Source organism: Aulonocara stuartgranti, assembly GCF_965226115.1.
Source record: "Aulonocara stuartgranti genome assembly, chromosome: 1".
In the NCBI taxonomy this organism is placed as follows: Eukaryota; Metazoa; Chordata; class Actinopteri; order Cichliformes; family Cichlidae; genus Aulonocara; species Aulonocara stuartgranti.
Window position 1 is genome coordinate 9,372,413 of NC_138939.1, and position 72,089 is coordinate 9,444,501.

Genomic DNA, 72,089 nt, shown 5'->3' on the forward strand with positions numbered 1-72,089 from the left:
TCAGCAAGGAATTTGAATTTGCACTGTTAAATTTTTATATAGCTTTAATGCACATAAAACCAGCTGCTTGTTTAAGTAAATCGATGGGGTTTTTGCGCTAGTAAAGTTGTGGAGTTGTATTTTGTCTTGCATCAATTATATCGTCAGTTATATCATTATCGCAAATTTTCAAATATATATCTGATAAATATCTTTGGCCATATCGTCCTGCTCTACTAAGGAGTCAAGCCTAAGTGTAATTGGAGTCTCTGCACACTGCACTTCAACAGCAGCTTCTTTCATGCCACAGTCTGACTAATGGCAAAAATAAAATACCGACCAACTAAAATACACAAAAAATCTACCTTATCCAGAAATGGAATAAAGAGTTTAATAAGATGTGTAACATTTAGTTTTTCCGTACTATTGTATAGTAAATATGTACAATATGGAAATTACTGTCACTTATACTTGAAATATTGTCCCTTACCTAATCTTACTGCACACTTTGTTTTTAAATTTGTATTTACTTCTGACTCTAAAATCTGCACAAGATTTCCTTAGCATCCAGACCCAGTGCATGTGTAAATTGTGTATAAAGATTTAATCGTCATCGTTTTCTAAATCTTCATGAAATCCTTTTTTTCTTATTTATTTTTACACTCTCCTTCCTTGCCCTCATGATGATTTCCATCAAGGTAACAAAAAAGTGGTTACAAAAAGGTAGTAGGAGGTACTTTTTGGACTACGATTATGGCAGCCATTTCCAGGTCACGTCACATATTTAGGACCCCTTTCTTTTTTTTTTCTTTTTTTTTTGCCTGTCCCATTTGGTTCTTTAGCCATCAGAATTGTTGTCTGAAGACCAACAAGGATACCCAATGGATTTACTTTGCCAAATGGATCATCGGTGGCATTGCCGTATTGGTCCATTTGATCGACCTTTGTTTTTATTATTTATTATATTTTATTTTCAGATGTTACAGATGGGACAGACATGAGTGAGGGATAGGAAAGGGAGAAAGAAAGAGGAAGGAAAAGAAAAACAGAAGGGGAGAGGGACAGTGAGAAAGGGGGGAAGAAAAAAAAATCTCCTGGATCACCTGTTGAGAGAAGAAGAATAGAAAACAAGCAACAAAAAAAAACCCAAAGCAACATACTAAACACAACACCATCGCATTAATCTAGCTAGGACCCCTTTCTAAGTGAATTTTTTCAACTATAGCCTGGGTCATTTCCACAGAAAACATTTTGATTTGTTAAAACAGAAAAGGCACAGGTGTGAGCAATAAATACAGTTATGAATGCTCTATTTAGTTGTCACTGGAAGGCTACACCAATCAACTACCATGCACATTAGTGTGACCATGAACCTGTAATTAACTGCACCTGTGATTTTCCTGCACCGAATTGCCTCCGTGGCTTCTGTAAGCTAATGATTATACAAAGAAAGGCTCTGTGTTACTGCACACGGAGAAGGGTACATGGCATGGGAACCTCTACAGTAACATAAAAACTGAAAACACCAATTCCAGCAAAATCGCCATTATTATACATATTATACGAGCAATTCAGCATAACGTAACGCCAGGCAGACGAAGGGAAACCTTTAAAGTCTTTTCAATTTTTTAGCTCTTAATTAAATTAAAACTTTAAATACTACAAACTGTAATAACAAGCTGCCAGTAGCTATCATTTAAACAGGTGGGGCTGTTAGCGGTTGTACCTCAGTACGGAAAACTTTAGGCTACTAGCATCATCATCGTCATCATCTTGACAATATCTTCACGGTCCTCTTCACGTTGCTCCGCTCCATTACAGGTACGTCCGTGTGAATCCGTTAATTGTGTACAGTTTTTTTTTTTTTTTTAAAGCTTCTGGTGGCTGTATTGTTGTGTACACAGCGAACACAGTGGTACAGTTTCTCTGGACTAGGCGTGTCTTCCTTTCACCTGTCAACCTTTGACCTCTGCCTCGTGACTACTATGGGTATTTGCAGTGACACTTCCTTGAATGAAACAAATAATCTAAATTTACCTACTGTCTGGTTCTTCGCACTGACTATGAATTTTCTTCATGCAAGATGTGAAGACAAATTACACATGTTATTAGAGAAATAGTAAAAAGATGGATGACCGATAACTGTGGCTTTACACATTTATCAAACATTGCTTCACATTATAGGCACTGGATGTGTTGCATAGTTTGCATACAGGTAAACAATCTCAAAAGAGTGTGCTTTTTAAAAGGCAAGGCAAGTTTATTTGTATAGCACAATTCAACAACAAGGTGATTCAAAGTGCTTTACAGAGACATTAGAAACAAAAACAAATAAAAAGCATGATTTAAAATTGATTAAAACAAGCGAACTAACTAACTAATCAACAAACAAACAAAACAGTATATAAAATCAAAACAGATAAAATCAGAACAGTAGATAAAATCAGTAGTTAAAATGTTAGTTTTGAAATTTAAGCTTAAAAGTGTGGATTTGGTGCTTTATTCAAATGCAGCTGAGAACAGGTGAGTCTTCAACCTGGATTTAAATAAACTGAGTGTTTCAGCTGATCTGAGGCTTTCTGGGAGTTTGTTCCAGATATAAGGAGCATAAAAGCTGAATGCAGCTTCTCCGTGTCTGGTTCTGATTCTGGGAACTGATAAAAGACCGGATCCAGATGACCTGAGGGATCTGGAAGGTTCATACTGGGTCAGGAGGTCACTGATGTATTTTGGTCCTAAACCATTCAGAGCTTTATAGACCAGCATCAGAACTTTAAAGTCTATCCTCTGACGGACAGGCAGCCAGTGTAAAGACCTCAGAGCTGGACTGATGTGGTCCACTTTTTTGGTCTTAGTGAGGACTCGAGCAGCAGAGTTCTGAATGAGCTGTAGTTGTCTGACTGATTTTTTAGGTAGACCTGTAAAGATGCTGTTACAGTAATCAAGCCTACTAAAGATGAATGCATGGACTAGTTTTTCCAGGTCCTGTTGAGACATCAGATCTTTTATCCTTGATATAGTCTTGAGGTGCTAGTAAGCTGACTTTGTTATTGTCTTAATGTGTTTTTCTAAGTTTAGGTCTGCATCCATCACTACACCCAAATTTCTTGCCTGGTTTGTGGTTTTTAGGTAAAACAAACTTTCATCGGGAGTCCAGAATGTGTTTGGAATAAAATTTAAATCTAATGTCCATATTATATAAATCAGCTACTTATTTCATGAGGTCACCAGTCGACAGTAAATATTCCAGTTATTTATTGTGATTTTCTCCTTATGCTATCATATTGCGAGACTGGGTTTTTTGGTGGAGCTCAAAGTAGCTGTGTATCTGTAAAAATGACATACGAGTGTCCTTATGTACATATTTAACTGGTGTTGGTGAGCTTTGCCAAATGCTTGTCAGTCATCTCAAGAACAGTTCTTTGAAAAGTTCACCTAACTAAAGGAGAAAAATGCACGCACAGCCAGCTCTAATAAGCCTGCTTTAATAAAGGCAACACTTTGCTGCAGGTAAGTTGATTAATGACTCAAGCGAGGCTAAATTTTTCACACCACTTCCAAAGTCAGCACTTCCACACTATTCCTAATGGTTTACCAAAGCTGCTTGAGGCGCAATGCAGGTACAGTACAGGGAGTATCGTCTGTTCCCAAGCAGATTATTTACACTTTGCCTTTATCAGCCATCTAGAATCAGGCTATTAGTCATCACAGAGCAGATGAAAAGCCAGAGAAACTGAGCATTTACTGTAAAATGTTGATGGATGTAGCAGCATCTTAGTGGTCATACATCAACAGCCGGGCATCACTGACTCACTGATCACTCAATTCTCCAGAGCTGATAGATGTTTTTTATTTAGTACGCACATCATGAAATGTTTGGTTAGACTAGAGACGCTGGCAAACTCAACATATGAAATCTACTGATTTGACACATTCCATCCTAAAACATAACAGCAATAAAAGGTGTATCTTGAGGCAAACAATCTGCAAACTCAATCAGATAGCAGTGTCAGACTTGCCTCGGTGCTGAGCCATGAAAAACATGCACCCATGGACATAGAGTGTGTCTCAATTAAAGAGCTGAAAACTCTGTGAGCAGACATGAGAATTTGGACTGTAAACACACTAATATTATTCATTACACGGCTTTAATGATGCATATGATTCATCAAGGAATCCTTACCAAGTGCTCAAGAAGAAACACACAAAAAAGCATTGATACACATTAATGAAAACAAGAAAAGGGGGAATGCTGGTGCCACTGAGAAGCACTGGTGACTGGCCTGGCACATGTGCTCTTCTTCAGGCGCTGTATACAGTGTGTGCGTGCATATCTGTTCCTGCGTGTGGATATAAGGGTATTTGAAAGGGACGTCCCTGTACTTTAGAGAGTGGCTCCCACGACAGCCTGGGGTGCCACATCCATCTACGTCTTTTTGCCAAATTTGATTTTAAATATTTATCACACCATACATCTTGGCTGAAACAAATTGCTGGCAAAGTGCTATTGTCTGGGAAACATGTAGTAAGAAGGATGGAGGTTTTAAAGGAAACATCAATGTTTCATTTGGTAAAATATATGACTGGGAAGTGTATGTGCAACTACAGCAGTTTTCAAACAGGAGGATGATACAGAAGTACAACTTTCTGAAGTTTATTTTTCCTGTGGCGTGTTACGAGTTCAAAAATTGGGGATGGAGACAAGAGAAAAAACCACAATAACAACACTGGTCCGGCCGGGTTAAGTCAAACGATGATTTTAATGAACACACGCGTGGGAGATGGGCACCGTATGCAGACAGCCTCAGATCTCAAAATCTGCTCCTGCTGAGATGGGGCAGAAAACTCCAGCATGCTCTGTTCTCTTCTAATCAGACAAATAAGGCGATGACTCTCTGCAAACAGTATTTCTTATAACATCATAAAACAATATCCACAATAAATCAGCAGTCTAATGTAATGCAAATCAGTTTAACTAATGCAGTAGTTATCAGCTTCTTCTAATTCAGGAGAATAATGCAAACTAAAACTACATAATAATTCACAATCTTTAATTAGGGGTATAACATGGCATAAAATAATATTATAACGTAACAGGCGTAAAGGCAGATGCGGGGTATTTTGAGATGAAATCCTCTTTATATCTTTCTACAGCTGTATAATGTGTGTGGATCTTTCCATTCATAACATGTATTAAAATTGCAAATGTAAATTTGTCATTTATTAATCTTACTTCTGTGTGGTCTTTTTTAATTGTTTCTTTTTTGATGGTGTTATATATTGAGCACAAATCCTAGATGAACAAAAATCCAAAGAATCATTATGCATAAATGATAAGGATAAAGTGATACATTTTCACAAAGAATAAATAAACAGGAAAATATTAATTGCATCTGGGCTGTGGATTCTGTTTTAGGTGAGGTGACACTATATAGGTTGTCATTCTTCAAGCAAGAGTCTACACGGTATGCCTCCAGATTCCCTGCTGTGTGTGTGATGTGCCTCCTGCATCACATTTCTCACATTTGACACATTTTTTAACCAAGGAAACTTAGAAACTTTTTTTGAAAGAACACACTTGTATACTTTGTATTTTTTCTATTTGACCTGAAAGTTAGACTGACTCTGTGTAGCCACCATATTCTACCATTAAACAAGGAGATGCCTTGCTTGAAGGCATTTAGCCAGTGATTGTTGATGAGGAAGAATGCAATATATGTTCACGTTCACTGAGAAACCAATATATTGGTCATAGGGCAACTAACTGTTGCAGTAAGATTGGACACAATTCAGAGTAATGGCAGCTTTCTCTGCAAACAAAAGATGATTTACAGCTTACCTGGGGGACAGGAAAGCCACTCCAGCACAGCATCCCTCTGGTAGATGATGTCAAAACAGCAGAACAGCCAAGCAACTCAAATATTTCTCTACTTGTGTTACATTGCTGTGCTTAAGGGAAGGTGCTGTCACATATTTGATTTACTACATTGGTTTCACTCTGAACAACACATATTTCTGGAAAGAGTTTATTTGATACAAAACTATAATACCAGAGAAAGTTTTGTCCGTAGCGGCAAGCACAGTAAAAGTATTCTCCAGAGGGAAAATACTGCACCCGGGAATAAATGACAAACAAATAAATGATGGTTGGATATGTTTTAGGCGAAAATAATCCACATACTCTGTTCTCTTCATACAGTTTAAAGTGAATTACCCACCTGAATGCTTCCACTAAATCCATTCAGCCAACACTTTTTTTTCAAAGCACCAAACAAACAAAGAAAAACATTATACAGCATCATGTGTTATATTGCTTCAGCAACATCTGGCTTTGTTTATCCCCTTAATTGACTGATGACTATATTTGTGTAAAACATACTGAATATAAATTTCAAATTGTCCCATTACTGTTACTTACAAATTAAAATGAATTTCCACATGTTTGCTCACTAAATATTCAGTAAGTGATCTCAGTTTGTACGATAAATCATATCTTACGGCTCTCTTGTGTTTGTGCCATACATTCAACTGACCACACGGTGGTGCTCTTGTCTTGTTGACAGTAAAGATATGAAAATAGGGAAGAAAAGAGATGGTGCTGGCAGTCTGCAAGATCTGTAGAACTAAGTATCATCATAATATATTCATGTTTTTTAAGCTGCTATTTGCACATGTCTATCTTGAGTTGCATTTTAGTGTATGCTATAATGATAATATATGATATTTAAAGTAATGTATTACAATATACATAAACTAATATTAATACGTTCCAAACTAACATGACACCTGAAGTGGCTTCATCAACTTTTTCACTTTACTTCAAGGGATTTGTGTTATTAGTGCTCTTTTTGTGTTAAAATATTCCCAGTTCATTGTGACATTAACTAACCACAAAGCATTGACACTAACTAACCGTAAGGCGTAACGCCTGTTTGTCTTCCCTGGCAACAGTAACAGCTTCTAGGTGTTCCACTAGATGGCACTTGTGTAGCACCACAACTGGGGTAACTGGTCATTGTGCTGTTGCCATTGTTTAAGTAAACACTATTTCCTTTACCAAAGGACTGGCTAAATGCAGCAATGATTAATTACCAATTCAGTGTTAGTACACATTATTATCCAGTATTCAGAAAGAGGCACGTAAACAGCACATTTCACAAAAACAAAATGATTCAGGAGCTTTAAGGCCATTTGGAAATGCATCCCACAAAGCTTCTCAGCACATAAATATGTATTACATCTGCAACTCAATTAGGCATGGTGAAATCTGGCCTTTGGGGTAGAAACCTGTGAACCTGCATAGATTTACCCTAACCACTCCTCTGTAGACCTTCAGCTGTACAGCTTTTGCTCATACTGATAATCATCCCAGCTGACCTGTATATGGAGGCTGTAATCTAATATACACGTTTGATCTGTGTGCACTACAAGAATTAGGGTTCCTTGCATACACCAGGCACATACCATACAAGTGGAATAAGGTCTGTCGAATAACTTCATCACAGTCAGCCGTGTGGAGCTGGCATATGCAAATATCCCAGAAATCCAAATGGAGAACTGCAGCTTCATTAAATTTGGCAATAAAATATTTGCAATACCTCATTGGCTTCTAATGGCCATAATGAGGAGTATGACTGAATCCAATCGGCTTGTGTTAGATTTAATTTGTTTGGCATTTCACAGATGGGAATGCATTTAGAACTGTGAGTAGACATGAGAAGTCATTATAAAACCCAGGACATAAGCGGAGGCTGCCTTGTGGTTAGTTTGTGGCACCACAGGGCCACAAAGGCCTCTACTCTTTCAAATAGGGATGAGTCCCTGAATACTGTTATGGAATATACAGCAGCCAAAGTCTCAACCACATACTGGAAATACCAGTGGTTGATTTTACCAGATTGCATTTCATCATATTAGGTTACCGGAACTTAATTAATGCAATTCCATTCCTTACAACTATCTGCAGCTGGCATTTGTCCAAGTCTAGATAAGATTGGCTTGCAGCCTAAGCATGCCAACTAAAAAGATACCACAGGAATAAACAAAGATGCTTCTTGTTAACTGAGAAATTAGTTAAAAGCAGACAGAGAATGCTGCTGTTGAGATTAATTTGCATTGTGTAATTGAAACAGCTCACTGCAAATAACAGGAAATAAAGTATAGATACAAAAGAATCTATCTATCTATCTATCTATCTATCTATCTATCTATCTATCTGTCTATCCGTCCATCCGTCCATCCGTCCGCCCGCCCGCCCGCCAGTAAAATGAGTAATGAAGAGTACTATGTTGGAACAATGCACAGAGCAAATAATTATATCCTGTCAGGACTCAATTTGGTCACATCCATCTCTTTTTAGAGCAATAGCACAACCTATTCTACAAATATACCAGCTAATCAATTAAAAATTCCAAATAAATGTAAAGATGCACAACCCCCTTACTGTGCATTGCTGAAATAAATTGGCTGTGACCCAAACATGACCCTGCCTGTTGTTCATGAGACCATTAAATTTCCTGCAAAGGGTTCAGTGGGGCACTGTGTTTGTGTATATGTATGTGTATCAACATGAGGCAGTGTGTATATACTGTATGTGTGGGTGTGCTTGCATGTGTGAGAGAAGATAGTGGTTCACACATGTTATTCATCACAAGTTACTAGGTCATTCATTCATTTCCTTATAATGCACTTATTTGAATATCATTACCATACCATCATTTTTATGGGAACCAGTGTTTTCAGATTATGGTAGTTTGTATAGTGCACACATGAAACCTTGTAGTAGTCAGTTTTTCAGTCTGCTTGTTCCTTCCTGTTACTATGGAAGAGTGACAAATTAAATTTCAGATGACTTAATAAGGCTATCAGAAAAGCTTTATTGCATCTTGACAGTGGTTCTTTTCTTCTCAAGGAATGGAACACCATTCTTTCAAATCATTTGGGCATTTTACATTTATTTCATAGTCACAGTGAGACAGATATGAATTCAGAGAGACGATGGAGGGATGACATGCAACAACCCAGACTGTGAATGGGACCTGATCTCTTAGTGGAACAATAAAATTATTCTCTCATTTGGTGTTTTGATTATTGTGGTGGAAAGCTCAGTCTAATATATGCAGAGTCTCCCATAGGTTTTCAACTAGGGTAGTATTGGCTAACTGTTAATGGTTCACTTTTCATTTTAATAATCACCAAACCATTCAGTGACTTCTTGTTCCCTATGGTTGAAGTTGTCATCCTTGAAGAAATCACTCCCATCAGCATACAAATGCTTGGTGATAGGATAAAAGCAAACACTCAGAACAACTTTGTAATGATTTGCAATGACCCTTCTCTTTATGGGGAGAAAGAGGAGTCATATTTGGTATCAAGCTACATTAACCCTGATTACATCATTGGAAGCTAACCTCTTTCATTAGTGCAGCAAAATGACCTGACCTATAAATTAGCTTATGCTGCAGAATTGTCCAATCAATATTTCACGTAGATTTGTTTTTTAGTATGAAAGAGAGAAAATTATAGAATATTTCATTTTACAGTATTGTTTACTCTAGGGTCAAAGTTTCAGTCTGTTTGCTTTTGCATGCTGCTGGGTTGAGGCCCTTCTCTCCACACCTTTTTATTGTGTCAGTAAAACTGTAAATTCTAAGTTCATCTATGACGTTAGAGATGCTGAATTTAGTTATGTATACTAAATGTGTAAATTAGCATAAAGTAATGTAAACCCAAGATAATGTTTTACACAAATATATGTGTAATTACCAAAATCTTGGTCAGTTTAGTGTTAATGTTCTACATGCTGCCATTGACACTGGCATCAAATTGCTATACTTGTTCTCAATCTCGTTGTTTCTCAGATCAGAATTGAAATTCATAAAACAGCTTGTTCAGACTCTACATAATCAAGTCAGTTGTGCACATCATAACAGCAATTTGTCATTCTTGTGAACAAATTGCAAATGCTTTGGCACACTCATGCAAATGAATATAAAATGCTGTTCCCTGCATTATCAATTGCTTATGTCATGTAGTTCAAAATATATTATATTGGTTCTTTGTTGAAGTCCCCATAACAGCTAAGCACTACTGCAACGCACAAGTCATTATGTTCAATAAGGCTGTAATAATATGTCAAGCATATTTTCTTGACACTTCTATTAGGCCTTTTCTGTAAACGTGTTGTGACATGATCATGTCATTGCTTTACAGTAAAGAAAAAGACAATCTTTTAAAGCACTGTATGAAACAAAGCAAAAAATAAATAAATAGAAAATTGGAAATCAAAACATTGCAAACTTCCTTCAGGCAGAACATGCAGAGCTGTGTGGTGATTTACATTGCAGTCTTTATACGTTTGCTGATTTTGCCCTCTGTTAGTCTAGAGAAGATATCTTTCCTTGCTAGGCATTGTGCAGAGAATCATTTTGCATCAACCCTCTACAGGCATCTACTATGATGTATTTTTTACTTTGTGCAATGCAGTGCTGTCAGAAATCTTTTTTCTTCTGTATTCCCACATCATTTTCTTTCAACAAATTACAGCCCAAACAATAAAGGTGAAACTGGGAATCCAGTCTTAAATTCTTGCAATCAGTCTACTACATAAGCAATGTTTAACTGTGCTGTTGGAACCATAGATGCCAGCATCATCCAAAAAACTATGGTATGAAAATTCTCACACTCTCTAACTATTGACAACAAAACAAAGAATTTTTACTATTTTGTTCATTAACTAATCACATTTAAGCAAGCATTGGTTGCATGTAGGTGATCAACCAATTTACCTTTTCAAATATATATATATATATATATATATATATATATATATTAGGGGTGCAACAATACTTGTGTCGACATTGAACCGTTCGATACAGTGCTTTCGGTTCGGTACGCATATGTATCGAACAATACAACATTTTAAATTTATTTTATCAACTTTTCTTCTGACAATGCTGTCTGTGTTGAGCGCTCAGTGGATCTGCGTTCCACTACTCCGCCTAGGCTGCACTGTCAAGCGCAGATTCACTGTGTGCAGTGTGGGGGTAAGCTAGCGAGACAGAAGCTAAGCTCGTTGCAACATGGCAATTGCCTCGATGCTACCCGAAATTGAGCCTCCCCCACCCTCATTCAGATCTGGCGTTTGGAACTATTTTGGTTTTCATGTGAAGCATGACCCTGAAGGTAAGCATGCAGTTAGCTTGTTAACGTGTTGAGGCAATCCAGCCCCACGCACGGGGCGATACACGGTAGCTCGTTAACGAAGATTTCAGATTAATGCTGACAGCACTAGTGGGAACACAACGAATATGACTGCACATTTACGCCGACATCATCCTAGTGCATAGACAAGTGGAAGCAGACAAAAACAACAAGCACGCATGCTGCATGCTACAAACTTTAGCCGAGTCATTAGACAGCCGTTAGCACATGAGTCTCCTTATGGGGACCTGAAATGTTTAATATACTGCTGAGAGTATAGCCCAGAAGAAGCGTATAGTATACCTTTTATTTTGGAAAGAGCCATTTCTCTGTAATAAACTCACTGTCACCTGCTTACTGCTACTACTGCACATTCATTCCCAATGTATATACTATATATATATATAATGTTCTTCCTCTACCCCAGATAGATTTCTTTTTAAACTATTTTCTTGTTTCAGCAACATTAAATTTAAAAACTGTACTTTTGAGTTAAAATATTTATTTATAATTTTAATAAATGACAAATTAAAAAGGCATGAAGATTTTTTTATATCGAAAAAATATCGAACTGTGACACCAAAGTATAGAACCGAACCGAACCGTGAATTTTGTGTATCGTTGCACCCCTAGTATGTATATGTATATATATATATATATATATATATATATATATATATATATATATATATATATATATATATATCCCTCCTGCCATCCTTTAAAAAACTCACACCCATCACCCTAGGGACCATTCTCAGCCACGCCATAAAAAGACCATATATCCATATTTTATTCCACTTTAAATTAGCCAACCTTGTAAAACTACTTCTCCCTGAAATATTCATGTAAAGTTTTAATTATATTTTCGTTGTTTTAACCCTTCAAATCCCAGTGTTATTACATGAGCGCCCTGTGTTATAAGCCCCAAAAACCAAAAAACGAAACTAAATATTTCCACAAAAAACCAGTTGAAGTAATATGTGATTGTCATTATAAGTAGGCCTTTAGATGGACCAAAGATTGGCACCAACATACATTTTGACCTGCCATTATTTTTTTTGCATTTTTTTTGCAATTTAAAAATTAAAACTTCAAGGCCCTGAGTCTTCATTGACATCCAAGAAAAGAAGAAAAAATAAAATCATATGATGATAATTTGGGGTTGAAAAATAGCGTTTATAATGGAAGTCAATGGGCAGAAAATGGTCCCCAGGGTGATGGGTGTGGGGATTTCTGCTGCTCAGCCATTTTAGGCTGATTTAAGGAATTCACACTGGAATATTAACATTGACAGGTAAAAACTATCCTGTGGCAAGTTTGGTTATATTCCACTGAACACAGTGGAAATGGCAGCCATTTAACACATAGCAGTGGCACAAAAAGGTCCCAAGAAGGCAGGAAGGTTAAATAAATAAATAAATATATATATATATATATATATATATATATATATATATATCAGGGGTGGGCGATAGAAATGATATACGATAGAAACGATATAAATTTGGCCAACGATAGAGATTTTGACTATATCGCTACTATACATTTGATGAAAAGACAAATCAGAAATGCCAGTTACCTCTTTTTAAATGGTCAACATGTTTACACGGAATGAATTTCATTTATAGTAAACATTACATCAAATGTAGGTTTCTTTGCATGGCATTGGAGGTAAAGTTAACTTTTGACACACTTCTCTAAGCAATTTTGAAGTTGCCACCAAAACAGCACATACATATAGCAAACTGCCATAGTTAAACTGGAAATGGCTGTAATTCATCCAGAACCTCATCCAGGACCCAAATACGAATGCAAAACAAAAAGCAATGTGTATTATTTGGCTGTAAGAAATAGTCCTGGGGCCTGTTCTTCGTACCTCGCTAAGTAAGTTAGCTGGATTAGATTGTTGACGATTTCGCGTGATCTTTGATCGTTCGGTTCCCCGAAGCTCATCCGGGACTTGCTGTCATAGCAACAGAGCCGTAAGCGTAAACCTGCTCGGGAGCAGGTTTACTTTATGTAAACAGGATTAGATCGCGGCCACGCAGGTATGTCCGCTTCATTTATACGAAAGCAACAGCGATATTTTTCCACTGTTTCACCATAAATAAATATTATCAATGTAACTAAAGATAATGCAGCACTTGATCCTTTTATTGATGTCACACAGATACATACAGGTCATTTCCTAAAAAAGGGAAATGTACTATTAACATTCTATTACATGTATGTGATTATTACAGATGTAATTCATATTTCAGAGTAGTAATTGTAAATTACTTCGTGTAATCAAGATGAGAGACCACGGCTATAAAAGCGAAGGTGGATTTGGGAAGCCTGTCGCAGCCATGTCCTGTCCGTATACGCGACCAACCCATTGCGGAAGGTGCAAGATTGATAAGGAGAGTCCTCAGAATTCAGCGTATATTGCGGGACAGACAGGATCCTTTAGCTCAGCGCGACAGTGTGCTCATAGAGAGATATCGATATTCCCGTGAGGGTATTATTTACTTAACCAACTTGTTGACGAGGGGGTGCAGGACCACCACCTGTCTTTTTTTCCTCTGCCCTTTTCTTGGTTGCTGTTATGAACAAACTAACAGAGTATTACAGGCCAGTATTACCTTGCCAAGAGATGCAAAGCAATCTAAGAGATAAATATTACCATTCTGTAGAATACTCCTGTATTCCACTTTTACTTGTTCCCATGTTCTTGTGGGTCCTGTTGTGGCTCTAATGTGAAAGGGGATATAATATAACATATTATAATATAATATAATGCCATATGATATTGGACAATATAGTGTCATATGATAGATCTACCCTACCGCCTACTGGTGTTGGCCAGAGGGGCCGATGGCGCGATATGGCAGCCTGGCTACAACCGTAGCTGCCTCCACCAGTGTGTGAATGTGGGAGTGAATGAATAGTGGTATCGTAAAGCGCTTTGGGTGCCTTGGAAAGCGCTATATAAACCCAATCCATTATTATTATTATTATTAAATTACCTACGAGTTTGATTTGTCAGCAACTTTCTGCCAGCCCTCTCTCCTTGCTTTTGCAGCCTTTGCAGTGTTCTCTTGCGTTTTAATTAAACTCTGAAACTCCTGAAATCCCTCACTCATGAGTTCTTGCTCTGCTGCCGGAAAATACCGAGCACGCCCCTTGGACATTTTCGCCGACCAATCAGCGGGTTGCCGATCAATGTTTCTACTATCGATGCGTAGCCCCTTTTACGACACCCAGTGATGTCACATTCCTGCGTCCAGCTGTACTGATCGTCAACAGCAGGTGTGTTCGGGGAACCGGATTAGCGAGCTCACGGTTAGCGCGATGGTTTGGTCTTGGATGTGTCATTTGATCTTGGATGTAGTAAGCGACGTACGAAGAACAGGCCCCTGAACAAGAAATTCAAAACAAGAACAAGGAGCAGGAACCACATCAGGGGACCACAAAAACAAAAAACAAACCAGCTGAACAGGACAAATGGGAAGGCAGGTACATGGGCTTCTCTCTGCACTGATTTGTGCGTCCTCGCCTCCTCTGTCCCCTGTCCTACCAAAGATGCTGAGACTGCCAAAGATAACACAGACTGGGAAGCATAACGCAGCATTTTTGTGCTAACTTTGTGATTTCCAAATACCTATTAGCTGAAAACATTGGGTTCCTTAAAAACTGAAGAAACAGATTAAGTGGAGGATATAAGAAGAACTTGCCTGAAATAAAAACTAACTGTTCATAAGCACATGAACAGTATCTGAAAGTCACTTCTTTATGAAATAAGAACAATGCCACTAAAGACCTGACACAGGACCTGAGAGATACATCTGACCCTTCAGCTGATCCATCAATGGTTCACCAAAGCCCCATCAGAAATGGCCTCAGTGAAAGTCATTCTTAGAAAAGAGAAACAGGTAACGAGATTCCACAAGAAGTGGACTGAAACTTGGTAACTGTATATTTGTGGTTCAAATGATCATAAGTATGTATGAGGAGGTCAGGGGAGGGGTAGAACAGTAAGTGTCTATAGCTTTCTCATGGCTTGGGGCTGGTACTGAGGTTCTTGTCAAAACTGATAGAATTGTGAATGAAGAAAAGTACAGTCAGATTTAAATCCATCATACAACAGCATCTGGAAAGCCTCTGATTGGTAACAGCCTCATTTTTCAGCAAAGCAATGATCCCCAAAACACTGCTAGAACAATAAAAGCATACCTGGATAGAAAAACACACCATGGAACACTATCGGTCATGGATTGGCCTCCAGAGGCCAGACCTCAACATTACTGAAGAAGTGTGGAATCGTCTTAACAGAACGTAACAAAAAGCAGCTGAAATCCAAAAAAAGAAGAGTTTTGGAAAATCCTTGAAGAAGCCTGGAAAACTATTTCTAAAACTTCCATAGAGAAACTGGACGAAAGCTTGCCTACGAGTTCAGGTTGTGTTAAGGAATAAAGGTGTTCATGCAAAATATTGACTTTAATTAAAAATTTAACATCTCTGTTGTTGCCGTACATACTGTAGTTTGCACTTGTATCAAAAACTTGCACATATTGCACTTGGTTCCTGAAAATAAAATTTTTGAAAAAGACTTTTTGAACAGCCGAAGACATTTCAAAAATACTATATACTATGGAGGGAAGACTCCTCAAACAATTAGTCCTTTATAATCAAAGCTCATTCAGTTATTTAAATGATCAAACATTCTGCCTTTAAACTATTGCTGTGTGTGGTTAAAAAAATGTATATTTTGTATATCTGAATTAAAAACATGTCATGAGCACTGTTATAACTAAGATCATCAAATATAGTAAAGTAGTAATTCAGTACCTGAAATCCTTCAGATTTTCTGTGCTTGCACCTTAGGTGGGAAAAGAGGAATCAAAAATGGGACATAAAAATATGGTGTATATACTTAACAAGGGTGGGAACGAGACACAGGTTAATGCAATCAAACACCTAACATGGGCTAGAGTTACAAACATGAATGAGGAAAAAGAACAAAAAATAAAACTAGACTAACACAAATGAGAAAACAAAACTTCAAAGTAAAAACAGGAAGTAATAAAAGACAACCAAAAGGATACTATGCATGATGACACAGACTATGGACACAGGAGGTAGGAAACACAACAAAATCAGCCAATATAACAGCGACCAAAAAACACAATAAAAACCCAGGATATTTACATTTTTATGTCATTAGATAATCAATAGCCAATTTCAGGAGCACAGTGTTTTACACTTGGATTTCTAAAGCAAAACACCACAGAATTATGTTTAAGTCAATGTGAGGTGTCCCTGAAATGGTTATTCCATAAAGTACAAGTTTATAGTTTAGCTACAGTAAACAACAAAAAGGCAGAGCACAGTGCACAGAATGAGAACATGTAGGCTACTACATATATCTAAAACACATAAAACATGGAAACAACGCAGAAATACTAGGCACAATATTATACAACAATGACAAAATGGTTCCCCTGCTCAGTGGACTTTGTATTTTTGGCTACAGATTTACATGGACGTCACAATAAATGCTCTTATTTAGGCGATCGTGGCTCAAGAGTTGGGAGTTTGCCTTGTAATCGGAAGGTTGCCGGTTCGAGCCCCGGCTTGGACAGTCTCGGTCGTTGTGTCCTTGGGCAAGACACTTCACCCGTTGCCTACTGGTGGTGGTCAGAGGGCCCGGTGGCGCCAGTGTCCGGCAGCCTCGCCTCTGTCAGTGTGCCCCAGGGTGGCTGTGGCTACAATGTAGCTTGCCATCACCAGTGTGTGAATGTGTGTGTGAATGGGTGGATGACTGGATATGTAAAGCGCTTTGGGGTCCTTAGGGACTAGTAAAGCGCTATATAAATACAGGCCATTTACCATTTACCATTTATTTGCTGTGTGACAGAGGATGAACTCCTTTATAGCCTCTATCATCTTCGGATGTGTTCTGCTGCTTTCCTATAATTTTATTTCTGCAATTTGCAATACTGCCATACTTCCTTACTTCCTTACTTCTCATCAATTAGCAGGCTGTAGTCCCACTTATCTGTGCAGATTCCTTCATGTTTAGTTGTTGTACACATAAGTTTTTAAATGTGTTCTACAATTCATAAATATGACTTTAACCCATGAGCTATTCTCTGTATGATGACTCATACCATAATTGATCTACCTACTTTAGACATAAAACCATTTGCTGAGATGTGCTAAAACATCTGCAAAAATGGCTTTTATTTTGTTCATAAATACATTTTTATTATGCTCAAAGAAATGCGTGTTTTACTGTATCATATGTTTTAATTCTTAGAACTGAAGCTGAACTGAACCGAAAACAGCATGACAAGTCTCTCACTGGATAGATGTGGGGTCTGCATTGTTGCAAATATCAAGTAAGTGACAGTATTGTGAGGTCACCTTGCACGTCAGAAATACGTGCACATAATCTACACCCACATGAGTGATTTTCAGGTTTGTATTTTTGTTTTAAATCCAAGTCATGTCAGAAAATCAATCATTCTCTCTCAGATCACCCTTTTTCTCCTGTTATACCAACAAACAGGACTAATGGGATGACCTGTATTACATTACAAAAAAAACTGGTAATGATTTAACTTAGCACACACTACTCATTAACAGCAAATCACACCCTAATACTGCAGTACATCCTACCAATTACTGTCATGCTACAGGCAGTGCGGAGATCAACTGTACAATCGTTAGCTTATATTAGGCAACAGACAGTGAGAAGAGGATGCCACAGGGGTAATGTGAATCTTCACACTTGTTGCAAGCAAAACGAAGACAATTATTTTAATTGCACTGCACCCAGCTATGTGCAGTCTGCAGTAGTGAGTGTCCCTGATCCTTGTGATATATTACTGCAGTGTCCATGAATTCAAGGGTTGCCTCTTAGAGATCTGGGGTATGGCCTCAGTCTACTTTATGACGTTTTGCTGTGTAAAAAAAAAAAAAACCCTTAAAAAACACGCCTTCAGTCTTGTTCCCAGTAAAGCATTCAGATATACAGTAGCTAAAGGCCCCACTGCAGCAGTTTTTCATGTTAACATAATCCAGAGTGATGGCTGGTTAATTTGTTTCGCTATTCTAATAACCTTGCATATAAATAGTTACTACCAGCATGTGTATTTCATGCATTTTCACCTCTTGAGCCTCGGAGGAAATTAGCATTTGAATTCGTAATCATGTCCCTTTTAAGTTGCATCACATGCAGCGGCTGAAACGAGGAGACAATTAACCTGCACAGCTAAGTGGACAAGAGACTCTGACAAAAATAGCTCAGAGGAAAATGAAGTCAAGTTGCATATTTCACATGCTGTCCTAATCGGGTTGGCTATGGATAAAGACTTCATCATCCAATCTTAGGTAACATGACTTGTAATATGATAAAATTTCAATACACAGCTGTAATGCACCTCTTTCAATAGAATGTAACATGCCTTACCCATGGGAATTGGCTTACTTACAACACCTATTTATGTATCTATCTGTGAATGGAATGTTTATATGTGATATAAAGAACAAATTCCACCTATGTGGGAGAAAATAATACTGTTTGTGTCACAGGGACTGTCCTTACAATAACAAATAGATCATATGTAGCTGCTGACAGGTAAAAATCTTTCTTTTCTCCAATGTGTGAGCTAAGAAAAGCAGACTTATTTTTCCAGGATGACAACATATTTTCACCATCTTCCAAAGTGTTTTGAGTGGATTGTAGGGCCCTGAGGTGGTGAAAAATGGTATCAGCTCCCAGAGGAGCATGTAATCCTTCAACTTATTTGAAAGCATGAAAATCACCAAAGAAGGATTTAGGTTTTAATGTCCCCTCCTATACTGAACACATGAGACAATGCAGAAAAAGAGGCATTGCAGGTCTAAACAAAGAAGTTGTGAGGGTATGGTTTGAATTTTGGTTTCATGTTTCAGAATATTAAACTTGCAAAAAGAAGAGTTAATTTTGTGGCTAACTGGTATGAAGGTGGGTCCTAAAAGGTACACTGCTATTGTGGGTTTAACACTGAATGGGGACCGTGATTTTATATCAATCATTTAAAACAGTCTTCAGGCCATCATATGAACAGGATCATAATTTTTCATAGATTTCTTCACAATCAGATTTCTTTTTGAAACCTTGGTGGTCCAAACAAAGTGTGTTTAACAGTCCAGGACATCAGCTCATTTTTCCGAGTCCCGAAAGTTTCATAATCAGTGTATTCTTCATTACTTCTTTTACCCAAATCCCATTCACTGCAAAAAGTTGTGTTACCACCATCAAATATCAAAAAGAGGCCAGTATTTTAAGATTAAGGGCAGGTCATTTGAAAGTGCTGCAAGACCTAGCAAGAAACTAATGATTTACGAGCTAAGGTAAGATAACTTTCCCCACAACTTGTGGAAAGTTATGTTCATGCTCTTCTTTCTCCCATTCGTTGTGCTTTATATGTTTATCAATCCATTTGTGTACAAAACGATTTTATAACTGCAAATACAGCAAAAGAACAGTAGTTAGTCAATTAGAACACCAGTGAAAAACCAACATATCCTAGACTAAATTAGTAACTCTACATATGCACAGATAATTAGTTAAGTTGGTTTAACCCTTAAATGCTATTCATATTTCATATCTCATATGGGCTGGGTCAATTTTTGACTCAGACCAAGAATTCCCACATAACAAGTGTCCATAGCAAATTTTGAACTACAGATCTGATTAGAATGCATGAATGGCCTATCTTAAATTAATAAATGGATAATTAATCCTTAATAAATCTTTCAGAGAGCTGAGAGAGTAATTTTTCTTTCATCACAAATGAAAACGGCAAGAGAATCCTCATTTCTATACCATCTATAATAATTCCATATTAATGAACACTATGTAATAAAATATAAATCTATCTACCACATCTAGCACGTCTACCATATGCACACAGAAAAAAAGAATGGCTTTACTATTGCTGTAGCATTGCCTCCATGACACACTGAAATAATTTAATATATTTATTTTCCATGTAGCTCTAAACAGACTGGGTTTGTGTAAGGAGTCTGTCATGTTGTACAAAGTCAAATATCATGAGAGGTGGCTCATAGGGACAGAAAGTCAGGGTTATTATTAATAAGTGGAGGAGAAAGAACATTATGCTGGCAAGCTGGCTCATGAGCCAGCAAATTGAGCTTGCAAGTACTAAAGCACCATAGAGATAAGTCATTAAGATGCCCAGAATGAAACTAAGAAACTGGATTATCATAAAAAAGGACTTAGTGTGATTGTGGAATTTCTTCTTCTTCTTTTTTTTGTTTTAGTTTGCAAAACAGTAGAAACCTTCTTGTGTTTTAACAAAAGCATTTAGTCAGGTTTGCTACTCTGTTAGTGGCTGTAAGTGGAACCATTAGAAAATGTATGAACCTTTAAACCAAGGTCTCTATTTCCAAAAGCAAATGGCTCAGCTACTTCATCTATCAGTCTGTGAAATGTATTTTTTTTCTCTTGAAGTCACAAAGGTAAAATGTCAGTATGTTGAAGCACTTATGGTTTTGCCAACACCAGCAATGCGGTATTCAGAGCCTGAAGAAGCAACTTGGATAGGAAATGTTTTATTTAAAGCTAAGTTAGTTGCTAGTGAAAGACAGACACTGTCAGCTACTGCTCAAATAGTGCATATAATCATCAGTGGTAGCCCCCGGATACCCTACTATCCAAATCATGTGATAAATTATGTGATGAAAGCATCAGCAGCTCCAACGTTTTGATATGCGGAGCCCCGTGATAACGATTCATGGTTCCCTTCTTCAAGCAGTCGTTTGGGGTTGAACTGAAGTGATTACCAGAAAGTATTGTCTTGTCAAGGATGTCTCATATTACCTGTATTATTGGGCGACCGTGGCTCAGGGGGTTGGGAATTGCATCTGTAACCGGAAGGTCGCCGGTTCGATCCCTGGGCTCTCTGTCCTGGTCGTTGTGTCCTTGGGCAAGACACTTTACCCTACTGGTGTTGGCCAGAGGGGCCGATGGCGCAATATGGCAGCCTCGCTTCTGTCAGTCTGCCCCAGGGCAGCTGTGGCTACAACTGTAGCTTGCCTCCACCATTGTGTGAATGTGAGATTGAATGAATAGTGGTATTGTAAAGCGCTTTAGGTGCCTTGAAAAGCGCTATATAAATCCAATCCATTATTATTATCTGTCTGTTGTTCAAGAGCAAGCTTCTGTAGGTGTTCAAAAAAACATTTCTCTAAATATATATATGTTAGCCTTGAATTAGTCAAGGAAACAAAGGAAGAAAGAAGCATCTTCTTATAAGCCAGATCTGGTGTTGAGGTGTCCTTTTCATTTCACCCTTCATCTCAGGGAAAGTATCACAGAAGTACTGAGCAGGAGGTCACTGACCTCACAGGTCACCTATTATTTCCTGCAGCATGTTCTGTCTCCACATTTGAAGCTTGGTTTGTGAATACAATGAAAATAAGATATATAGCTGAATGGTGTTTTTAAAAGCAAAAAGGACTAGCCAGCAAATGGGTGAGACCAGAAGATAAATGGTAAGACTTTAGCATCTGTAATGCCATTTTGCACCTTGGCTCTGTCTGCGCATGAGTGTTTACAGTATATGATCCGGAGCATATTTTTACATTTGATAAACGATAGCATTATCACATCTGTTTATGGACCCATAGACAAAACCAAAAAAAAGCCTACAAAGCATGCTTGAATTCAAAACAAGTGTTTGAGATTCACCAGTGTTACTTTATTAATGCTGAAAAACTGCTAACGTATGGCACCATTAGGGTTGCAACAGAGATAAGAATGTGAAAAAAAGCAATTTCCGAAAGCAAGATCTAACTAATCAACAACTCTCTTTTCCAGCCCATCTGATATACAAATTGTGCCTAATGAACCTTGCAAAATCAATTACCTAGGTAATACTTTGCATGCAAGGGAAACCAAACACAGAATGTACGATGCATACGTAAACAGACATTACTCACTGCAGATTATTTTGCTCCATTTACATTGCATTAGCACCAGAAACGGAAAACTGACTGGTGCATATTCCTCAATCATGTTCATTTCATTAAAATGCAACCAGGCCAGATAGAGAAACCATACACACCTAACAGCTAATCAGACCATTCTTTACAACAAATGCTGTCATTTGATTAATGTTACAATATAGAGTGGACAAACAAATATTAAGTGTGTATCTTGAACTAGCTAGCGCACAAAATAATGCAGCATAAAGTAGTTAAGCGCCTGATAGATGATGGTACTCCTTTCTGCTAATAAAATCTGTTTTACATGCCTGTTTAGCACTGACACGATGAAATGAAATAGTGCACCGTACACGGTGAAGATAACATTTTTAATGTATTCTATACCATAATGTATTTTGTATTCAGAGAGAAATTGTTCTTTGTAGTGCCTCGAGACCTTGATTAAACATATATCTAGACTTTATCAGGCTTCTGATAGCGAGTCATTTCCAGAATAAATAGACTTTTGTAAAATGTTCTGAGGCTAATAATGGGAAGAGGTATGGTACACAGTTTGGGTATAAATCATCCTTCAGAGCTTACTTTTGTGCTTTTACAACAAAGTAGTGTAGTATATGATCAACAATATATCATTCTCAGTAAAATAAAAGTTGTTGAATTGTGCCTCAGACTTAAAAAAAAAAAAAAAAAAAAAAAAAGCTGATCTACAGCTCTTCTGCAAAGTAACATAGTGGAGAAATTTCAGTTTCTGAGCAGTGGGGCACAAATCTAAATCTGGCGTCATGAATTATTAAAGCCCACTTTATGGAGCTTTCTTCAGAGAAGAATATCCAGCACAGAATAGTACAAGCTTGAGATCAAATGGAGCAGAGTAAAAGAGCCCAATGTGATGCCAAAAGTATTTCCACCATAAGTGTTCAGTGTTGTTTTGCACTTGAACAGAAAAAGAGCTTTATGGCAGAAAAAAGAGGGAGTGGTCAGCCAGTCTGTCTCATCACTTAAATGCACACACAAAGGAAATGAGAAAACTTGGCATATATCCTTTGAGATGGCAAGATGATGACTAAAGAACAGATTTACCTCTCCTGAATATCACTAGACAATAAATAGCTTTCGTTTGGAGGTGAGTGTCAATTGTGGATGAATCTCTTCTCTTGGTGTCATCCAACTCTGCATGCCTTTGTGAAATTGCTTTTTGAGTCTGAGCTGCATTTATAAAACATTTTATCTTATCCCTAAAAGTATTTCTAAATGGCATTTCAGTTGAGTCCCTGCAGGGAAGCTATATACAAAAGTCTTTTATGGGCTTTTTATCCATTTGATTTGGAATGTGGAGTGTTTGGATCGCACACTTGTTTCAAAGCACACACTACATCAAAGGGCATCTTTAGTTTCTCACAGTGTAAATTCAAGACATGTAAAACAATCTTAAAACAAAAATGGAAATTTACTGGATGAATGCAGTGGGGAATAATGTTTATCAGTCACGTAGACAACTTCTGTGATTAATATCATGTAGTTTCTTTGCATCCATTGTCACAAAGCTTACCCAACAAGGGCCTTAGTGGGGTGAGAGCGTACACCAGCTGACACATGGATGAGATGCTGGGTACACCCTGGACAGACCACCAGTCCATAACAGGGTTAAAACAAACAGACAGGCAACAATGAATACTCATCTGCAACAAGCCAGCCAATTGAGAAGTGCAAATTAGCATAACATGGATATCACTGGACTTCTGGAGAAAACTGATACAGCAGGAAGAACAAAGTCCACATAGAAAGGTCCCCTGTGGTAGGTTTGAGCCAATAATTTTCTTCCCTGCTGAAACGGTATACATATGAAAAATGGAAAGTAACAGTGCTAACCACTGCACCACTCATATGGTGCATATATGGTTTCTTCCCATAAAATGGACTGTGAAAGCAAAGTAGTAAAAAAAAAGGTTGAAATATCTAAATAATGAGATGAAAGATACTAAAACCTGCTTAGTACTTATCTCAAGCTTGATACTAAAAAACCTGTTGTTTCCATGCTTTCCACTTTTGCAGTGTTTGCACTGGTAGCTGAACTACCATTCAAGTCAGTCACTAAATACCTAACAACACACCGCTAACACCCTTTAAAAATAGAATGAAAATGAGCTAAATTAGGGTAAAAGTGAGAACACATGCAAATCACTCTGCAGCCAATCTCAGCTGCTCACAACGTGGAAAATCAATGTCATATTAAGGTGCTAATGAAACACTTTTTTTCCTTTTTATAACCTCACAGTTTTAAAAAAAAAATCATTGCATTATATTAGTTTTATGTTGAAGTCATATTGCTCTTTCCACAGTTGTCTCTCTCTTTCTCTCTGTTTTCAGATTACCTAATTAATATCTCTATGGTGAGTTCTTCTGACTGTGTAGTATTTAATCTATTCTCCCAAGATTTTCTACATTTACTACATGTTGGCATTGTTCATGACCATGAAGAACTACTAGTACCACCAATTCATTAATTTAAATTGATTAAAAATGTGTTAAGAACTATTTTTTTAAACTTCTGTAGTAGCAACCCAGTTTCCAAGAACACAGGTCTCCCTGTGAGGTTTTAATTACATAAACGATGTGCTAGAATTAAATCAAAACAAGCCAACACAGTGTATATTTCACCTTTTTTTTCTACGTTTTAACACCACCCTCAACCCATCAACCAGAAATAAAAAGTAAGAAAAAACAAATCCACTCACGCATGATTAGTGTGAAGCAGTCTCTTGAACTTTGAATAATCTACACACCTCACTGTTGGTAATAGTTTTCTGCATCTGTTAGTGAGGTGTATGGATATTCTAGGTAACTCAAGTGAAGGGAGATGTTATAGTAAATGCTTTAAATATAAATTCGTAATGCTGTGCGCTTTATGTCATTCGTGAGTTGCCTTTACATGTTAGACAGGCACCTTCCTTATCTGTTTTTAAATCACGTCTTAAAACATATTTATTTACCTTGGCTTTTAGCACAGCAGGACTTGTTGATGTCTCTTAATACGTTTCTTATTAATTATATTATTTTTAATTTTAAGATATTTTATATGTAATTTAAACTGTTTCCTCTCTGTTTTATATTTGTAGCACTTTGGTCAACATTGTTGGATGTAAAGTGCATTATAAATAAAGATGCTATGCTATGCTATTCATTCATTCTCAACAATCACCATATGCTCACTTTGGTTACTGCTATAGTTTTAGGACACTGACATAGCATAGTCTCTGTTATAGTGTGTACACTGTTCACTATCATAGTCTGTTTAGAGCGCTATGCTTCCACCACTGTAGATATATTCATAGGACACTGTAGATCTGTTTACTACACATACGTAGCACATCTGTATATTTGTTCATAGTACATCTGTATATCTGCCCATCTGTATAGCAATAAAAAAACATCTGTATGCTATACAGATCATATGTATATCTGTACATATGTATGCAGCAGTACATCCGTACACTTGTCTGTAGTTCAACTGTATATTTGGTCTCTACTTAACTTATCTGTATATAATTGCTTTTATTGTACTTACCGTACTACTCTTGCACTTCTGATTAGATGCAAACTGTATTTCGTTACCCTGTATTTATACATCTGTAATGACAATAAAGTTGAATCCTAATCGTAATTATAGATAATGTATTATCGTTGTTATATAGAAGTTGGGGGCAGAAATTGCAGAGATTTTTTTCTGTATTGATAGATGTATGTAAAGACCTGACCTTATTAAATAACTCATGTGTGTTTGACAGTATATAAATGAAACTGATTTAAATGTCTAGGGTAAGTGAACAATTTCTATGCAGCGGAGTACTGTAAACATGACTGAATAAATGAAAGTTAGTAATGCGACATTCCTTTTATCCTTCACTGCAGTGTATCGGTCAAGGCAATGCTTGCAGCTCTTTAACTTATAATAAGAATCTGAACCAAAGCACTTGCCTCTTCAGATAGATAAATTCAACCCCATGCAGTTAACAGCTTTTTATGGAGAGAAACTGATTTTCCAATGTTTATACCGTTTAAAACCGCTATAAATTAGAAAAAGAGAAGCTGATATAATTTTGTTTGAGCAGAATCTCTTCACTTGACTGAATGTGTCTATAAAATTCTCAGAGAAAAGTAGGTTGCTAAAATGCACTTAATTTGGCATGATAGATTGAGTCCATGCTTCAGTGACTGTAATTGAATCTGTGACCTATTTCTTCAGAAGAAAATTGTCTCTTGGGTTATTTGTCACCATACATTTTAATGGAATTCAGTAGACTGGCACTGAATTTATACATTTTATCCAATTATTAGCATTCTTCTTGCAATCAGTAGGTTATTTTACATTTAGTGTTTGTTGAGTAACATCCTTCAACTAAACATGATGCAGATGTCTGTGAATTCAGTACCTCTACCAGTACTATTACAGGAGATTGAAAATCAACAAACACAACAGTGAGTGGCAGAATGCTGGGGTTGGCAAGATTCCTATTTATTATATGCTATTCCTCACTGGAAATCCCACCAGAGATCAGCTACTAAGAAAGAAATCACAACATAAGCCAACCATGTCCAGTTGTTCCTTCACTGAATGTCTCTATTAACAGGGATCATTGCTGGTTCTTCTGGCTTGCTATAAATAATGTATCACCCGAGTTACAGGAACAAACATCTCAAAAATAGCCTGACAATGCTGAAAGGCATAAATGGATTTCTGAAAACATATAAGATGAAAGAAGACCTGCATTAATCAATACGTCAGTCAAAACATAATGTAAATTTAAAGCTAATGTCAGTAATAACCACTGTTCTCTTTACTTTGTTTTACCTGCATATTATATTTAGCTTTTCCTCAATGTATAATGCATAGGAATCAAAATATCACTGTGCATTTATGTATCTTCTGTGTCTTCCCCAGTATAAAAAGCACAGTACCTGATTGTGTAAATGGAATCACATGTAAGTTGGTTTGACCTACTGTAAAAGAAATCACTATGAAAATGATAGCAGGAGGAGACAGGTCTGGTCAGACAATCAAAAAAGTGGAGGGAAAATTCCCACTCTTCAGAAAGACATCAGCAAGACTTCTCCAAGAACAAAGCTAAACTCTTAACTCTGAGTCATCTTCAAATATACTTGCAAGGTAAACCAATTTGCTTTCATACACTCAGGTAAAAAGCATGAAAATTGTTGTTGTCTTCTTGACACACTTGTACAACTATACATTTGATCCTCTTTGAATACTGTCTATAGACAATGTCGAAATCCTCCAGAAATGCAAAAACATTTAGCTTTTTGAGTCTTGTTTTTTTCTAGAAATAAAAAAATGTTAATAGTAATTTTTAATAAAGTAAATCTTAGTATCAGAGTCTCAAAGGTTTGTTTTTCACCCTAAAGCGGAAAGCATAGCCTTAACCTTAAACTAAATATAAAAGTGAACTTTTTTGGCACAAATGTTACCAGTCATTGATATCACAAATTACAGTGTTTAAAATCTCACTAGATGTCAGTAGATCGCATATTATAGCCACTGAATTCTTTTTTTTTTACCTCTCCCAATTCAAATGCATAATCCTAGCTATGTCGGCTGCTGTAGGACAAACAATTCTGGCCGCCGTTCATCTGCAATGAATGTATGCTGTTAGTCTGCTGTTTACCTTCTCCCAAATAAATCGCCTCAAAAAACAACTAGCTGTACATTAAACTGTTCTTCCTGCAAAATTCCTTTGCAGTTTTCCCTACATATATTGCCTGTTTCAAATTCCAAATGTTCTTGTCAGACGTCAGTAAAGATGGGAATTGAGAACCATTTCTTGTAGAGAACCAGTTCCCAGTAGGTAAATTCCTTGAAATTGTTTGTCCGCTTGCCTATCAATCAAGCTTATTGGTTCCACTTGTGCTACAATCAGCTGATTTTGGTTTGTTGCTTGTTCCTCTTGACATATTTGTTTCTGTATTGTTCCCTTACCAGTTAATGCAATCAGTATTCAATTAGACCATCTAAGTGAATTATAATCCTTCTCCATATTTAAGAGCTATGACCACCATTGCAGCACCATTACTAGGTCTTCAGTAATTCTGTTTGCTAGCTTACAGCTAACATCTTTTCAGCTGAACGCACTGCCTATTTGATAATAAACAAAAAATACAGGTAAGACTATTAAGAATGTCAATTGCTGCCACTATTAAAAAAACACAAGTGGGACATTCTTGATTCTTCTCATAGACTACAATTTTATAAGTCACAAACATTGCCAGCCATTTTCCTGTTGATATACACTTCATTCAGAGCTATTTTTTATCCTTTTACTCCCAGTTCTCAAGAGTAGAATACTAGTTGCAAATACAGATAATAATTATAAAAATGATCATGTACCCCATTCTTTATGTGAGGCTCATAATAGGCTGAAGTAATGAACTTGTAGTCATGGACTTCATAATTGCACGACTTAATGTAAGTGTGGCTTCTAATGATAAAGTACTTCTGGTGGTAAAATGCAATTAGTGGGGGTACCATCCAATCTAGCACAGCTGTCATACTAACATTTATGTGGGTTATAAAGTTCAAAAATATGAAGACCCAACTGGTAAAGACACTTTACTAATTATTAATTGTTTCAGTGTCCTCTGGTTGTTCAGTTAAGTCAAACTGAGAATGTTTTCTTCATTTTCTCATAGTAAACCTCTGTTTATCATTAAAAGTTCAATTGGCTGACTCTCGGTGGAAATGTTATCCATATCACACTAATGAGTTCCTAGACATTTTTGTTCTAATTAATGCTACTAATTCCTGTTAATTAATTGTTGGTGAGGCTCGCTCCATCTGCTGAGTTGAGGAAAGTAAAATTGGGTCATTATGAAAAACAACTTGGTGATATCGAAATATGGGTCTATTTTTCCTCACTAATTTGTTAAGCAAAATGCCTCAGCAGTCTGCTAAGTAGCAGATGAAAGCTAATGTTTGCAGTGGCATCTATTTTGCATGAAAAAGTCATCCTGTTAAATAGTTTATCATATTTATGGATGGGAAAATGTAAAGCAGTGAATAATGCCAGTGGCAGTCAAATGGATTCCGAGTATTATCCTAGTCCAACGCCGAAAAAACCTCACACACAAAACCCAGAATAAATATCATTGAAATATCACATTGCAAAATATGATTCTAAAATGTGTTCCCCAATAATTACCTTAATCTCAGAGATTGTTAATTGGACAAATAAACAAACAATGACAATCTGCTAATATTTGATGCTGACAATGAGAAACAATGCTGCCTGATCGTGATCAATCTTGTGGGACATTGTGAGGCCAAGCTAAATTTTAAAGGGATGGCTTTGTATGCTATTTACTCACCATTCATTGTATTCAGTTTAATTCAAAGGGTTATATTCAAACAGCATGAAGTGACATTGGTCTTCATGCTGTTTGAGCTTTTTATCTTAGATTCAGCCTTGGCCTTTTAGATGTGTACACTCTGGCTATGTGCAAATATTTGAGGCAGAGATGTGTTAGAAACTGCAAGTCAAACCATTAACCTTCAGTAGAGGTTCTGCAGCATATCATACTGCTTCAACTTGTGTTGTGGCTTGTGGTTAAAGAACAAAACACAGTGACCAAAAACTCATGTGTAATGCAAAGTACTTTTGTTACACTTGAATTTAATGTAACCCATTGCTGTTTTTGTTAAATGGGTCGTGAGCTGTTTACTGAACCCTGTGGTTGTTTGTGAGGCATTATTCTTTTGAGGATGTCAAACCTTTTCACGTGCATGAGTGACCAAAATTTTAACTGGTTGGTATGTTCTAGCCAATTTGAGCCAGAAGTCCACAATCCATAAGATGACAGAATGACAGGCTACTCATGACTTTTGATGATGCTGCTGGAAATGACTTTGCTGTAATGTATGTTGTTACACAATACCAGAAAAAAATTGTACAATTCTGGAGGCAGGTTTGCATAAATTTTCTTTATGCAAAGTCCATGCTCCCTGGTGATGTAAGTCCTCTTTAGTGTTCTCTACAAAATGTATCACGGAAATGACAGAATGCACTTCGCTGTGTTTTTAAAACAACTTCCCAACCATGCAACTGGCACAGCACATCGGGTCTCACATAATATGCAGGTAGACATGGTTTTTCTTAGTAAGATTTCATTGTCAGAATAAACTGAACACCATAGTATCCATGCAGTCTTCATGGAGCTTTATGTATGCCACACTCGACATCTGGGGTTTTCAGAATTTTAAGACCTCACTGGCAAGAAAATACACAGAAATTCTGTTGCAGGCAGTCATTAAATTGTCTTAAATACCCTTTGAATTGCTCTGAGACCAATTAACAGTGTTTCATTGCTCAGAGATACAGTATGATCAAAACTGCATTTCCCTGTCTGATGGTATTGTTTAACAATTGCTGGAGCTATTAAAACTGGCACTGATGTGGAATATTAACTATAATCCTCTGAGATGTTACTGTGAGAGTAGTTTGTCAGACAGACAACAACAGCAGCTATCAGCCAAGATCAACATTATGTTTATAATGATATTGTTTTGAGATCTCCCTCTTCTTCTGCTTTTATCTCTCAACTGAGGCAACTGTGTAAATGAAATCTTTGGGAACTATTTATAATTGTGACAAAAAAAAAATCCCCATCTATAACTAAAAAAAATCCACTTATGCATGCCAGAAAGTGGGTTTGTAATGAGACAGTAAAAAAGTATAATACAATAAACGATGCTGCAACAAGGAATGAGGCAGTCATAACCACAGACTGTACATAATAGTTGTGACTTGCTGTTTCACTGAAAAGTTAAGCCAATGGGGAAATGTCTTAAATCTACAATATTTCAAATGGTTATATAAAGGTCTGATTAAGTTTTGTTTCTAACAACAGGTATTCATTTTGGTAATTATGACTCCATGTAGAGTAAAATAGATTAAAAAAAAAAACAGGCTTTTGTTACTTTGTTATATTGTAACTAACAATTTGTGTAAGATTGTTGATTCCTTGGTTTTCATGCTACATCATGTCCAATGACATTCTGGCAGGTACGCACATCTAATATAGAGTCTATGCATATAACACAGTCAAACTTAAAATGATCATTTTATTCTCGGTTGAGCAAGTGAATCAAGTAAAGCCTAATGATTTTATTTATATCAGTAAGTACTTTGTCACTACCTAGTAACCATACAAGCTGTGAACATGATGGAAAATAATTATTCATTCATCCCGACTGATCATAGAATTTAAATCAAACGCACTTGGACATTTGACCTTGTCTCAAGGCCTACTGCTGTGCAATAGCAGAGATGCTGGAAACCTATAATACTGATAATTTTCTATTAAAATGTATATTGTGACTCAGTATTAAAGATCCTATTTGATGTATATGCCGTTTTTTTGATTTCTTTTATATAGTAGCATGGTCTAAAAACACTATAGTGTTTTAGTCCAGAAAGAAACTGGCATGTTGAGCATTGCAATGTTGTGAATTATGATGGACACATAATGCATTTATCATTGGGAGGGCAGTGTTCCTACATATTGCACCAGGTTTGAAGAGGGTAATGATTTAAATGCCAACATTTTTTCTGATCTGTTTCTGCTTCAGGGCCTTTTTATGACATTTCTTGCTCTACATTTGAATTAGTCTTTTTGATAAGAAGTCCATTTAGACAAGAATCTGAAACACTGAGTTAATCTATCAGCTAGAGCAAAAAAAAAGTAAAAGTAATGTCTCTTTTGTCTGTACCATAATGTCTCTTTTGTCCATATTGACATCTTGCTTGAATAAGACAAGTTGTAGAACAGTGATGAGTTATGTAAAAATGACATACATAAAGAAGAAGGTTGTCAGTTCTCTTGTGGGCTGCCTCAGGCTGAATTTCAAAGAGTAACTTAATACCAAGCTGAAAGACTATTTTAGTTATTTCTTCCTGCTTTAAAGAGTGCTAACCCTTCATCATACTCCATCCATCCATCCTTCCATCCATCCTCTTAGCTGCTTATTTAGCTGGATCATCCGGAGCCTATAGCCCATGTTCAATTCTGTGAGAGACAGGGTACTACTTATCGAGTGTATGGTTGGTCAGCGTGCTTGCAGAGCTGCACACTCTCATTATGAGAACTTCGACAACAAGAAGTTAAAAAAAAACAATAGTTATTTAATAAGTGTCATCATTTATTCTAATTTTATTTGCAAGGAAGATATCTGCTATTTTAAATAGTCACAGATAATCAGTACCAAAGCCTATCTGGAGATATGTTTATATATGACTGGTGCCTCATATAGTGCATATTCCACTTATTTGCAGGAATAGTATAAGCAGTTGTAAATAAATATTTAACATGTGGTGCGACTAATGATGTGACGAATTGAAGTTCCAAACAAGCAAACTGCTGCTGTGACTGTTTTACATATGGCATCAGGCATCTCACTGCATGTTAAATAGACATAACATTTAAGGAGAAAAGTATTGTATGTGTGTCTGAAAGTGCTAAGCTGAGCAAAGTCAAAATGAAGCCAAGAGAAATCCTTCCTACGGATCAGCTTCACAAAATAAACACTTTCCTATCTATGTTCACAGACCAAATATTCAGTGGATATAATCTTATACTTGACTACTTTACAAAGAAATGATTGTCCTCCTCTTAGTACAAAGCTTAGAGCTACAGTATAAAATGTATCTATTAATCTCCCTCAAGTGAGCAGATTATCACTACCAGTAGCATCAGGGAAGGACAATAATGCAGTGTTGCTTGAGTCTAAAGTAGCAGCATCGAAAGAAAGTCTACATAATTATTCAGCTGTTTCTGACACACCAATACAATCTACAAGGGCTCTAGATTGTGTCTCAGTAAGGTGACCTCTCCTTTGCTGTGGCAGAGCTTTAAAAAACATCCACATCTAGACCTGCCACAGCATACAAAGACTGCCTTTGTTCAATAAAACATTACATCAACCTGAGTAGTGTTTTAGAAAAGCGTAAAAGTGAATAAAACTACAGCAAACATAGAGTGGAAGCCTATTATTGAGTTCTGTGCAGGAGGCCTGCAAAGAGAGAGATTTGCAGCACACAACCTACAGTTTCCTGTGGCTTTTCAGGCTCAATGTAATCATTTGTGTTAAAGCATCAAAAGGAAAAACAGGAATAATGGGCATTCACGTAATGCTGTTTTTGTCAGGTGAGCATGTTGTGTGATTGCATGTTTCATAATTAAAAGAATCATCAGATGGCTTTCTGTCTATAATCTCTACATTTGTTGTAGCTTTAGCTGGCAATTTAAGCCTATAGAAATCACTGTGGCCCTATAATAACCACTGAATATTTCAAGGTGAGAATGTAGTCTCCAGTGAGAAATTGCCAGGAACCGCTCTTTAAAAAAAAAGTCACCAGTTGTTATTGTGAATTGGAAACTCTTGTAATGATATAATCAGTGTGACATTGGCATATAGACTGGTTTATTAATAATTAGTGAGCTATGGGAAATCATTATTGGAGGATTTAAATTCAGCCATGACTAAAAAAATGGTTATGCAAAGAAGGATTTTATTGTCTTTACTAATAAAACTGCACTTTACAGTCTGTTATGACAGAGGAATAGACCAGTGAACCTAATTTGCACATATTCCAATAATAAAATTTAAAGTAATGTGAATTGTAATGTTTAGTTAGAACATATAAAGTCATGCTTAGAGGTGGAGGGACACGCACAGATTTGTCACAGGAAAGAAGTTAATTTTCACTGTGGGTCTACTTTGTCTTCTTTAAATAAGACAAACAGGCGACATGAAACATTATTTCATTTGCATAGGTTAATTAAAAACAGTGTCTGACTTCTTTTTTCAGTGTTGATCCAAATACTAATTAAAAACCACAAGTAAGGTACATAAACTGATAATACTAACAGCTTTTTGCATGGGCCTTAGAGGATAATTATTTTTAAATCTTTAACATTGGTATTTCTGGTATCAGTATTATAATATGTTTGCATTATTTACTAAACAACAAAGACAGCGATCCACTTTTTAACTTACATAGTGCTATAGTCTAGTTACCTTGATGCTGAATTTATACTTAAATGAACAGATCTGGGTTTGTGTTCCTTTTATTTGAAGGGTCACTATATAGTTCTTCTTGTGAAAAGCAGAATCATAGTAAATGTGCTTTTAATTATATAGTGCTTTTCTCCTCTTACTGAGCACTCAAAGTGCGCACTAGAGGCCACTTTCACCCATTCACACAAACATTCATACAGCTCTTTATTTTACATCTTTAAATGCTTTATACCTATCACACACACACTCATGTTCTGATGCATGTATTGGGGGCAATTTAGCAACCAGTATCTTGCCCAAGTGCACTTCAGTATGCGGAATGGTAGAGCTAGGGATCGAACCACTGACCCTCTTTACCTGCTGAGCCACACTTGCTTCATCCTGTGACTTCTCTTAGTGTCCTTTGTCAGAGTAAAGCTTTTTTCTTCAGCTGCATCTAAAAATTAAATTTTTGAAAAGTTAACTTGCAAAATTACAGTTGACCGTGTGACACTTATTCACATTGGACTTTACACCAGTGAACCCATTTAAGGGTTGTTAAATGGCCACTTGTCATTTGGTTATTTAGATGGAAGTGCAGTGAAGGTTAAAAACGAAACCTTTCAAAGTCACAGAAAATACTGTAGCATCCCTCCGACAGAAGACACAGACGATCAGCGTTCCGGTTACCGGTGTTTATTCAGAATAGTAACACGGGCTACTGTGGGCCGTAGCCAACGCCAAAACAACAGGGGAAAAGCGGGCTCTCCAGCAACAAAAACAACCCCCGACTCTTCCGCCACACACACACCCCCATTCTCTAACCCCCGCCCCCGAACACTCTCAGCCAACCACACACATGCTCTCTTCCAGACTCTATGTCATTGGTACCTGATCTGATTGACAGGCCAACCGGCCTCTAGACTACTGCACATTCAAGGACACTCAGTAAATCACCATGCTGCGGGTGTGGTCCAACTATGCCATAAGTAAGTGGCAATTCTGAACACAAAACACTGATAACACAACAGTCAACTAACTTGTAACCCAGTCCGTTACAGTACCCCGACCCCTCAAAATCCCTCGCCCACGAGGGCGGATAAAGTCTCTCAGATGGCCTGGTGGTCTATGGTGCCTCCTTGGGCGAAGGCGCCTGGAGGGAGGTGGGGGAGGGGCTACGTCCGAAGTGGCTGTGGACCCAGGGCTCACAGGGCTCACAGTAGAGGCTGTCACAATGGTGGTGGCAGAGTCTGTAGGGGTGGAGTCCAGGTCCGTCTGCGGCCCACTTTGTTGTGCCAGTGAAGTGGTTGCACCATAGGGGGCCAGTCTGTCCCGGTGCAGGGCGACCCTCCGTCCCCTTGGGGGCAGTTGTACCCTATACACCACTTGCCCCAGACGTTCCAGAGCCTCACAGGGTCCAACCCAGTCACTGTTCAGCTTAGGGCATCTGCCCTTTTTCCTCTGGGGGTTGTACACCCAGGCCAGTTCCCCCACGTTAAAATGTCGGCCTCTGGAATGGACGTCATAGTTCCTCTTCTGCCGTGCCCCCGCACTTATCAGTTTCCTCCTAGCAAAGTCATGAGCAGACTCCATGTGATCCTGGAGCTTCCTCGCATAGTCAGGTCCTGGTTGGTCCCCATCAGCATCGGGGGGTCGGCCCATCATCATCTCCGCTGGAGTCCTGATCTCCCTGGCCAACATCAAGAGGGCAGGGGAGCATAAAGTGGAGTCTTGGACCGTTGAACGATATGCCATGAGGACCAGGGGAACATGACTGTCCCAGTCACGTTGGTGTTTAGCCGTCACTAGCGCCAGTTGCTCTGCCAGTGTACAGTTAAATCTCTCAACGAGTCCATCACTCTGTGGGTGGAGGGGTGTTGTATGGGTCTTATGGGAGCCTAGTTTCTCGCACATGGCCGCGAACACACGGGACTCAAAGTTCCTGCCCTGGTCCGTGTGGATTACTTCAGGCACCCCAAATCTGCTGAACATCCCCTCCACCAGAGCATCCATAATTGTCTCGGCCTCTTGGTCAGGTAAACTGCATGCCTCTGGCCACTTTGTGAAATAGTTCATAGCTGTGAGGATATAGCGGTTTCCCCTTTCTGTGCGGGGAAAAGGACCCAGGATGTCTATCCCCACCCTCTCCATAGGGTACCCTGCCGGAAACTATTGCAGTTGGGCATGGGATTTGGCTGTGGGTCCCTTCTGTGCTGTACAGCTGTCACAGCGGCGGCAAAAGTCCTCTACATCCCGTCTATGTTGGGCCCAATAGAACCCCTGCCGGAGGCGGCGGAGTGTTTTGGTGACACCAAAGTGGCCAGACCCTGGGGCCCCATGCACTGCGCGAGTTTTAGCCCTGCTGCCAATATCCTCTCCAGGACCCCAAGGGCAGCGTGGAAAGAAGCACCATGGACCAAGATGTCGTCCAGGTACACCACGCATTCTCCGCGGGGAATTCCAGTGAGCACCTTATCCATGAGTCTCTCAAACATGGCAGGGGCATTGCAGAGGCCGAAAGGAAGAACATTAAATTGCCATAAGCCTCCGCTGGTAATAAATGCAGTCTTTGGTCTGGCATCTGGTGCGAGGGGTACCTGCCAGTACCCCTTGCATAGGTCTAGGGAGGAGAACCATGAGGATCCCGCCACAGTGTCAAGGGTCTCATATGTATGCGGTAGAGGATATGGGTCCTTCTTTGTCACCTTATTCAAAGGCCGGAAATCTACGCAGAACCGCGAGTCATCCTTCACTTTCTTTGAAACCATAACAATCGGGGAGGCCCAGGGGCTGGTGGATGGTTCAATGAGTCCAGCACGCTGCATCTCTCGCAGAGCCCTCTCTGCTGCAGCCTGTCTGGCCAGGGGGAGGCGTCTAGGCCTCATCGGAATGGGCTGTGCATCTCCAGTATCAATGTCATGTTGAATGAGGTCAGTGTGGCCCATATCATCCTCTGAGAAGGAGAAGCAGTCTTTGAAGTCCATCAGCAGCTGCTAGAGCAGGCCCTGCTCGCTAGCAGTCAGTCCATCGCAGTTCTCCTCCCACACCCCCCTCCCAGCTGAAACTCTCCTGCCCTTGTCCGGCGGTTCCTTAGGGAAAAGGGGAGGGCATGAAGCAGCATGGGGTGCAGTTGAGGTCAGTGTAAGTGGGTCCTTGGGGGTGGCCGGACTACCAGTCAGGTCCGGGGAGGAGTCGACTGCCAGCTCAGAAAGGGTGTGGGCTGCAGGGTGATCAGGTTGGGGTGGCCGCCTCAACATCCGAACAACACCACCGTCAGGGAACGAGAGCGCCCCCCCCCCCCCCCCTTGTGTCAATAACGCAGTCCAGTGCCCTGAGTACATCCAGCCCCAGTATACAGTCTTCCAGGTTTGCAACCCATACAGAGCAGCGGACTGACTTCGTCCCCACACTCAGGGTGAGCAGTGCTTCCCCTAGCATGGGGGCCTGCTTTCCCATCACAGTCTACAGCTTCACCAAGGTAGGGAGGATGCGATCCCCCCTTCCCACCACATCAGGTCTTAAAACTGTCGCTGAAGACCCGGTATCCACCAGGGCAGCATAGTCCATTCACAACTAATGGAGCATACCAGCAGCTGCCAACCCAAGTCCTGCCCAAAAAAACAAGCCGCTCCACCTGTCCATCCACAGCTCTGCAGGGGCGCTGTGCACCCCCGTGGGCCCTGAGCTGGGTTGTTCCTCCCGGAACAGGAGGTCGGGACACAGCCCCAGGGTCCTGCATCGTCCCGGTTATGCAGACCCCATGTCGTTTCCCTGATCCCGGCGGGCATGGGGACAGTCTCGGGCTAGGTGACCCGGCCGTCCACATCCCCAGCAGACCCTCGGCCCTCTTCTCGGCCTTTGTTCCCCACGTAGCGTGGCAGCGCTCACCAATTGGGTCAATCCCTCCGCCCATGCGGGTTCTGCGGCGCCCGGTGCAGTCCGTCCTGTAGCCCCTGTCTGCTGTGGCCTGGTCAGCTCAGCCAGGGGTTTAGTAGCCCCAGCGCACAGTAACTCTCTCTCTCTGTAGCCAGCTCCAGGGCCTCCTGAAGAGATTTAGACACTGTTATCTCTAACAGTGTCTGGATCCGCAGCTCATCTGGAAGCAGGGCCTGGAGGAAGTGGTCACAACCTAATTTGCCCTGGATGGTGGGGGGCATGTGGGCATAGGTGCGGTGGACCAGCCCCTCAATGTCATTAGCTAGGTCCCTAATGGATTTTCCTGGTCGGCGGCGCAGCAGGCTCGGAGCAGAGCAAGAACCAAACCGCCTCTTCAGAGCCCCCACCAAAGCATCATAATCCCCCCTGCCCTCTGGGCTCAGAAGCAGCAAGCTAGACAGGGCATCGCCAGTAAGCCACATAGCTAGCTGCAGGGATTTCTCTTCAGCAGACCACCCACCAGCCCTGGCCAACAGTTCAAATTGTGCATGAAAAGCTTCCCAGTCAGCCTTGCCATCATACCTGGGGGGTCTTCATGGAAGCGTGGAAAGTGCCTCTATACGTCAGCCTCTACTTCTATATGTCTTTCTCCACACCCCCAGCCGCTGTAGAAGTCCCCAAAGAGCTCTGTCGGCCACTCGAACGGTGAGAGGATGCAAAGCCGGCTTCTCTCGCCATATCCGCGGTCATTTGTCTCACCCGCTCTCTGTGCTCCGTGAACCTTCGGTCCCCGGCAGAGTAGTCGTGTCCGTGAGCTTCTGCTGTAGGTTCTCGCTTGATCTTTTTTTTTTTTTTTTTTTTTTTTTTTTTAAATGACATCAGAAACAGCAGTATGCGACATTACGTGATGGCAGAGCTTCAGTTCATCCTTTGTCATTTTTTTTTTTTTTAATAAATAGGACAGGGGGAATGAATGAGAGAAAGAGGGGGAGAGAAAGAAAGAAAACCAAAGGGGAGAAGAGACGGTGAGAAGGGGGGGAAGAGAGAGAGAAAAAAAAAAGAACTCCTGGGTCACCTGTATGGAGAAAAAAAAAAACAAACAAAAAAAACAAACAGAGGAGACAGCAAACAACAAAGAGCAACATAATAATAGAGAAAACAAAGCACCATCACAATAAACTAGCTAGTCATAGATATCAATATTTACTAGATAATAAACGATATTGTGCAGTACGCAAGATAGACAGCGCACAGTGTGCTTTGAGGCAGCAGCCAAGAAAGCTTTAGTCCGCGTCTGTGAATACCCATGTGTGCATACCTGTGTGGATCAGCATGCTTGCATTCCAAAGGTTTCTCCATGTAATGGTCTGCTAGGGAGTGTGGGGGGCCACAGCCCCGTCCTCCAGGGTGTGAAGCGGGTATGGAGGAGATCAAAACTCCAGACATCCAGAGGCCCCCAGAACACAAGAGACCATGGAAGACCAACAGAGGGGCAGCCGCGCCACTGTTCCAGTAAGAGCTGAGGAGAGTCCCAGATGAGGGCTCGCCCAGCAGCCGCGGAGCAGAAGTCAGGGGGAGTTGCAGTGACGCGCCCGTGAGCTCCGCCGGCCCCCAGCTGTGCCTGAGTGACCGAGCCCCAGGCCGAGAGGCCGGGGGCACCCCACCTCCAAAGGGGCCCGAGCGAGCCCCAGGCCCCAGGCCCCGACAAGCGGCCGCCAAGGAGTGAGCCGGTGTGTACCCGGACGCCCACCCCCAGACACAAAGAACCACCAACACACCGACACCTGAGGGAGTCCGCCACCGGCAGGGGAAGTGGTGGTGGGTGGAGATAGGCCTCCAAACCTTGGAGGGCCTGAGGTGTCCCCAGAGAGGTGGCGTCTGATACCCAACCTGACATATAGACACAGACATACAGGCACACACAGACACAAACATCCATTCCCACCCTCATGCTCTCATATGCACTCACTCCACATTCAACCAACGTGGAGACAGACATAAAGAGACGCTGTACACACAATCACACTCCCCAAGCGTACTCTACAAACCGGGTCTAGGTACCCTTGCCCCTGGAGGGGGGAATTGCACCCAGACCCAGGTGGTGTTACCCTTTTCCCTGCGGTGGGGAGAGGCAGACCACCCCGACTCCGCAGCAGCAGGGAGGCCCCACACCCCAGACCGCAGTCGGACGGCCAACTCCTCCTACTAGCCCTCCCGCTCCAGCAGGCCGCAGAGAATGGGGGTGGGAGAAGACTCCAAACCTCCCTCCACCCGCTCATTGTAGTGTTGATGCATATGTGTTCTAAGGTGCAATTAAAACCCAGGAGGGCATGGAGCTACCTGCCAGGGAGCAGCAGGTAAGCGCATAGTCCCTCCTGCTAGCCCTCAATGACTAAGTGTATTTAAAATTGAGAGGTGGGCAACGACGTCAGGGGTGAGGTATACACCCTGATGGTGATTGGACTCCGTGATTGTGCCCACCCCCAAAATCCTATATGTATGTGTAATGAGAGTGTGAATAATGTGAATGTCTAAGTTGTGGGATAAAATTGAGGCAGAGGCAGCCAGAAGGGGACGGGGGGGGGGGGGGGGGTAGCCTCCTCTGCACCCTGGTGACATACCCCCACTCCAAGGCCCTGCATGCGGGAAGAGGGAGGCAGCTGGAGATGGGGAGGGAAGGAAGGGAGGGGCAGGTAACCCCTCCCTGGGGGCAGCTCCCCCGCTGACCCCAGTAGGCACTCCCACCCTCCGCGACCCGCCAGGGAAGGGGGGCCCAGGCCCATCAGACCGGGGCCCAGTGCAGTAGCGCCCCCCGGCTCCACAGAGCCCTGGACAGTCCACCCAACCCCACCACAGAGAAAACTGCACCCACCCCACCATCCACACATCTTCCAGACTACATAAGACGGTAAACGCCCAGGCTGAGATCTTCCTCCACCTCTCCTGTATCTCCCCCTCCTGCAGAGAGTTCCTGAAGAGAAGAAAGCTCCTGCAAGATGTGACCATCCCCCCCACCAGTTGAAGAGCCCCCCAGGCGGCTCGACGCACCGGCGGCACCCTGCTCCAGGGCCGGGCCCCCATGCACCCACCCGCCCACAACCCCGGCAACACACCAACCAGGACCCAAGCCCCCGAGGCCCGGCCCGGGCCCCAGCCCAGAGACGGAGCGCCCCCAGAACCTCACGCCCATCCCGGACCCACCCAGGGGCAGCCAGGTTGCCAGGTCAGCAACCCACGTCCGTCAGCACAGACCCTCCCCTAGCCCCGCTGCACGCAGCCGCGAGGAAACAGTCACCTGAGAGCCAACAGAGCCCCCAACCGGACGTGACCGCTACCCCGGGTTGAGCTCCCCAAGGAAGATGCCTCCGGGGAACCCCCCGACGCCCTAAGCCTGTCCCTACCCCCTCACCAATCACAACAGTGAAGGCGGGACCAAACTATGACCCCCCACCCCCACTAGGTGATGGAGCTGATAAAAGGGGCCCAGAGCAATTGATCTAATGTGGTGGCAGAGGCTGTGTCAAGACTAATGTAATCTAATAGATAATTTCTATATTGGTTAGAATTAAGATTATTTTTATTTTTCCAGTTCATGAGGACTGTTTTCTTGGCTATGCATAGGGCAGTGAAGATCATATGGGCTATATTCTTTTCTGAAGTGACATTATCTAAGCTGCCCAGTAGACACACTAAGGGGGAAGTTGGAATGTTACATTTCAGACACTTTGATAAGTCTTCACAAATCTCGCGCCAAAACTTTTGCACTGGTGGACAGAACCAAAGAGCGTGGATGTAATTGTCTGGTGTATTGCCTTGACAGTGTGAGCAGTTGTTGGAAGATGTAAAGCCCATCTTGAACATCCGATGACCTGTATAGTGCACTCTATGAAGTATTTTGTATTGTATTAATTGCAGACTGGGATTTTTAATTAATTTAAAAGTTTTTAAGCAAATCTGAGACCAGAAGTTTTGGTCTAGGTTGACTGATAAATCTGCTTCCCACTTTGCAGTAGGAAGGGATATTGATTCATCTAATTTAGAAAGTGTTCTGTATATTTTAGATAATAATTTGGGGGATTTAAGAGTAAGAAAATGTGCCGCACTTAGTGGTGTTTGTAATTCAACTTGACTGAGGTTAAATTTCTTTTTTACTATGGATTTAATTTGTTGATATTCTAAAAACCTTATCTTGTTGATCCCATATTGTTCAACTAGTCTGTCAAATGGAATAAATTCTGTTCCCTCTAATATATGTTCTAAGTATTTAATTCCTTTACAACTCCATTCTGGGAAATTAATCATATTATTGTTTTGTAATATGTCAGGGTTATTCCAGATAGGTGTACGTTTGCATGGGATTAATGAAGACTCCGTTATTTTTAGAAACTCCCACCATGCTGTTAGGGAAAAGCTGATGTTGATACTTTTAAAGCATTCATGTCTTTTGATGTTTGAGCTAATAAATGGTAGGTCTGAAATCTCTAGATCCTTGCATAGTGCCTGTTCAACATCTAGCCAGGGCTCAACTAAGAAGGTATGTTTTAACCATTCTGAGATGAACTGAAGCCTGTTGGCTAAGAAGTATTGGTGAAAATTAGGCAGATCTAATCCTCCTCTATCCTTGGTTCTTTGTAGCGTTTTTAAGCTAATACGCGGGGGTTTATCTTTCCAAAGGAATTTGGAAATATATGAATCCAGAGATCTGAACCAATCTTGTGATGGTTTGTTAGGGATCATCAAAAATAAGTAATTTATTTTTGGCAAGATCATCATTTTTATAGTGGCGACCCTTCCCATGAGTGATATGGGTAAAGATTTCCATCTAGTCAGATCGCCTTCTACTTTCTTTAGAAGTGGGATGTGGTTTAGTTTAGTTAAGTCTGAAAGCTTAGGAGAGACATTAATACCTAAATATTTAATATTTCCGGATTGCAGTGGGGCAGAGGAAGAATTATGGAAGGAGCAGTTAATGGGGAGAACTGTAGATTTTGGCCAGTTAATTGAATAATCTGAAACTCTTGAAAACCAGTTTATTAAAGTAATTACCTCAGAGAGGTTGGTTTGTGTGTTTTGCAGAAAAAGCAACACATCATCCGCATAGAGACTGATTTTATGTTCTATGTTCTTACATTTTATGCCCTTAATTGTTGTAGCCTGTCTAAATGCTGCTGCTAGAGGTTCGATAAAAATTGCAAAAAGTGAAGGGGAGAGTGGGCAACCCTGTCTGGTGCCCCTCAGAAGACAGAAGCTGGAGGATGTCTGGTCATTTGTTCTGATACGAGCCGTTGGGGAATTGTATAATATTCTTATCCAGTTTATGAAAGAGTTTCCAAAACCAAATTTGTGTAAAGTTGCGAATAAAAATTTCCAATTAACTCTGTCAAATGCTTTTTCTGCATCTAGAGATAATATTATGGTTTCGATGTTTTTATCGTATGAGTAGTCTATTAAATTAAGTAATCTACGAGTGTTTGTTGAGGAGTGCCGACCTTTTATGAAACCAGTTTGGTCAGGATGAATTAAGAGGGGGGTCATTTTCTCTAATCTCTTTGAGAGAGCTTTGCAGATTATTTTAAGGTCTACATTTAAAAGAGAAATTGGACGATAGCTTGAGGGAAATAAAGGGTCTTTGCCTGGTTTTAGCAGGAGACTAATGTTGGCAGAATTCATATTTGGTGGTAGTCTGCCCTTTTCCTCGATTTCCTGCAACATGCTGTGGAATACTGGTGCCAAAATTGTCCAGAATTCTTTGTAGAATTCTGCAGGGAAGCCGTCTGGACCTGGAGCCTTATTATTGGGCATACTTATCAGGGCTTCCTGGAGTTCACTTGGCGTCAGTGGCGAATCCAGTTCCATTGCTTGACTGTCTAGTAATTTTGGAAGAGTTACGTTGTCAAGAAACAGATCAATTTCATTTTTAGATGGGTTTATTTGTGGTGAGTATAAAGTTTCATAGAAATCCCTAAAAATGTTGTTTATTCTTCCAGGATCATATATTGTGTTCCCCGATAAATCTTTAGCAGCACATATAGTTATTTTTTCTTTATTTATTTTTAGCTGGTTCTCGCTTGATCTTGGAGTAATCCATCTCCAGCATCAACAGCCGATGCCGTGAGTCGGGGCGGCACGAGCACAGATAACTCCAGAGGCGAAAACTTCACTTTCACTTCTGACACCAGTGTAGCGTCCCTCCGACAGAAGACACAGACGATCAGTGTTCCGGTTACCGGTGTTTATTCAGAATAGTAACACGTGCTACTGTGGGCCGTAGCCAACGCCAAAAAAAACAGGGAAAAAGCGGGCTCTCCAGCAACAAAAACAACCCCCGACTCTCTCCTCTCTTCCACCACACACACACCCCCATTCTCTAACCCCCGCCCCCGAACACTCTCAGCCAACTACACACATGCTCTCTTCCAGACTCTCTGTCATTGGTAGCTGATCTGATTGACAGGCCAAACGGCCTCTAGATTACTGCACATTCAAGGACACTCAGTAAATCACCATGCTGCGGGTGTGGTCCAACTATGCCATAAGTAAGTGGCAATTCTGAACACAAAACACTGATAACACAACAGTCAACTAACCTGTAACCCAGTCCGTTACAATACTAATAGATACACCCCTTAACTTTAGGTCTAGCTGAATTTGGTCAGGGAAATGAAGAAAACAGAGAATACTCTAATGCAGTGGTTCTCAAACTTTTTTTTGCTAGGCCCCCCTTTGTTTTACAAGAAAAATGTTCGCGCCCCCCCACCATGCAAACACATCCTCCAACCACACACACCCATATTTTGTTTTCAAACTCCATTGCGGTTTATTTCACACCTCAAATATTTAGTAAACAATTAAGCAAATACAAGTAAACTGCAATAAAATCAGGTAGTAATAAAATACACTACTAACTCTTTTACGCTGCGTCCACACCTACACGGGTATTTTTGAAATCGCAGCTGTTTCTATGCGTTTGGGCCTTTCGTCCACACGCAAATGGCATTTCGAATCACCGAAAACGGAGATTTTTTAAAACTCCTTTTTTGCTTTACGTGTGGACGAGGAATACAGAGTTCGTCACGCAACGTCAAAGGTATGTGCCATTTTTCACGTCACGCTGTGCACCACGCTATTGTTTACATAAGATGAATGCAGGATGGCAGATAGAGACAAAATACTGTTACTGTTAATCCGACTATCTGCAGTTTTTACACGCTTGCATTTACACATGCAGTTACTGTCCCTCCATTTAGAAAGGCAGAGGCGTCACGGTGTAATTATTTTACTTCTAGTTGTTTTTTCCTGTGTAATAATATTCAACATTGCTATCAATACATTTTTCAAAAAGTGTCTCTCTGTGCAAAATGGGTTCAAAAACATATACAGCTTACGGATAATGTTTGTCCGTGATTTGAACCGGGGGAACAAATTGTGGCAGGATCAGCCTGATATTATTTGTATCCCACTGTAACGTTACTGTTTAAAGAGCTATTATCTCCAAAATGTCAGGAGTAATTAGTCATTACAAGAAGTGTTTGTTAAAAATCAAGAATGTGGGATACTGTTTGTCCGTGATTTGGACAGCCCAGTGTGTGCTCCCGACGCGGGTAAAACCAATTCTTCAGGGAAGACCTACCTCCGCACTTGTGCAAGTGAAGCCAAAGGGAAGATATGCTTCACCATATTTTATAGTCTTTGGCTTGGAAGGAAGTTGGTTTGGAAACATATTTAGCGATGCTTCATCTCCTGCTTTGCGTTTGTGTGGGCGCCCAGTCAAAAACCTGTCCATTATGATAGCAGTGTCTAAGCATTCTTTTTTTTTTCTTTTCAGAGCCCCCTGCAATGGCTCTGCCGGCCCTACACTTTGGGAACCTCTGCTCTATTCTGAGAACAGTGGGAGGAAATTTTGTGAAAAACTAAATAAAACTCAGATTTTTGTTTGTAATGACATGCTAATCATTGTGTCTTAAAGTAAAACTCAAAGCATTTGATACTAGGCATGATTCATCGCAAGAGATCACAGGCCCACATGTGTGGACAATAAACCTCTTCATTCAGTCCCAGCCCTCTGAAAGTACATGCACATTTTATAAGTCTTGTCTTTGCTGCTAATTAATTGGAGTAGCAATTACATACATGCAGATGTTCAGCCAGATGCCAGTGAACTCTGCTCTGAAGTCATGTTGGCAAATTAAACCTGACAAACATGAGGCATGTAATCAAGAGTTTGTCTAATAACAAGAACTGCATCTGGTCTCAGACACACCTGGGATGCAAACATTTCCAAGATTTAGTGAAGTACAAATATTATGAGACAATACTTTATATGTTTGATCATGGAGCATCCAAATAGCTGCTTGAGAGACATACCACTGGAAATGCTTATCTCATTTCTTGACAGAACCTTTGTTCCACACCACCTTCAGTTGTTTTCTGTACATTGGTATCCATGTATAGACTCATAATGTTCAGAAAGAAAGATTCAATTTTGTTAGATGGAGGAGGCAGAAAGACATTTGTGTTTTTGTTTTGTATGTGTCTTTTGTTTTTCATGACAGTAGCACACCATTCAGTCCAATAAATACCAATAGTATTAGCAGTACATACTTAAACGTATTAAATGTAAAGGTATTTAAAGGTATTTATGCATGAAAATGGATCTTGGCAGTATTATGTTACAAGTGTTAGTGATACATTAAGCACCACTTGTTCTTAAAGGCGGTGTAGGTGAACTGGCTATAATATATATGTTCTAAAGCTAATTATCCTGAAATAATGCATTCTGTTTTATCATTGGTTTTGTGTATTATTATTATACTATGTGGTGTATGTACACAGGGACTAAAAAATGCATGGACTTAAGATATTATGGCGTGTTCTGATAAACCTGCTGCTGATGCTAATTCTCCATTTAGATGTGAGATCAGAATACAACAGATGTTGTACTTGTACACATATTATATTGTTATATTGTTATATCGAGTCTGTTTACCCTGCAATTTATTGTCAATTTTACATTTTCACAGTTAGACATAACAAAGAAAACCCTCATAATGCAGACAAATATTTACTTTCAAATGTGTTTCTTACTTTATCATCTGATGCACACAGGCATTGAGAACTCTTGCACATCACTATTTATATGTAGTAATAAAAGTTCTTACGTTTTTAAAAAACTTCTGGCGATAGTTTCCCTGCTCGTTTTCTCCAGCGAAAACGGCACAGCTCCAGAGCGAGTCAAACTGTGATGTGCTGCAATGCAGATGGATTTTTCATTGCCCTGCTTGAAGGAGGGCAAAGCGGTAACATTGCCTCCCTTCTCGCCAGGGTCTCTCTTGTCTCGGCAGCCTCCAGTCAAAACGCATGATCATCATTCCTTCTCTCTTTATCACCACAATGTACCGCGTCCTCACCGCCTGACAATTTCATATACGCTGAAATTCATGACCTCATCACAATGCCGAAATTGATTTAGCATGCTGTGATTTCCTTTTCGCTTCTGAAGCCTATTCTGATTTTTTTTTATTTTTGATGGCAGTGGGAATATGATGTGCTGAATTTTTGCGCTCTTCAATTACATTTGATGTCATGAAGTCAGATTTGATGGTGCTCAAACTGCACAAAGCAGATGGTCCAGTATATGACAATAAACAAGGAAATACAGAAATTTTATACTACCTACAAAATTACTACAGATCTCTATTCCCACTTTAAGATGTCAAAATGAATGTATGTCATGTCTTTTCAAAGCTATAAAAGAACTCTGAGGCCCTTGTTCTTGCTATAAAGTCTCCAGTCTGTGAAATATTTACATTCATCGGGCAAGAGACAGAAGATTATGTACAAGATGATTTGTAAAAAAGGAATTGAATTAATATCTGGCTGGGTTAATAAAGTGTCTGGTGTTGTCAAAGATGACAGGTTGAGGCGATGTATTTGATAGGTAGCATTTATAAAATCCCATTGAAAGGCATCATTAATCTTCTCATCTGGATGCCATGGGACATAAAACGAAAGAGTGAGAAATTACTTGTCATCTTCACAGCAGTGCACTGGAACATTTTAAATGGGGATGTAATTGTTTTCCTGATTAGTCCAGCGTGGGCATTTGTCTATTTATTTACATCTTCTGTTAACAAGGACAGTGTTTGTTGTGACCTACTTCCCCCACCCATACCCAATTGCCGATGAAAAATCCCTTTGAGCTCTGGGAGCAGCCTCAGAACTGCTTCTTCTGGAGAAAGGAACATTACAATAGTTGAAGTAGACTGTTCAAAGTTACCAGCAAAGTGAAGGGATTCTTTTCCTTATGAACAAATAGATGAGCACATGGGAAGTAACTAAACCCCTCTTTACGGATCCTGCTGTGACACTAATGATAATGTATAGTAACTGAACTGAGCAGACAGGATTAGTGTTTTCCCAGAGAGCTATATATTTTGGATTGATGTTATGTGCATAAAATGGGCCATTATTGGGCTATCTCCCTGGTGTAGGAACTGAACGAGATGAACCATAGTAAAATACATTCAATTTAAACAGATAAATAAGGAGGTTGAGAAAAGAAAAAATGTAGACTGAAGGGTGTTTATCCAAACTATATCCAGTCAACTTTAAATCTTCTTCTGCTTGTTCCCTTTTGAACTAAAAAGGCAGCTTAATGCGTTTGTAATTAACTTTGGTGTGTTCATGCAGTTTTAAAGGAGGATGTGGAAACGGCATCACACGATTGCTGCAGATTTTTTAGCTGCATCCATGATGAAAATATCGCTTTCCACTTTATTCCAAAGGTGCTCTATTGGATTAAGATCTGGGGCCTGTTGAGACCATTTGAGTACACTGGGAAATGATAAATGGACTGGTTCTTTCTACTTTACCTGAGCACTCAAAGAGCTTTACAGAACATGCCTCATTCACCCATTCACACCCATTCATACCAGAATAAACACCCCGAGGCTGCTTTTATTGTTGCTGGCGACTTCAACCACACCAACTTAAAGACAGTCCTCCCCAGATTCCACCAACATGTCTCCTGCCACACCAGAGGAGACAAGACTTTAGACCATGTGTATTCCAACCTGGCTGGAGCCTACAAAGCCACACCCCTCCCCCACATTGGACAATCGGACCATCTCTCCCTGTTCCTCACACCTCGGTATTCACCACTCATCCAACGTGTGAAACCTGCTGTGAGGACAATTAAAGTGTGGCCAGAGGGGACAGACGCAGTGCTCCAGGACAGATTTAAAAACACAGACTGGAATATGTTCACCCACACAGACCTGGACCAGTACGCCTCATCTGTACTGGATTACATCTCCAAAACCACAGACAGTGTCACCACCCAGAAACGGATCACCATGTACCCCAACCAGAAGCCTTGGATGAACCGGGATGTTCGTCTCCTCCTGAAGGCCCGCAACACTGCCTTTAGGTCAGGAGATGCACACGCCTACAGTACAGCCAGGGCTAATCTAAAGAAGGGCATCAAAAAAGCCAAACACCATTACAAAAAGAAGGTAGAAGAACACTTCTCCAACTCCAACCCCCGACGCATGTGGCAAGGACTCCAGACCATCACAGACTACAGGACCACCAAACCCTCCCCCGCATCCTCTGATGTCTCCTTCCTCAACGAGCTCAACAACTTTTATGCTCGTTTTGAGCGAGGGAACCCCACAACCACAACCAAAGCAGACATGACGCCAGACCACCAACCTATGACTCTCTCCCCCACCGATGTAGGAGCGGTGCTGAGCAGGATCAATGTCCACAAGGCTGCAGGCCCTGATGGCATCCCCGGGCGTGTTCTCAGAGCGTGTTCTGGGGAGCTTGCAGGAGTGCTCACAGACATATTCAATCTGTCCTTGGCCCACGCTGTGGTACCGGCCTGCTTCAAATCCACCTCCATCGTCCCGATACCCAAAAACTCCAACCCATCTTGCCTCAATGATTACCGCCCAGTAGCACTCACCCCCATCATCACTAAGTGCTTAGAGCGACTGGTCCTAGCACACTTCAAATCCTGTCTCCCCCCCACCCTGGACCCCCACCAATTCGCATACCGCCGGAACAGGAGCACAGAGGATGCAGTCTCCATCGCAATGCACTCTGTCCTCTCACACCTGGACAACAACAACACCTACGCCAGAATGCTGTTTATAGACTTCAGTTCAGCATTCAATACAATCCACCCCTCACAACTCATCAGGAAACTGACAGACCTGGGTATCAGTTCCCTCATCTGCAAATGGTTACTGGACTTCCTGACCAACCGCCCCCAACATGTCCGGCTGGATAACCGCTGCTCATCTACCATCACAATGAACACCGGTGTACCACAAGGCTGTGTGATGAGCCCTTTCCTCTACTCCCTCTTCACCCACGACTGCAGACCTGCTGATGGTTCCAACACCATCATTAAGTTTGCAGATGACACCACGGTGATTGGCCTCATCAGTGACAACGATGAGGCCGCCTACAGGGAGGAGGTGGATCGTCTGGCTGAGTGGTGCGACAGAAACAACCTGCTGCTTAACACCGAGAAGACCAAGGAGCTCATCGTGGACTACAGGAGGAATGCTGACCCACATCCACCCATCCACATTAAGGGGACGGCTGTGGAGCGTGTGAGCAGCTTCAAGTTCCTGGGAGTCCACATCTCCGAGGATCTCACCTGGACGACCAACTGCTCCAAGCTGGTCAAGAAGGCTCACCAGCGCCTCTTCTTCTTGAGGACTCTGAGGAAGAACCACCTGTCCTCAGACATCCTGGTGAACTTCTATCGCTGCACCATCGAGAGCATCCTGACCAACTGTATAACAGTCTGGTACGGGAACTGCTCTGCCTCGGACCGGAAGGCGTTGCAGAGGGTCGTGAAAACTGCCCAGCGCATCGCCGGAGCACCACTTCCTGCCATAAAAGACATCTACAGGAAGCGGTGTCTGAAAAGGGCTGGGAAAATCATCAAAGACCCCAGTCACCCATCACATGGACTCTTCACCCTCCTGCCCTCTGGGAGGCGCCACAGGAGCCTCCGGACTAAGACCACCAGGTACCGGAACAGCTTCTTCCCCACAGCTGTCAGACTCCTGAACTCTGCCTCCTGACATCTGACCCACGTTAAACTCATGGACTGAACATACACACACCCACAATGGACAACTGTACCCTCAAACACAATAATAACATGGACTGAACCACCACTCACAACCACTAGCACTTTATATAGCCTCTGTAGAAACTATCTACACCCTCACTTATCTTAACTGCACTACTGTATAGCTCTGTGTAAATAATCATTCTGTACATTCAATAATCTTTAATCCTACAACTGTTTACAACTTGCATAGTTCCCATTTCTGTATAGCTGTATATCCCAGATTCTGTAAAGTTATTTATTTCATATTCTGTATAGTTTTTCATATTTATATCCTGTTCATATCCTGTACATAGCTTGTACTCACTACAGCCTGTACATACTTATAGTTATAGAATATTCACAACATACTTCATACCGTGTACATTATAACATACCATAATAGACCCATTTCTGTAATATACTCACATATCTATATTATTGCTAATATATATTGTAATATATCTATATCACTAAAGCACTTCTGGATGGATGCAAACTGCATTTCGTTGCCCTGTACCTGTGCAATAAAGTTGAATTCTATTCTATTCTATTCTATTCATACAAAACACTTTTTTTCTATGCCTAAGTGCTTTCTATCTTATATTCACACTCCGATAGATGCATTGGAGAGAGACTTGAGGTTAGTACCTTGCCCAAGGATATTTGGCATGCAGACTGGAGAAGCCAGGGATGGAACCACCAAAGTACAATCGTGGTCAGGAGAGATGTACAACAGTAAGTTTCTACAACCATCTGTAAAATTCAGTGGATACAGTGGATACAGTGGATGTGCTGTAATAGTTTGGAGCCGCATAAATTTCAGCAAACTGATTTTGATCCACCATGCAATATCATCTGGAAAGTATCTAATTGACAGTGGCTTCATTTCACAGCAAACCCCAATACACTTTCAATGCAGTAAAAGCATAGCTGGATAGAAAAGGACACAGTAGAACACTCTCAGTCATGGATTTGCCTCGCCATACCCCAGACTAAGACATTAGTGGAGCAGTGTAGGATCATGTAGACAGAGATCAATACAAAGGTCAGCCAACATCCAAAGAAGAGCTTATTCTTTTTCATCTGCTGGCTGCTGCCTTTAGGGGTCACCACAGCAGATCATCTGCCTTCGTCTCTCACTATCCTGTCACACCAACCCTCTGCATAGCTTCCTTCACTACATCCATGTACCTTATCCAAGTTCTTGTTTCCTCCTTCCTAGGAGCTCTATCTTCAATACCCTTTAAACACATCTGCACATTTTCAAATCATCGAAACCTTGCCTCTCTAACTTTATCTCCAAACCGCTCAACCTGAGCTGTCCCTCTGACGTACTAATTTCTAATTTTGTCCATTCTGACCACTCCCACTGAAAATCTTCACACTTTCAACTCTACCACATCCATGTTGGCCTGTTCCTTTCTGCCCACTTCCACTGTCTCCAAACCAGACATTATAGCAAGTCTCACTACCATCTTGTAAACCTTCCTTTTCACTCTTGCTGTTATCCTTCTTTCACAAATCAACCATGACACTCATCCTAACCCACTACTATCTCAGCGAACTACTATTTCCATAGCTTCATGGCATAGCTCATCAGTTTTATCCTCCTGTAGCTACTACAGTTCTGCATATCGCCCTTGTTCCTGAAAACTGGTGTTTGTATAATCCTTCTCGATTTCTCAGGCATCCTTTCAACTCTATACAGTATTCACTCTCTAGTCAAATGGACTTATTCTTATATAGTGCTTTTCTACTCTCCCGGAGTACTCAAAGCGCTCCATACAACACGGTACATTCACCCATTCACACAAGCACTTTCTTCTATGCTTTTAAGTGCCTACCAACTACCTACCATTTACACACATTCATACTCCGAAGGATGCATTGGAATATCTTGCCCAAGGATATTTGGCATGCAGACTGGGAGGAGCCAGGGAATCGAACCGTCCGATCAGAAGATGACCCAAGGTCACCTTACAAAAAAAATAGACCATCCCTTGCTCAAAAGGTCCACTGCCCTCTCTCCTAGAGACCCATACCTAGCCTTTCCTAGGCTTGCCTAAATCTGAAGTTGGTCATACTAAATATTGACTTTAAAATGTATTAGAATTGCGCAAACTCACCAGTGTGTGAATGTGAGAGTGAATGAATAGTGGAATTGTAAAGTGCTTTGAGGGTCTCAAAAAGCGCTGTTTAAATGCAGTCCATTATTATTATTATTATTAACCTCTGTTTTTATGCTAATATGCTAAAATATGCTCAATTTCCATTCATAGTTACTCATATTTCAGTTACTCATTGAAATAAATAAGTAAGGTAAGATAGGCTTTATAGCTTTTAGCAGAACAGTCTTTTCAGGCATTTCCACATCTTTCAATTTTGATTGAAAATTTTGCAAGTTTAGATGGTAAAACGTATGAATTTCTTATGATTTTAGGAAATGGGACAACAAAAGCTGAATTACCTTCATTTGTAGTAGGTTAGTAACTTTAACTAGTCCATCTGAACATATTTGTGTTTGTTTTTTCTTTCTTTCTTTTTTTTAAGATTGACGTTTTCAAACAGTCCAATTCTGATCTGAGCTGTAATCCTGATGAAATACTGTTTTAGCTTTACAAATAAGTATTGCTCTATGAGTCTGTATAGCCTTGTATACTGTAGGCACTGGGAACAAATGAGATGAAAAACATTAAGTGAGAGGGAAAGTTCATCCATCCACTAAAAACTGCAGATTTCATCCATAATTCACTGTATGCTTTTATTTATTGTTACTATTCAAACTTCTAAAATAATGTAGAGGATATTTTTATTGGCCTTAATGGTGACAAATAAATAATACAATTTTGAGAAATCTGGAATAAATAAAATTGTAATAGCCCCCCTGAGCTTGAGCAACAACCCACACTCAAAACCCACTCTTTCAAACACAACTCAATATCACTGCTTTTTTAGAATGAAACTAAAATAGTTAGATCGAAAACTGAACATTTCACAGAACATAGAGAGGTGCAACAACTGACTTACTGTATATTTACTTTACATTTACTTTCTAAACCTACAATTAAAATACCTGCACTAATTTTAAAGGCTCAAAAATAACTCCTGAATGAGCAGATGTTTGCATTTTAAGAGCAGCTGTCATGGGTGGTGCAGGCAACCCATAACATGCATACTTGTTGTAATTGAGAGGTAGTTCTGCTTGTCAAGTAAAAAAGTACATCTGTTTTTGCATACTGCTGCTGCAACTGGCAGGATTTGTTGATAAGGATTGTAGAACTTCCTGGCAACCTGGAAATAATTTGAACTTTGTCACGGGGCCCCAAGCTGTACAGCGCTATCAGGCAGGTTAACCATCATTCCTCATGCGATATTTGAATGTTTCTGTCATGGCTCTGCCCAGGATCCAACTGTGGCAGTACAAAGAAAAGACAAAGTTTTATTGTTATTATTATTATTATATTTATTTTACTACAGATATGTTATGTCCTCTTACATGTGGGATAATATAAAATAATCATAATCCTTATCTTTATTTACTGTTATTGCTGATATGGAACACCTGAATGTTACTAACATAATTATTACATCACAAATTTATCATACTTTAAAAAAAAAAGGAAAGGCGAAAAACTCCTGTGGGGCATACTTTGCAAAAAACAACCTGAATGAAATTTACAAATGTTTTTCTCATGCAGCCTCAAGCAAAGTGTGCCTGTGAGGTGTTGGTCTCAGACACACACACACACGTTCATTCATGATGCAACTAGATCTAAAGCTGAACCTGATCACTCCAGTCTCCTGGGAATCTGCTGATGTGCCAAAAAGTCTCAAGTTCACAAGCAACAAAAACCCAAGGATGCAAGCCACCTGCTGCTGCTCAAACAAAACAACAGCCAGCCGCTACAGGTCACACAGATACTTCTTTGAAGCACTGTTGACCAGCCAACCCAACATTAGCATTGATCGAGACAATGCCAGCCCCACAAGTCTTTAATAATTGATGATGAGTCATCACAAAGTTGTTATTAAATGACTATTGCTCACTGCTCTTTTCAGCGGTAACCAGCTGTGTTGTAGGAGAAAGTCAGCTGAAACCTGGCTTTTTTTAATACAACAATTTGCTGCTTCACTGCACAGATTATGATTACTGTAAGTCTAATATACATAATATAGGGAAGCATGATAAGGTTTAAGATGTCAGATTTAATATACTGGGGAAAATATTTCAAGAGGAAATGCGACATGTCGTAACAATATTTTTATGTTTAAAAACAGAGCTGAAAAATGCTGTTTTTCTCAGCAACATAGTAGGGCATTATTTTGGATCATCTGAAATTCACTGACCATCCCCCATATTAGATACTCCTCTCTGCTGCTGTCGCAACATCTTTATATAATAGGTGCTATTTCATACTGCTGCAATGAGGAATATGATCCTAAAATATCAATGCCTCATTCACTGCACACAGATGCTCAGAGCACAGCTTGAGGAAGGTACACAGACTTAGAATCAGCTTAGAAATTGCTTTTCATCAAGAGGAAGGAAAACTTAAGAAAAAATCTGACGTGACAGATGGTATGTGTGAATGAGTAGGAACAGGATACTGCATCATAAGATAGCATGTCTTTTCATACCTGTATAAGCCCATAATTCCTATGATTGAACCAACTCTCGACATGAAAATGGCTGCTCAAAGAAAACCCCATACAAAGAGCTACATGGAGAGGGGTGGGGCACAAACAACAGACACAAGTTAATTTATAGGTAGCTTTTGTTCAACAGCAACCGCAAAAACATTATACCTCGGCAAGTCTACTTTATTAGTTGGCATGGATACCTTGCCTTGTTTTGCTAAGAAAAACAAACAAAAGAAAAAAAACACTCAACGACACGTCGCATCTGTTCTGCTAACGTTTTTTTTTTCAGTCAACACAGACGTGATTGTTTTTGTGGCTCTAGCTGGAAGTTTGACACAACACCAGATCAAATTGAATCATTTAATTTGAGATCTGTACCATGCTAAATTAAATCTTTACTCTCCTGCTCATCACTGGACTTGAATGACACAAAAAATTTAATTTTTTGAGTATATTTACCGACATTTGTTTTGATAATGTGCAAATATGTTAGCTTGAATTTCAAATAATGCAATAGTTCTATTCAGGACAGCTTTCTTTGCAAAACGGAGTTCTATCTTGCTGCACAAATGGATGCACACACAAGCCGGCACCCCGCTGTGTGTATTAGAACTGGTACAGTATATTTATGGCTGGCACTGTGTCAGTTTTACATAGAAGTGAATGAGAGAAGGAAGTTGCACCTGCCCCTTTGTTCTCCTCCCCGAGGGGGATCTTTGTGTTGCTGTGTGCACTCTGGAATACAGTGACAAATATCAGTCTATAATCCACAGAGACACTGACAAAGAATGAGTTTGTTCCTTCTCTTCTATTCACTGTTACAGTTACATCTATGTTAAATGAGTGGAATTAAGCTGCAGGCTGAGCTATCTAGAAGTATTTTAACAGAATAATCTCAACTACTGCTTTCCTTTTTCCTTTTTTTCTTCTTTTTAAAATCCACTCACTTTTGCACACACAGACACACACACACATACATGCACACATGGAAATACAAAAGAAATAAATTAGGCATTCTGCCAGGCCATTACCATTTTTAAAAAGCCATCTACTGATTTAAGGGGGCAAATCCTGAAAAAGAAATCTATTAAAGCAAATTTGTTACAGTATAATGGAGAAAGAGGACATGTTGTTAAAACGCAAAGAGCATCTATATCACCTCGCCTAAAATAAAGAGAAGAAAAATACACTCCTTCGGTTTGCTTCAGCTGTTTCTGCCCCATCCTGAGAGATTGGAGCTGCAGAATAAAGAAGGCATCTGTACTCTTCCAGGTCAGTCTTGCCCTGTTTGGGAAGGTTGGAATTTGAGATCCAAGGATAAACATCAGCTCCCCAGAGAGGACGGTTACTCACGTTTAAATACTGCACAGGGAAAATGAATCTCTCCACAAGCAAAACAACCATAAAGAACACTTTCATAGGCTCTTTTGGGAAAGTTAATTCTCAACCTGCACCTTTAGGCAGCACAGAAACTTTGTTTGACTCATCCTTAGCTGCTTCTTTAACTCACTTGAATAACAACCATTGTGCAGAAAATGAAGAGAAATGACAATGTAAATAAAAACAGAAAGTGTCCCATTTTTCTATGAAAACGGCGCTCTGCGTTTGCTAACAGAAATCACTGGAGCTAAACTTGAATAAGCCATTTCTTTTCAAATGTTTAAAATGTAATTCTGATATGCAGCATTTTCTAACCCTGCACATTTTCTATTCATTTTGATCACCCATCTCTTTATCCTGGGGAGAGAATAATGTCTCCATGGGCAGAACCAAGAGTAAACAGCTGTGCCTTTGTATTATGAGTGGTTACAGGTAATCAACAATGCATCCACTTACCCAAGACTCTTCACAGAGGGGATTGTTTTCAGCTGCACTCAATGATTGAAAGCATTAGTGATGAATGGCAAACTGCTTAGATGGTTCACAGTCTTTCACTATGACCATGACCACCATGTGATCACTGAGGAAAAAAACATTTTGGCGTTTACTTATCTCTCACATTCAAGTATTGCAGTTTTGAAATTGCAGATGCACAAGAAGATGCCGTTTGTATTATAATTTGCAGAAGCACTATCTGTGAATGTAGTCACAGGCAATGCAAACAGAACAAGCATTTGTTTTTTGCGAGCTCCAGGTGCATGCATCGTATCTGGCGAATAGAGAGTGTTTTAGGCTCTTGATAAGAGACAAGAATGGTGACATGTGGCTGTGCAGATGCTGAGAAATCCAACATGTAGACCGCAGGTAAAATATGGTGAGTTACAAAAGAAACACTTTCATTTTCTAGATCATTTTCGTTAAGATACACAGTATCTCCGTCTTTATCTATCCTCCCCTCAATACACAGTCACACCTGTTTTCAAAGTAAATGTTATCAGATCAGAGCCCATCCAACCAAATCAAAAAGACAAAGCTCAGCTGCTGTAACCTGGTAACATTTCTTGCGCAAAATAGTTTAATCTATTCAAGTAAATCATACATTGAACAGGGTGAGAATAAGTTGCCTTGTTGTGGCTTGAGGGCATTACTTCAAAGTTTAATCTCCAGTAAATGATCTGGTTGTGTGCCTTTCAGGAGAAAATGAATGCATGTGGAGAAAATCAAACATTTTATACATCACCAAATGTTGTTTTTCTGTGGAACATATTTTACTCCTAATGAGCAATTTGGCATGGAGATCATATTTTATTGTTTCTGTAAGCCTGCTGAGATGCAGTTACTGCAATACTGATCTGCAGTGAACCAGGTCGACCAGAAGTGTGGCAAAAAATGAGAAATAATGAGTTTTAAGCTTATCGCACATCGAATCCTTTTTAATAATCATTAAACAAAAACAAAAAAAAACTGTTTTATAACTTTGAATGTTGAAATTGTCACATTAATAAAGAAATAGGTTAAGCTGTAGTTATAGAGCTGATTATCAGTTCCCAGACTTTTTATGGGTCCAGATGGTGTGGTGTTACAAAAATAATGAATGAATTACTTGCAAGCATATGTCCAAATGCTTGAAGTAAGAAGCAATTTTAAATCTACTTCTTAGCCTTCATGTGGGATTCATCATCAGGAAAAACAAAAGTGTTTTTATAGTGATGATAAACATTTCGTGTTCTCATCTCTTGTTCAGTTAATGCTGTATAGAACAAAGTTACATTTTCTTTAATGCTCACTGAAAGTTCTGTCCTTATTTTTTGGCTACATCATGTTCTCTATTTTTTTCCCCTAAATTTTAGTTCAGCTTCTGTAATTGTTTTGCACTTATGTGCACAGACAAGCAGTAGAAAAAACATGGCTCTGAGTCACCACTGTTTCATTGTCTCGAGGGTATACAGCTAGCTCATTGTGGCAACCTCTTTTTGTTTGGCTTCACTAACAACTGCCATCAAGATGGCAAAGAAAAAAGATTCTGGCAGATAAACATCTCTTGCACCATATGCAAAGAAGAGAAGTGACTATGTTTCGTGTGCCAGCAAAATAAGTGAAAAAATTGACAGAACAAAATCTTTTGAAATAGCTTATTTTTTTCTTTACTTATATGTTTTTGACTAACTGCTGTCTAATAGAAGCCCAAATGTCAGGAGTCAAAAAGTACAGTGTAATGGTAAGCGAGTAAGTGGCTGAAGCTGCATTGGTCGAGTATTTATTATCAAGAACCATCTGAGGGTTTTCCAAGTAGTTTATATAAACTTGTTTTTCACACTATAAAGCACCTAATGAAATCTCTATTCTACTAATCTTGCAGCCATACTGAATCTTACAAAACCCCATCCTGTAGTACACAGAACCTAACAATGGCATATTACAACCATTTAGGCTTCTGGGATAAACTACTTAAACTTCAATGGACAAACACTGGCATATAGCTGGAGTTGCAATAATCAATCCAATATTCATTGTCCTTTTAGCTCAGCTTCACCCCCACCTCCTCCACCACAAAAAGGAAAACATCTGCCACTTTAACTTCTAAACGGTCCTCAAGCTAGTTACTAACTGTGTCTGTCTGTGGTACTGTTAATAAAGGGTTTTTTTCACAAACAGCTTTCAGCATCTGCTGGAAGAAGTGCCACTGATGGGAACAGCAAGCGTGAACCAAAACTGTAAAAAGCTACAAGTTAGTAAACCAAAACAAGACTGAAGACACTATTTGCACCGTGAAGAGCTTACAAAAACTGCAACATTAGATTTTAAATGAATTTGCAGTTTATACTTATCATAGAGCCTTACCAGGCACCTGTGACACTTTTATTTTTATTGTGTTGTTTATTTGTTCTGTATTCTAGACAATATCTATCTATCTATCTATCTATCTATCTATCTATCTATCTATCTATCTATCTATCTATCTATCTATCTATCTATCTATCTATCTATCTATCTATCTATCTATCTGTCTGTCTGTCTGTCTGTCTGTCTGTCTGTCTGTCTGTTTCATGTAGGGGAAAAGAACAGAAAGCTGCGTTAGCTATGACAGAAATAACAACCTGGTTCAAAGTGAACCTCAAATACATTTATATATTTAAACATTTACAGACACACAGCCACTGAAATCACCATTCAGCTTCTGTAATTCAACAGATGTCACATCACCCCACCCCCTCTTATAACCATGTCTCTTAAATAGTTTGCGCGTCTGACCAGTCAACAGTGGACAGCCTGCAGCAGCATGTCCCAGAGCTTGCTACAGTTGTGTTATGTTATGCTGGATTACAATCAGAGATGACAGCCTGAACAAGTACGAAGCAGATGGTGCCTAACATGGCATCAGTTACAGGTCTTACATGGAAACCTTTCTTCTTTACTTGCCCTCTGCTCCATACTGGCTTGGATCATCAGTAGGATCTTATTGTTCACTGACGTTATTACTTACCTGCACTTTTTTGTTTTTTGCTTAGTGGTGCACTGGAAAATGGATCTTAACCAGTGATAAAATATATTCTATTCTTTCTATCCTCTCATAATGTTTGTAAAACGAATCAAATATTGTGTTTGTATCTGTAAAATCAACACATTTGAGAATTATGTTAACAAGATCAAACTAAAAAAAGATGTGTTTGCTTTTGAGCTGTCAGTCATATTCTCAGAACCATGGATTACTGTTTCACAGAAAGACTCCTTGTGACAAATATTGGGTCCATTATGTTGGGTCTTGGAGTTTGCTTTTGAAAGCAGGGAGACAAAACAGGGGGGAAACCTGTTTATCAAACTAAAACAAGCTGCTCGATCACAAGCAGCTGCCAAAACGTTGTTGAAAATGCCCCAAGTGTGCAGCTGCAGCCTTGAGCTTGGACTGTTCCTCTTCAGGCTACGAAGTAATCTGATTCCCTGTCAACATAAACACAGAAACACATTTTAAAGGCTAAATAAAATTTTCACCTCGTCCACTGTTATCAGTAATGCTACATATTATTACTATAGCTCCCGGATCTAGATGAAAAAAGACTTTTAAGATCTTTAAGTCCTGTAAGATGCTTCATGCTAGGTGGCATGCTAATGTCTTGTTTGTTTTGTAGACAAAGTAGCGTATTTGCAAAAAAAAACAAACATTAGTTCTTCCTCTCACACCTGACAGCTATGATAAGGTTTATCCATGCCACAACCTTAAGGCTGTGCTCAACAACTGGTTTTGGAGCCTCACGGTTAGCTAAAGGTGACCATAACTGGACAAGATGATGGTGTGTGTTATGAGCTAAAACTAATCATTTTGGTTAGCAGGCTGAATTCATGATCTTCATGAGTGATGCAAATGGTGACTAACATATCTGTTAATTAATATTAATAAATAGGAAAGTAACATAATCATTTTACCAAAAGTGAAGTCTAACCTTCTTGGATGGGCTTTCTTTCTACTTTATACAATATCATCTTCTTTGTGTTGTAGTTACTTACATTCTGTGAACAGAGCAATATGCATAAATCAACAGCAGGTCAACAGGTCTGTTTATTGCAACAAATTGATAGATACCATGAGTCAGAAGTGTTATCCCATGTCAATGAGATCTTTGGGACTCTTTGATGTATCACTCTTCATTTTGTAGATTTCCTTCTTTTGTAAAGGTTGTCACACTGTCTACATCAGCATGTTGAAAGTGCAACAAAGAAAAGAAGAAAATTATTATTATTTTTTTTATAACTTTTAATTTATTCTACATTACACTGGCAAGAAACCGACAGAAACTGATCCAGTGTGATCATGTTCACAGGATAAGTGGGATTTCCTTAAAAAGCTATTTTCTCTAGTTTCTATGTAGCCAGAGGTTGGTTGTAACATCATATTTACAGTGCAGACATGGGAGCGGTATCAATCTGCAAACCAAACTCCTAATGCAAATGAGATTATTTCCTAGAATTTTGACCTATCCCTTTAAGTTCCAGGAACACAGAACTAAATAACAGCAGGTGCTGAGTGAGAGAAAAAAAAAAAAAAAAAAAAAAAAAAATATATATATATATATATATATATATATATATATATATATATATATATATATATATATATATATATATATATATATATATAAGTGGTATTCAGGGAACAGTGATAACTTAGATTCCTTTATCATTTAGTGTAAAATGCATGTTGACAAAATAACCTGTAGATGAGAAAAGCTGGCTCTCAGTGATTGTCCAGTTTTTAACAATACACAAAGATAATAGTAATAATAGCAATATTATTATTATTATTATTAATAATAATAATAATAATAATAATAATAATAATAATAATAATAATAATAATAATACAAGACAAAATATATTCTACTTAATGTCATTTAGAATCACTGTGACTCATTTCTTAGAATAAAAAACAATATTTGGTTAAGATGGGGTGCTTGTTGAAGCACCAAAGAGACCTGGAAAATAAGTCAGTAGCTGCTGTTTTAAAAGGTCATGGTGGTTTTGCCTAACAGCAATAATCTCCAATATGTGAGAAGTGTAAACACATACATTTTTTTTCTGTCTAAATTACAATGTGACATTAAGCTGACCAACATTTTTAGCCAGAGTGTTATTTGACTCCAGATCCAAGTCCAGTGGGTTGAAGTGTAATTATGAAAAATCAATCAGTTTTCTCCATCTTTCACTTTTTAAAAATATAATTCAGTTGTGCTTACACTATAGCAGGAAAATTGATTGAAATTTCATTAAGAAATTAGAAGTTTGTTGAATTCATGTCACTGTGGTTTCAAAATGTACATAGTCATTTTCATTATTTAGAAATCATTTTATTAAATATCCATTCTACTTAAAAAAAATGGGAGAATTGGGATTATTATGATTACTGTGATTATAGTAGCAAATTATAAGGCTTAGTAATAAGTCATAATGGTAAGTTTTACTAACTGCCTATTCAGGAAGTCTGTTTTGTTAGTGAAATTCTAGTATTTTTTATAGCACATTTGTTAGCACTAAAAAGTATCTTTATCTTTGTAATACAGGCACACAGTCCATCCAACTTGGTTACTAAGCTTACGTTAGCTGATAAATCTTATTAATTCTGCTTCCAAAGAGTCAAGAAGGCAACAACCATAATGTTAAAAAAAGGCTTCCAAGTGTGGATTTGCTAACTGTGGATGACATATGTTCGTCTTTAATACACAGTCTGTGAATATTACTATAAAATGAAAGACGTGTGAGAAGTTTCTGCACCTTCAAAAACAATTTTGGTGACTAAAATCTTATAAGTTAAAACTTACAAAAAAAGAAAAAGACAAGTTAAAGTTAACTCAAAGGTTAGCATCCCGGGTGAATGTCCCATGTTTTATCGATCAATCCACCATTAACTGACCTCATGTGGACCTTGTTGCTCTGTATTTGACCTCACCTCACTTCCCAAAGCCAGTCTGTTAGAGAGACTGTCTGCTAGAACGGCAGGAAGTGCTGAAGGCAAATTACCAGCTATTTCAGATACACTGAACTCCCTTGCCCTCCTTGTCCAAATCTCATAAAAACTGAGATGTGAACATAAACTGTATGTTCTCATAATTCTTTGTTAACCTAATGTTAGGTTGACAGGCTTACTGAGACACCTTTCACAGAAGTGAAACAATTGAGCACTAGCTGAGCTACCTTCTGACACATTTCTGGTTTTAGAACAAAATTAGAGCCAAATAAAAGATGACTAGTAACACTTTAGTTAAATTAGAGGTAGAGATAAAACTGGCTATTGGTAATTACGCTCCTGCTGAGTCAGTTGCAAGAGAGAAAATTCAGCAGCAGCTGCTTTATGGGTATCTGGAGTATTGTCATTGGCTGAAAATACATTTGTGCCATAACTTACTGCACATTACTCGATACATGAGTCCTCTTTTCTATTTAGCTTTAGCTGATGTAAACAAATTAAATATAATTTAAAGTAGAAAACAAATGTCAACGATAAGCTGCAATGGAACAATTTCCATACATACATAAACACTCAAAATATAAACATTTATGTATTATGTAGACTGAATGACTTCTTGATTGGGTTCTCTATTTTAGTAGAATAATGGTCTAAAGCTGGCTCTTTCAGACCACAGGTGTCAAACAATGATAGACTATGCACCCACTCACCCAGTCCTGGATAAATGGCTTTGCACTGGAACAGATGTTGTCTGGCAGCACTTTAAACAAGTCACATTTCAATATCATGAATAGAGTTGAGCAGACATTTCTTTAATTGGCATGCTGTTGTATAAGAAATAATCGGCTCATTTTAGTCAAATGAGTGATGACTAGAAAATGTGGCCTTAAAGAGTATCCATTCTGTTCTTTAGGGACTAATCTGGGAAGAATTCATATTTATTGTCTGTGTTCAGATAGACATGGATTTTCTTGTCTCACGTGTCAGGGGTATAAAAAGAGGAAGAGATGATTGATGATGCAAGTTTTTCTTTTAAGTGCCATTATGGGGCATCATTCACCACCGCTACACACCACCGTATAACCTCAAGCACAGAAAATCTTTATTCAGCCCGAGCTACCTCTATAAAGAAGACAAAATTCAATCACTTTCCTCTCTGTGAGGAAAGAGACAGGCTGGAAACAGCATGACTGTGTTTTAAAACCAGCTACTGTACAAGAGCTAAGCTGGATTCTGGTGCTCAAAAATAGCGCAACAGCAGTTTGCTTAGAAACAATGAGAGAGTATGGGTAGCTACACGGTCGATATATCATTTCTCAGTTGTTGTATCTGTAATGAGAATCTGTAGTAAACATGTTAGGCTGTTTTTGTTGCATTTAAGTTGACAATTGTGCGTTTTTTTTCTGTGCTGCATCTTATCTGTGATGATAAATTATGCATACACTCTTCTTTCACTCACATTAACTTGTCCTGCTGCATTCACTCAGTGAATAATTGAAAAAAATGATACGAGCTCTCCTATATGTAATAGCTCTGCTGCTGTAAATAAGTACAATGACTAATTGCTACACTTGTATCTAAACACTTATGTCTTCTACCAATTACAGTAGATTCATTTGAAGCTATTATGCATTACCAATCTTGTTTTGGAAGTGACTTGGGGGAACATAATTAATAATGCAAAGTTAGTGCATATGAATGTCATTTCCTAGAAATTATAATATGCCGCGAATGGATTCCTTTTTAGCAACAAGAAAATACCACGTTATTAATGAAGCTGTATTTAGCTGAAGTGTACTTTTGTCTTAGCCAAGGTCACAGGTTCAGTTTTGTCTCACTCCTAATATGCCATCTAAGATTTAGTTTCATGGCTCCAGTGTTGAATATGTGCAACATATGGACTGCTTGGTTTTAACACTGTGATACACACACATACAGTACAAATATGTCAAACACATGTGGGGCTACTGGCCTTCTGATTATCTGCTCTGGTGCCTGATAGATACAGAAAGCTATCCTTCCAAGTCATGACAATGGCAAGACCAATCTCATTCACCCTGTCATGGGGATTCCTATTCAGGACACCTTGGCATCACATTTCATCACAGTGGGCAGCTTTAAGCTTGGTTTTACAATATTTGGTAGCTAAACCTTTCCACACAGCGAGTAACAAAAAATTCATTCAAAAGAAAAGAATCTGCAAGTGAAAAGAAATCACAAACTATAAAGCCTTAAAAAAGGATTAGACCTGGCATGCCTCTTTTGTTGTGTATGTATGCCTTCTTGCCCTGTGTCTTAAGGTCTATTAAGATACATTATGAAGCATAAAATTAGAAGCATACAATCAAAGGGACTATAATTACAACATAAGGCTTCCCTATTGTTTGAAATATCACATACAAAGTTCAATCAAGGTATACTGAACTATTATTCTCCACCATGTGATTACATATCTTTTTTGTATCCAAGCCCCCAGACCTTTGGAACATTACTAGGTACTGTATAAGGTTCAAAATTTTCCATTTGGCTAAATCTGTTGTTCAGATAACAGTAATCACCGTGGAGTCAGTATGTACATTTATTAGAAATCTCAAGATTTAATGAGCAGATGCTAAAATAAACAGTGAACCCATTCAGTCCTCAGAGGATGTAAATCTTTCTTCTATGTAATGCCTCCAGAATTTTAATGCTTGAGGAAATGTATTTCTGCATGATATGTTAGTTACTTGAACTATACAACATTTCCTTTTTGTAAGTTATTGCATCGTGTTATTTAATGAGTTTCTGCTTTGAGCTTTCCTTGCTCTTAGAGACCATCAAATCTGGCTCGAACAGTCCGGCAAACATGGTCTGTGTTGCCAGGCAATAGACAAATGTATTAATGGATTTAAGCATACCCAGACAGGCTGTAATAAATGGAAGGGCTTGCCTGGCATGACATCAGCTCAGTCTCTATGGTTCTCAGTGCTATATTCTTAAGTTCTTTCCTTAAGCCAGGCACACAGACCCAAAACGTATTGCAAATAGGGCGTTATGTAGTGTGCTCACATCTCTGTTTACACCTCAGGCAACACAACAAAAATGTTCAGCAGCTCAAGTTTTACAATCTGGTACACTTTAATAGATGTGCAAGGTAACATGAACACAACTGAAGGTGTGCTGAAAATATTTAAATGTGTTATAAATAGGTCTAGCAGCTTGGTGATCTCAGTCGAGGAATGGTGAGAGAGTGGTTTTGTCCTCTAAAGTAATGCACTGTGCTCTCATTAACTGCTTTTGTTCCTTTCTTAACTTATCCTTGTAAATCTAATTTGACCAACTGTGACTGTTAGAGAGATGCGTTATTTATACTGGCATTTCCAACTCCAGAGACGTTCTGAATAACCAATTTCATTCAGAGGCTGTAAAATACTGGCTCTCCATGAAAGCTGTTGGCTATATGACAATAGATAGACAGGTCTATCACTCCCAGCTTGTCACATATGATGAAGACCTCTTAACATCACATTTAAATGCTCTCCTTTAAAGGTCAGTTTTCAATGTACAATTTTAATATTACGACGGTTTCTAAAATGTAACCATTTTTTTTTGTTCCATAACCTAATGAAAGAGTAAAAGTGGCAAGTGAACAAAAGATGCAACAAAATGCAAGACACAAAGCTCCAAAATACTGGAAAATTTATGACCGACTGTGCTGCCACCCCTCTGGACTCCTAATCTGGACTTTTAACACCTTAAAAGATGACAATTATTTCTTAGTGTTCAATCTTTCTTCAATACTGCTTCAGCTGGTGACAAAGTAGTGATGCTAAAGGACAAAGGATCTCTGAAAAGCCAGTAACATAAGACAGAATGACTGTATTTGACCTCCTGGGATGAGAATGGAATAACACAGTGATCCTCTTTGAGAAAAAGATTAAAAAAGCAGTGTCTTTTCCAAGATGTCCAGAGTCAAAGTATGACCGAGAAGGTGGAAACATGGTGCAGTGACTTTAAGCTGCTTATCCAGTTTAACAGCGCTGCAGAAAGCCAGTGAGGGCAACAATCAGAGAGATGCTCCTCATATAAATAAAAATGGCCACAATTTAGCTTTGTGATAGGAACATAAGATTGGACTGCTTGAGAAATAACACAAATTTTATCTGGAAATTTCTTGGGGTGATCATTGACCACAAGCTCTGTTGGAAGCCACACATTACTTATGTTCGGGGGAAATTGGCACGGGGCATTGCCGTCCTGGGAAAAGCAAAGCATATGTTGGATCAGAAAGCACTGCACATTTTATACTGTGCTTTACTACTGCCATATATGAGCTACTGTGTAGAGGTCTGGGGAAACACATACAAAAGTAACACACAAACAATAACTATAATACAGAAAAGGGCCATTAGATTAATAAATAATGTGGGGTACAGGGACCATACAAATGCACTCTTTGTCAAAATGCAAGCTATTAAATTCCAAGACTTGGTGAAGCTTAAAACAGCGCAAATAATGTATAAAGTAAGAAATAAATTGCTTCCCAAAGAAATCTGTAAATTGTTCATAGAAAGAGAAGGTGGGTATAACTTAAGAGGGAAATGGAATTTAAAAATACAAAGTGCTAGAACAACTTTAAGAACTATGTCAATCTCAATTTCAGGAGTTAAATTATGGAACAGTCTAACAGAAGAAATAAAAGACAGTCAAAACATAAAACAGTTTAAAGTAAAATATAAAAACCTAATTTTAAATAAGTATAAGAATGAAGAAAACGGGGTTAACCCAGGATGGTAATGTTGCTGGTAATGGTGTTGCGGTTCTTTTTTGGTTGTTTTTTTGTTTTGTTTTGGTTTGTTGTTTTTCCATAACTTGTGTATCTGCAAATATACACATTCTGTATTTTTCATATGAAAGAAACTATACTGTGGTGGGGCTTGCTAATTTCTTGTTTTTGATTTATGTATGTTATGTTTTGTTTTACTTCATATGTTTATATGTTTCATATGTTGTTTGTTTAATTTAAGACAAAAAAAAAATTAAATGAATGAGAGGTAAAACTTGAGGGGGTAGGGACAAATAAGTAAATACTTCAGCCTACTCCTTTTCAAACAAATAATGGAATGATATTTTGTAATGATTGTGAAGGCACATGTTTGAAATGTTTGAAATAAAAATGAACTGAACTGAACTGAACTGAATGATGAATATCCACAAATAATCCAGTAATAAATGCTTTTTTGTGTAAATTTTGTACTTCTGTTGTCAGATTGAAATAACAATTTGACACAATCTAGCTGAAAATGGATTTCCAGGCAAGACAAATATCCTGTCTCCTGTGTAATTTAGTCACATTGTTCCACAAAAAAGGAAGTGGATAGAAAATAAAGTGCTATAATCTATATATTGTTACCACACGGTGTGGACAACAAATAGCAAGTACAGGAAGCTAAATAATTACAATATGGATGAAAACATGGAGGCATTTATGCTTCTAATCACAGAGGGAAATAATATATTACCAAGAATAGATGTGATGTGTGAAGCGTCTCGCTGTGCCAAAAGAAAATGTGCAGTGCGGAAAGTCATTTTTAGGAGTCAAAATGGTAAAACCAGTTTTCTTCCTAGCATATTTCACTTTATTTTGCTTTTCTTAAACACTCTGCTGACTACAGTTGTTCTGTGCTGACTAAGCTTGGACATTAAAGCTTAGTTTTAATACACAGTTTTAAAAAATCTAGCAAGATGTTCAAAGGTAATAATTTCTTGAAATTTTCCCCTTCTACTTGGTTTATATATCTTTTTTGTAAAAGCATCTGTATATTTATAGTGCAATAAGGGGAAACACTGGGACCAATAAAGCCAAAACTACTGATATCACGATGAGAGCAGAAGATACAACTCTTCGATATTTGGAATACACGCTCAATTAAAACATGAAAGGAGCAGATAATTACTTAGAGGAAGAAAAAAACCCAATGATGTCCCTTAGTGAGGCACGAATGCCTCAGGTCAGTTTTATATTTTTATAATAGGTCTAATTCTTCTCAAAATATGCTAATAAATTACAAATTCACTGAATGTTAACTCCACATATAAATAAACATGGTGTTGTAATCACACAGCAGCAGCGTAGCATCTCTTCATCTCCTCAGACTCCAAAAGCCAGTGTTTATAATCACATCAGATCCATAAATAAAAAAGGAGTTAAAGATCGTGTATTAACAAGTTTTCTCAAAAAGTAAGCTGCGAGCCACTTTATTCAACTTTAGAGGGGCCATCATTTTCTTACAGTGTCTATAGAAGAGATGTAAATGATAGCTTAAAAAGATGTATGATGTTTTGAATGTGCCCAAAGATCTGTCTATGTATATGACCAGAACACATGGGAGCTATAAAAGTCCAGTAGGATGCACCCCCAAAACAAAAGACATAAAAGTAGTCTGATTACACAAAGGATTTACTTTATTTGAACTTAAAAAGTTTGTCTTTACATATCTATCTCGCAGTTAACATCATCAAATGTTAACCAATAAGAGCACTTGGTTGTACAAGTGACTCTAAAGCATCCTGCACCCAGCTTCTTGAAAGCTATAATAACCTGTGCTTTCTGCAAAGTTCTGCCATTTCCCTACAGCAGATGGACAGTGAGCCCACAGAAAGCCAGTGAAGCATGCAGAAAGCAGGTCTCATGATACAATAGAACATGCAGCAGAGAAAAGGGGCAGCAGTGAGGGCTCAGGTTCAGCATGTGTTCAGCTATTCTCTGCTCCAGATGTGCAATCTTGCCCTAAATCTTACCTAAACCCCCTGTGTTAGAATAACAGAGCTTTCAGACCAGTGCTTGTTTATCGATACAGTCCAACACATAATAAAAATTCCCTTATAGGGGACTCTTTATCTTGTCTTTTTGCCTGTCTTTATTTTGCTAGGTTTGTCAGTGTAGTCTTGCACTGTGCAGGACAGGCTTTGTAGCCCTTAGCATTCTTCATGCGGTGCCTATTTTTGCTGGTTATTACATTTCAAAAGGACAGTTCCACCACTATGATAAATCTAAGCCTATACATTATAGTGCAATTTTTCAAGATGCATAAAATAGCAGGAAATTTGATTTAATGCTGCATGGCAAGCATTCAAGGTAATGCACCCATTTTAATACAGATAAATAGCAGTTTAAAATTATATTTTGTTGTTCTTTCTTAATTGAATGTATCTCTAAAAGCCCGCAGAGCTGCTCTCAGACAGAATCAAACTAGCCAGATCACAACAGAAAATTCTTACAAAGGATCAAGTGAGTGATGTAACATGACAGTAAAGACGTTGCCCATCCTTTGTTCTTCTAGCTGCCCTACTTTTGTCAAATGATACCAAGAGAGACTTCAGGTATTGCTGCAGTAATTCAAGCTTTTATCCACACATAAGAAGAGGAAAGGAAACACTTTGAACTCTGCATGAACAGCAAACAGATGCTAATGAACATGATGTTCTAGTACAGGCCTCTGGCAACAGGATTAAAACAATTTAAAGGGGAGTGGGGAAGAGAAGATATTCACACAAGCAAGGATGAACATTAAAAAACACTGTACTGATGATGATTCATACATGGCGTGGTTAGCAGAACCAAGAAAATGCTTTTCCTTATGAACTGTTCTCATGATAATTTGAGTTATTTTTATGTAAAAATGATTTATTTCAAATGTTACATTAGAGTTCTTTCTAAAATTGAGTTTGCAGAAAGCGTGGCACAGTTTTCCTGCAAGCAATTATTTTATGCTTTTGAGATAAATTATTGAATACATCAAAATTAAGGTTTAAGGTCTTTCCAACTTTAAAGTGCTTTGTCAGTTTCCTTTTGTCAACATTTTCCCATCAAGAGCATAATATGATAGCTTTCAAATGTACCCCTGAGAATTAAATAGAAAACTCAAATTTGTTGCATCATCATGCTAGCTGTGGATGAGAACAGAATGTCCTTTAAATCTAAGCCCACCGCAAGGAGAGAGTTTCGTATTTATCCACATTTTTTGCCGACATAATGTGAAGTGTCAGAGTTTTGTCTATTATTATAGCGAACTGAACATCACTGCCTCCCACCCTAGTCCCTGCATCAACAGATCCAACTGTAATTGGTTATTTAACTGGTGTAGTTTATGTGAGATGATGGATGCAATAGTGAAGGATGAGGCATAAAATTGCATATAGTGAGACAGCCAGCCAGCTAGTTCTGGTACGAAAGGTTGGAAAATGTCATAAGCTGCATCGTGGTGTAGCAATAACAAGCAGAAGCATAGTAACAAGCAGACACATGAATAATGTATTTACATGTGCACACGTATGCCTCATGCACACACAAACACACACATACACTACAGTAC

General features: G+C 39.2%; 1 long non-coding RNA gene across 2 annotated transcripts; it reads left to right on the plus strand.

Annotated features, from left to right (window-relative positions):
* The first annotated feature begins 10,971 nt into the window (after positions 1-10,971).
* LOC309711784 lies at positions 10,972-46,037 on the plus strand. 2 transcript variants are annotated; one of them, XR_014278102.1, is made up of 3 exons: positions 10,972-11,163; positions 17,486-17,567; positions 45,948-46,037. It is a non-coding gene; the product is annotated as an uncharacterized lncRNA (long non-coding RNA). The 2 variants fall into 2 exon arrangements; XR_014278103.1 differs by lacking the exon at positions 45,948-46,037 and adding an exon at positions 24,553-25,079.
* Positions 46,038-72,089: the final 26,052 nt, after the last annotated feature.